The sequence below is a fragment of the Phaseolus vulgaris genome, chromosome 4, assembly GCF_000499845.2.
Source record: "Phaseolus vulgaris cultivar G19833 chromosome 4, P. vulgaris v2.0, whole genome shotgun sequence".
Lineage (NCBI taxonomy): Eukaryota > Viridiplantae > Streptophyta > Magnoliopsida > Fabales > Fabaceae > Phaseolus > Phaseolus vulgaris.
The window spans coordinates 9,987,053-10,059,141 of record NC_023756.2 but is presented as its reverse complement, the minus strand read 5'-3'; the positions used below and the strand labels follow the sequence as shown (position 1 = coordinate 10,059,141).

General features: G+C 34.5%; 5 protein-coding genes across 6 annotated transcripts; 4 read left to right on the top strand and 1 right to left on the bottom strand.

Annotated features, from left to right (window-relative positions):
* The first annotated feature begins 12,747 nt into the window (after positions 1-12,747).
* On the top strand, positions 12,748-13,626 carry LOC137838273 (uncharacterized). The gene has a single exon (XM_068647524.1). The coding sequence runs from the start codon at positions 12,748-12,750 to the stop codon at positions 13,624-13,626; it is 879 nt and encodes a 292-aa protein (XP_068503625.1).
* A 1,735-nt stretch (positions 13,627-15,361) lies between these two features.
* Positions 15,362-16,645, bottom strand: LOC137838272 (uncharacterized). Its single transcript, XM_068647523.1, has 2 exons — positions 16,305-16,645; positions 15,362-16,202 (listed from the first exon to the last, which is right to left on the bottom strand). Exons 1-2 carry the CDS (start codon positions 16,643-16,645, stop codon positions 15,362-15,364), a joined length of 1,182 nt encoding a protein of 393 aa, XP_068503624.1.
* A 2,680-nt stretch (positions 16,646-19,325) lies between these two features.
* Positions 19,326-21,737, top strand: LOC137837227 (uncharacterized). The gene is made up of 2 exons (XM_068646163.1): positions 19,326-20,017; positions 21,308-21,737. Exons 1-2 carry the CDS (start codon positions 19,584-19,586, stop codon positions 21,561-21,563), a joined length of 690 nt encoding a protein of 229 aa, XP_068502264.1. The 5' UTR covers positions 19,326-19,583; the 3' UTR covers positions 21,564-21,737.
* A 19,690-nt stretch (positions 21,738-41,427) lies between these two features.
* Positions 41,428-51,187, top strand: LOC137837226 (eukaryotic peptide chain release factor subunit 1-3). The gene is made up of 2 exons (XM_068646162.1): positions 41,428-41,564; positions 49,604-51,187. The coding sequence occupies exon 2, from the start codon at positions 49,630-49,632 to the stop codon at positions 50,938-50,940; it is 1,311 nt and encodes a 436-aa protein (XP_068502263.1). The 5' UTR covers positions 41,428-41,564; positions 49,604-49,629; the 3' UTR covers positions 50,941-51,187.
* A 9,535-nt stretch (positions 51,188-60,722) lies between these two features.
* LOC137837224 (delta(7)-sterol-C5(6)-desaturase-like) lies at positions 60,723-65,366 on the top strand. 2 transcript variants are annotated; one of them, XM_068646160.1, is made up of 3 exons: positions 60,723-61,112; positions 63,044-63,349; positions 64,733-65,366. In XM_068646160.1, the coding sequence occupies exons 1-3, from the start codon at positions 60,875-60,877 to the stop codon at positions 65,023-65,025; spliced, it is 837 nt and encodes a 278-aa protein (XP_068502261.1). In that variant the 5' UTR covers positions 60,723-60,874; the 3' UTR covers positions 65,026-65,366. The 2 variants fall into 2 exon arrangements, with proteins under 2 accessions (XP_068502261.1, XP_068502262.1); XM_068646161.1 differs by lacking the exon at positions 60,723-61,112 and adding an exon at positions 61,155-61,247.
* The last annotated feature ends 6,723 nt before the right edge of the window (positions 65,367-72,089 follow it).

Sequence of the window (72,089 nt, the reverse complement as noted above, 5' to 3'; positions counted from 1 at the left end):
TTTTTTACTCTACTTGAAAGGTCAGAAAGATCAGGATCTCAAGAAGATTTGTGTGCAAGTCAAAGCCTTGTCCTGATTCTATGTACTGCTTACATTTGTGTATAATTTTCTTGTTCTTCTCTTTGTTGAACATTAGTTTTTAAATCCAATTCCATTTTCTCTATGTCTATGCTTGGATTATAATTAGCTTGTATTTCTTCTATTCATTATACAAATCTATGTGCCTTATAAACCTTGATGTTTGGATATAGCATGATTGTTGAAAATCTGGTTTTCTCAAAATTGTGCATCAGTGCAGAATTTCAATCGATTGTTTCTTCGAAACAATCGATTGTTTTCTCTCTGTTAGCATTGGGCAAATTTGTTTTTAATTTCTAAGCTCTGATTTGTAATTTTGTTCAAACCCAGTGTTATCTGTGGTCAACATTGTATTAATTGCATCTTTGGATACAATATGCCTCTGTTATAACTACTCTTTATAAATCAGATTCCCCTTATCTTGGAAATTAAAACTACTTTTAAAGTTTGGTCAAATCAACATATGATTATCTGTACCTTCTGTTTTGACTGACACAAACAACTTTATGGTTCTGATTTGAATTTTTTTTTTCTGTTTTGATAACAACCCACATAATGCCAACTTTGACAAAGAATTATGGCTATATAAGTGATGCATTTAGTTGTTGTTTTTCACACAAACAATCTGTTGATCTTCATTTTCCTCTACTCTAAGTTTTCTCTGCAGTGTGCTAAAGTTCCTCTCTGATTTGAGCTATGGCTGGAACTCCTTCATTCGCTAAAAGGATGAAAACCAGGGCTGTTAAGAGTGGTGGGAAGCTTGAAGGATGGTTCTCAAGAGAATCTGAACTCATCATCAAATACCTACATGAAACAAGTAGGAAAAATGTCAATACACCCAAGCTTGTCTCCTTCACTTGGAAGAAGCAACAAAATTTGTCCACTGTGAGAAGCCTCTTCAAGGGGAAAAGATTAAAGAGATTTCTTGAGCTCACTGGAAACATTTATCCAGATTTGGTGAAGGTATTCTATACTAACCTTCAATTTAATGGTGACTCACTTCTTTCTCATGTGAAAGGTGTAGTTATGGTCATTACATATGATGTGTGGACTGTTGTGACTAGATTGAAGTTCTCTAGGATTAGAATCAACAGAGGAAACCTAGGGATAGTTGAAGAATTCAACAAGATGCAATTCTACAAGAGTTGATGGAAGAGGCCCAAGCACAAGCCCACATGCAAGCCCACCAAAGGGTAGATTTAGGCCAACCATAGAGTTATGGCCAAAAGGATCCAAGAAGACGTTCTTTTACATGTTCAAATGCCATAAACTCTAGTGTAGAGTAGACTTTAATTTCTTGTCAAAATTAGCATAGGAACTTTATTTGTAATTTTCTTAGAATTAATTTTGGCACCTAAAACACCAACCTAGGTAAACTTAGAGTTTCTAAAAAAAACCTCTAAATTTACCAAGGCCGGTTTAGAAAGCCCATGGAGGGGGTGAGCATAAAAACTAGACACACCCCTCCCCATGTGCTCATTTGTGCACCCATGTGCCATGTGCACCCATGTGCTTCACATTTACATTTCATTTGGTTAGCATTAGGGTTGCATTATGTTCCTCCTTAGCCTATAAAAGGAGGAGCCTACACCTTGTATTTTGAAGTTTATGGTGAGTAAAGTTATGCTGTCATTTTGTGCCAAGCTTTGCTTCTCTCTAGAACTCTAGGCTCTAAACTTCACATCCTTCACCTTTCCTTGGGCTGGCCGAACCTCCCTATGTTCATACCTATCATGCACCTTCAAGATCAACATCACTCTTAGGAGGATCTTGCACACACACCTCCATAGCTTCCGCACCATTTTCTTACATGATTCAAGAAGACCTTCATGAAATTTGCCATCATTTGGTATCATGAGCTTGGGTTGTTCAAGATGAGTTGCTTTTGGTCTTTTCATTTCTAGTTCTTCTTTATTTCATGTTGTTCATCTTATTTCCATAATTGTCTTGCTGTTTTTTGCATTTTAATTTGTTTTGGTGTGCTATTTGGAAGATCCAACCGAAGCACTTTTGTTCAATTGATCTTGAACAATTTCTTGTGCAATTTGTGATAGGATTCCATACACCTTTGAGTTGTTGTTTTCTTTTAGGCTTTTGAGTCTTTATTGCTTTCTTATTTGGTTCATATTATGCTTTTGAGTCTTTAATTTCTGAATCCATATATGTTTTGTCAAGTCATGTTCATCCACAATGTCAACAATTCTTAGTAGTCATTTATTTGACTTGATTGTTTCTTGATTTTGGGTATCTTTAATTGCTTTGAATCTGCTGTTCTTTGATCTTTTGGTGCCTTTTTAATTTTAGTTTGAGTTCATATTGTGTTTAGATCCTACACAATTCTATTTTCACAAATTCCATTCTGTTTAAATTTTGGTATCTTGCTGTTTTTGTTTCCAGTTTCCAGAATCCCCTGTTTCACATTTTCTGTGCTGGCTGTTTTGTTCCAGAAAAATATTTTCACTCATAGGAAAATTTTGATTCTCTGTAATATGCAATTTTGAAGTGTTATAGAAAGGAAAAAAAAGAATTAGTTCAAAAGAATCAACAGAAAAAAAATTGATAAATCTTTTAAAATCAGTGTGCAAATCTGAGGCGCTACAGCTAGTGTAACTGAACACCAAAATTGTAAAATTTATTAAAAAATATTGGTCCATGCGTTTTGAGTGATTCCAAAGCCAGATTTTAGCTAAGATCTTGAATATCTTGAATATCAAATTTCAGAATCATATCTTAAAAACACAGCTCAGCATAAATTGGGGAAAAACACATTTCTGGCCCACAACATTTTCCAGTGGTGCTGTTTTTTTATTTGGTCATCTAATTCTAGTGCCATTCTTAGGATTCTTTTGTGTGCCTACCTTTATTTTGGTACCTTTTATTTGCTTGCTTAAAATTTCTTGGACCTCTTTCTAGTTGTCATAATCTAACTCCTTTTGGTGGTACTGTTTTATTCAATTAAATTGTTTCTTGCTTTTGTTCTTTGACCTCTAATTTGGTGCTGGAATTTATTCTCCTTTGATGCTTATGTGATTTGAAACTTGACTTGGGTAAGGTCTAGTCTTTTGATAGGTGCTGGAATTGGAGAATTAAAACCTTCATTCTAAGGGGAAACAAAGCCAAGGCCGAATCAAGCTTTCTTGAAAAACACTACAAACACTTGGAGGACCAACAAGCAAAGACAACAAGGAAGTGCATTTAGCAAAAAGAGGATCAACAAAGGGAGTTTTTCTTAATTTCCTTGCAACTTAATTTGTGTTAATTACCTCTTAATTACGATTTAGACGGTGAGTGTGTCTTCAAGGGCTCAAAGTGTCCAAGAAGCCTCACCTAGGGCCGACTAGTATAGAATTCTTAATTAGCAATTGTTAATTGTTTGTAATTGCCTTTTCTTTTGCTTAGTTAGTGACGCTTTGCATGATTATTTTGTTAAGTTTGTCATAAACCGTCTAGCTTTGTTGATTAGTTAGCATACATTGTTTCTTGCATTGAAAAAAAAAAGTTTTGATTTCTCAACTTAATTGTGTTCTAAGTAGTTTACTAAGAGGAAGTTTTGTGTGAAGACATTGAGGAATAGTTTTTGGCTAAGGCAAAGGCTTGGTACTTAAGTAGTCCTTTGTGACTCACCTCCCTTACCTGGAAAACTACCTTCTTTGACTTTCCTAAATTTCCTCAAGGTAAAACACTTATATACACAAAAAACTTTAGCCATGTCTTCTCCTCCTCACTCTCCAAAGTCTATTGAAAGTGAAGTCAAATCTATAAAATCTCTTAAAAGTGAGGTGAAATCCTTGAAATCTCTTTTGAAACAACTTACTAAGGATATTCAATCAATTTCATCTAAACAATTGGAGAATGAGATCAAAACAAATGAATTGACTAAAGCAAAGAATGAGAAGTCTCAATTTTCAAAAAAATTACATTCTCATGCATCTAGCTCTAAACATCATGATTATCTTGGGGAAGAAAGTCTTAGGAAAAATTAATATCATCAACAATTCCCTAGGAGAGCTAGGAAAGAGAGACAAGAAAACCTAACCAAGCATATCTCTCACACTCAAGCTAGAGAAATTCCATGTTTAGAATACCTTGGCAATGATCAATTAGCATCTCAATGTTTCAATGAAAGATCTATGATCTTAAGGGACAAAGATGAGAATAGTAGCCAAGAAAAAGAAGCTAGTGAGAGTGAAGAAAATGTAAAAATAGAAAAGCAAGAGAAAACCCTTGGGAAACAAAAGGCGTGGGAGAAGAGTGTTCCTTCCCACAAGGTCATTCAACAAGAAGGAAAAGTTGAAAATACATTTGAAAATATACCTCTTGTTGAACAACCTAGCCTTACCTTTTGTAAAGGAACACTTGCAAGCCTAGAAAAAAAAGAAGAATCCTTAAAAAAGGCTTGCATAGATAAAAATATAGTAGATTATTTTACATACATGTCCAGATATCACCAAGTGAAGGTCAAGTAATCTATAGGCATCTACAAAGACAATTTTTTATGTGAAGTAGTGCCTAAAGAAACTTGTCATGTCTTATTGAGACAACCTTTGCAACGAATTGAAATTTCCATGAACAAAGGTTGTATCAACGAGACTACCTTCACACATAAAAGAGAAATTCTTCATGAAGGAGAACTCATGGGTCAAATTAGAGTTGATAAAACTCTAGAGATTTTAAAAGGAAAATTATTGTCACCCATGAGAAAAGATGTTCAAAGACATTACCCTAGATACATTCCGTGTTTTAAAAATACATCTAAGGCGATGTCTCATGAACTCTATACTCCTTCACCTTTTGCAAATGATCCTTGGGAAGACATAAGCCTAAATTTCAAATTAGATCTTCCTAGGACAACAAAAGGTTTTGATTCCATTTTCATGGACATGGATAAAGTCTTCCTTAAAGAAGTGACAAGTCTTCATGATTTCTCTTTAAACTTAGTGTTGGATAGAGCTCCAAAATTTGAAAACCATCATTTGAGGATTCTCTTGGAAAAACTTGCAACTAAGTTGTCCTTTTCAAATTCTTATCATCCTCAAAAGAATGGTCAAAATAAAATTGAAAACATAGCTCTTGTTACTATGCCTAGAGAAATCATGAAAGACAACCACAATTCTTGGGATAAGTATCCTTTTTCTATTGAGCATGCATACAATAGAGTAGTCCACAAGACTACTAATATTTCTACATTTGAAGTTGTATGTGAACATAGTCCTCTTTCTCTTTTTGCGTTGTTACCACTTCCTAAAGGAATTATGCCTAAGGAACAAGTAACCACTATTGAAAATTTTACAAAGCATGAGAGGATTAGAGAACACATGCAACCATCAAAAGAGAAATATTGTAAAAAGTTGCCAAAAACAAAAGAAAAACAAAAATGGCAACTTCATAAAATTGATTTGTATATAACTACTTCAACTAACTCATTTGCTTTATTTGATAATTCCCCTAGGTGGACGTTTGATCCAGGAGGGCAAGCATAGTTGAAGAAGCAAGAGGCTGCTATCCGAGATCAAATCTCTAGATCTGAGGATAGATCTTCTCAAAGAGAAGGAGATGATGGACACCATCCAGCCACATCCATTCCCCTAGCCATGAAGAAGAAGAAGCAATGGATTTGAGGACAAATCCTTTTCAAGAGGGAGGGGATGATGGAAGAGGCCCAAGCACAAGCCCACATGCAAGCCCACCAAAGGGTAGATTTGGGCCAACCATAGAGTTATGGCCAAGAGGATCCAAGAAGACGTTCTTTTACATGTTCAAATGCCATAAACTCTAGTGTAGAGTAGACTTTAATTTCTTGTCAAAATTAGCATAGGAACTTTATTTGTAATTTTCTTAGAATTAATTTTGGCACCTAAAACACCAACCTAGGTAAACTTAGAGTTTCTAAAAAAACCTCTAAATTTACCAAGGTCGGTCTAGAAAGCCCATAGAGGGGGTGAGCATAAAAACTAGACACACCCCTCCCCATGTGCTCATTTGTGCACCCATGTGCCATGTGCACCCATGTGCTTCACATTTACATTTCATTTGGCTAGCATTAGGGTTGCATTATGGTCCTCCTTAGCCTATAAAAGGAGGAGCCTACACCTTGTATTTTGAAGTTTATGGTGAGTAAAGTTATGCTGCCATTTTGTGCCAAGCTTTGCTTCTCCCTAGAACTCTAGGCTCTAAACTTCACATCCTTCACCTTTCCTTGGGCTGGCCGAACCTCCCTATGTTCATACCTATCATGCACCTTCAAGATCAACATCACTCTTAGGAGGATCTTGCACACACACCTCCATAGCTTCCGCACCATTTTCTTACATGATTCAAGAAGACCTTCATGAAATTTGCCATCAAGAGTTGTCTCAAGAATCCCCTTTCCAAAGTAAGAAATTTTTTTGTTGGAGGGTTAAAGCTTGATGAAAGGCTTATAGTCTTCATTGTGTCATGGATCATCACACCAAGGGGGAGCAATCACTCCACTCTTTCTGAGGAAGACCTACTGCTGATCTATTGCATTATGAATAAAGTGAAGATCAATTGGATCCACACCATCAAGGAGCATATGCAAAAATCCATAAGGTTAAGTGACTTCCACTATCCCTATGCAATTTTAATATCTAAATTTCTACACTATTTTGAAGTGGATATTGAAGAGGAGCTAGCTGAAATTATCAAGCCCTCAAGTGAGGTTAACAGTGGATCCCTAAGCAAAATGGGATTTACTAAAATTGGTGGGAGATGGGTGAGCAAAGATGGTGATCAAGCTGCCCAAGTGGAACAAATGATGGTGATGAACTTGAAGATGCAACAACTCAAGAGGAACCTACTGCTGAGACTCAAGAGGCTGGTCATAATGATGCTTACATGGGAGAAAGGATGACCACAATGTCTCCTTTTGAAAGGTTAATGATCAACCGCATGGTCACATTTGCTGAAAATAAAAGGAATCTCCATGATTTGTGTGAGTCAAGGTTCAATCATATGGATTCACATTTTTCAAACCTGGATGAACAGATAGAAGAGGTTCATAATCATATTCTAGAGCTACAATTTGAAAGGGAGAACAATCCTTCTTTCTAATTTGCTGGTTTATATTTCTGAACAATTTTTTTTCTCTTTTATGTTGTTTTTAATCCTTCCTTTTGTCTATTTGTGAAGACAAATAGGGGGAGAAGTTTGTTGGGACATGTAATGTTCTTATTATTTGTGCTTTTACTGCCTTTGAACATTGCTTAACACTACTATAACTGGTTTAAATTTGAAATTTTAAAACTGTTAAAACTCTAATACAAAATTTCAACCGGTTGTTCCTATGAAATAACCGATTGTTTATCTGTGTTTGCACCTCTGCATGTTGATTGGTTTCTCACACTGATTTGGCTGATGTTCCTCTCTGGAAATCACCTAGTGGGAACTAGTTTGTGGTGCTTATTTGATTGGAATAGATTATCATGTGTTTCTATGTTTGCTCATGAATGCAAGTTGTACAGATTCTAAACAAGAACATTCCTAAAAGCATCCCAAGGATTTGTCTCCATCAAATAGGGGGAGATTGTAGAGCATGGGAGCTTTGATGTTTCAAATCCATGATGAAGCTTGAAGCCTTGCTGCTTTTGGTTTGGGTTTAGATTAAAGTGTTTAGAATCTATGTAATCCTTTCACAAAGTTTGCCCAATCTGTTTTAAAAAGCAAAGTGTTTTTCTAAGCAAAGAGAAAAACAACCGGTTGAATTATCGAAATAATCGGTTGTTTGTCACTTGGCTTGTTTAAAGGTTTTGAAACTGTTTTTGACTTGGTTATGTAACTGCCTAACCAATTCAACCAGTTAAAACGTCTTTTCAACCGGTTGATTATAACATTTCCTAACAATTTTTTGAAAACCTGTTAACCTGTTTTGGGTGTGATCAAAACTGTTTTGGATCATTAATGTTGCCTTGAACGACTAGTTTTTTAGTACTATAAAATAGCCTTCCTTTCAAAACAAATAAGAACAAGTTTTTACACAGTTTGAAATCAAAGAGAGATTGATATTTGTTTTTGAAAGAAGTTTTCAAAAGGTTTGCAAGATTGTTGTTTAGCTTTACACTAGTACAAGATCTGATCATAGGACTTCTTGATTTGTGTAATCTCAGGTGTTTTCTATTCCTTTCATGATTCTTGTAATTGTACTTTCATAAACTTGCAAGTGTGTGTGAAATCCTGCAAAGTTAGAGGGTGTTCTGACTTGAGGTGTGTGGTGTTGCAAAGAGGGTGAGTAAGGTCACCTCTTTACGGTGTGTTGGTGTAATCTGTAATTGATTACGAGTGGAACTCAGAGGTTGTTCTGAGAACTGGATGTAGCTCAAGGTTGAGTGAACCAATATAAAATTCGTTGTGTAAATCTCTCTATCTCTAACTCCTTATAACTGTTTGTTTTAATTATGCTTTTGTTGTTGATATAAACAACCGGTTAAAACGTGATTTTACTGATTAAAATTCTGAAAACAGTTTTTGTATCATTGGTTGATTCCTTTCCTTTATTGCTTATCTGTGTGTTTGTTTGATAAAGGTTCATTCTTAATCAATCTTTACGAAAATCTTTGGCAAAAAATTCACCCCCCCTCTTATTTAAGCCATCAATTCTTATAGTTTCCACCCATCAAGTGGCGTGACCACCCACCACCACCTCCATAAGTTTCTTCTTCCTTTTCCTTCAAGTTTCCTTTCCATTAATGTTTCCTAGTTTTCTTCTTTATTTCGGCAATTGCATACACGTCACCATACAATGTCTTTTTTATCTTTGTCTTTGTGAAATGCACCTTCACACCTACTTAACTACTTGGTTAAGTTAGTGTCCAGTGGGAATTTTCCTAAGGTCATCACCATTAACACCTAAAATCTCAATCTTAAAGTAAAGTGTCTGATCCTGCCGCTTGACTTGAGTGCAAGAGTCTTGCCACGTCAAAGATCTCTCCTCTGGATCAGCTTCGCACCACGTTAGATTTTGCTCTTCACGCGTTAATTCCTCGCAAGAACCTAAAGAAAACAAAGTGGCGCCACTGCGGCCGATCGCGCTCCGACGCCCAAGTCAGTGGAGGAATCACCAAAAACTCAGAGAGAATATCTCAACTCAAGGAACCGTGCGTAGTGAATCTCAGTGTATAAAATGCGTTCTGAAAGCGTACCTCAAAAATCTGTTAAGTGTTCCTTATATACCTGAGCCTTTTCTCTCTCCTGACGGTTACACCTCTGGACGCGTGGCTCACATCCAGTTGTACACGTGTCAGCATCTGGGCTGGGGTCGCAGGTTGTACCCAGCCCTACACGTGTCATCATCTGAGCTAGGATAACTCGAGCGTCACTTCTACTCTTCTCGTCATTCGACTAAGTTATCCATACAGGGAGTAACTCGATGCACGACTTTCCTTGGAGCGCGACCCCTTAAGTGGCGAGTACCGGGTGCCACCACGTGCACCATCTCTGTGGTCTCGCCTGCCGCCATCACGATCTGCTTCACTTGCACACCATGCATGTTCTGGAAAACTGTTCCCTCGACCCGACCTCTGGCCAGGGTGTGATCATCTGATAACCTCATCCTCCGCTGCTACGTGACAAACATATCACTCGTCTTCCATACTTGTACCTCTTGGAAACCTTAAATAAGCCTCTCGGCGATCTCTAACCACCTGATCTCCTAGTACTCATATACGGCGACTGTGACGCAACTCTGGTGACCGCCGGTTACGCACATTAGAGATCGGAGAACGCCACTTCAGCGATCGGCGACTATACTGACTTCCCGATTTACTTCCCTTCTGTCGGCCAGGTGTCTTGTTCAACGTGCCTATATTGTCTCTTGCTGCCACGTCATCACACCCGATGACCTGATCGGTACACAAGCCCCCCAGTCTTAAGCTGAGACTTGACCAGCAAAAAGACTAAGAAGTCAAATCATCGTCGATCTACGTGGCCCTTGTACAGACTTCCGTATGTTCGTGCTCTTTTGCCTTTCTGACGCTTCACCAACCCCTTTTTAATCAAACGACACGTGGCTTCATCAACGGTTGTTTTTAATTGTCGTTTGCGCTTCCTACAACGTTCGAAACCCTTAAACCCTTCGCGCCATTCACTGTTTCATTATCTTTCTTCATCTTCAAGCATTCTAAACGTTCTCTCTGCGAACTACGAAACCTTTCGTCTCCCACAATCTTCAACTTCCTTCAACATTTACCCGATCATCAAAAGGTAACTCTTTTACTCCTTCTACTGATATTTGTTGCATTTTAATCGGTTTGCATCATCCATTAACTGTCTGGAGCATACGTTGTGGGTTGTTTCTCTTTTTCTCGTAACTTAGAGTTTCATTCTTGATAACGTCTACCCCAGTGAACTCTCACTCGTTCGTTCTATCTTCTTCGTCCTCAATCGAGTCATTCTCTTGCTATCCTCATTTCTTCCCTTTTCTTTCCTTTGCAGTTCCTGCGATGGCTCACACAAAGTCCACCGCTAATCCTCCTTCCTCATCGCGAAACCCTCCTCCCAAAACTCGTAGGGTTATCCCTGGGACAAACCCTCCACCAACACGCAACCCCTCACGTGCCTCCGGTGTTCCTTCCACATAGGCTGAGAGGCCTGCCACTTCTCGTGCCAACCTTACCCAAGCAACTCCACCACAAGCCGGGGGAGTCTCCCTTCCTCCACGGGACTACCAATAGCTCTACCCTTGGGCCACCTCAACTCTACTGAAGGAAACCTCGTTGATAAATACTGAGGTGGGGGTGCTTCGTCTGAAGAAAGGGGATCGACCCAACCTTTCATTTCACAAGGAGCACGATGACAATGTGACGGTGTTGCCTTGCCTCCTTGGAGAACCAATCTGTGCAGACGATAAGGGGAACAACGGCGAGTTGTTCTGCTTCGTCTACGCCACGCTGTTCAAGAAAGTGAAACTTAGGTTTCCTTTCACTCGTTTCGAGAGGGAGCTGTTGACCGAGCTCGACATCGCCCCTGCCCAGCTCCATCCCAACAGCTGGGCATTCGTGAGGGCGTTTCAAATCTTTTACGCGCACTTGGGGCTGCCGGTTTCGGTTGATGTCTTCCTTTTTCTATTTGAGGCAAAGAATCCTGGAGATCGCCTCTAGGCCAGCTTGAATGGAATTGCTGGGAGGTCAATCCTCTCCATCTTCCAGCAATCCTATAAATACTGGAAGGGGAAATTCGTCAAGGTGTGCCACCTCAACTCTACTGAAGGAAACCTCGTTGATAAATACTGAGGTGGGGGTGCTTCGTCTGAAGAAAGGGGATCGACCCAACCTTTCATTTCACAAGGAGCACGATGACAATGTGACGGTGTTGCCTTGCCTCCTTGGAGAACCAATCTGTGCAGACGATAAGGGGAACAACGGCGAGTTGTTCTGCTTCGTCTACGCCACGCTGTTCAAGAAAGTGAAACTTAGGTTTCCTTTCACTCGTTTCGAGAGGGAGCTGTTGACCGAGCTCGACATCGCCCCTGCCCAGCTCCATCCCAACAGCTGGGCATTCGTGAGGGCGTTTCAAATCTTTTACGCGCACTTGGGGCTGCCGGTTTCGGTTGATGTCTTCCTTTTTCTATTTGAGGCAAAGAATCCTGGAGATCGCCTCTAGGCCAGCTTGAATGGAATTGCTGGGAGGTCAATCCTCTCCATCTTCCAGCAATCCTATAAATACTGGAAGGGGAAATTCGTCAAGGTGTGCCAGAACGACCAAGACCCTTCGTTGCTTGATGGCTTCCCCTTGTATTGGGTAAACAAGGGGAAAAAGGATTCCAGGGACAACTTCAGGAGAGCAAGAAGTCCTGACAACATGGGGGATTTGGACAAAGACCTTTGTCTCTTCTGGAAAAGTGTGGCTTCTGCCAACATCACCTTCCCCACTGCTCCAATAATCTCCTTCGAATTCCTCGAGGGCCAACTTGAAATGTACATAGGTTAGCCCTTACCTCAACACCAAGACTCTCATTTTGTGTTCAAACTGTCTTAGCATTTCTACCATTCTGTCTTTGGCATTCTGTTTGTTCTGTACTGGTCTTGATCATTCATCCATTTGCTATTTGCTTATATTATTTCTGTATGTATATACTTGTATGTTCTGCTTCTGCTTTGGGGCATACTCGTCTATTTTTTACCTTGTGCAGACGCAATGTTGGGAAAAGGAAAGCTGGCAGAATTGAGGGCGATCGCCCGATCCCACAAACTTGCGGCAGGCTCCCAAACTGTGCCCAACTCGGTTGTGGAGATCGCCGCTGCCCAAGGAAAAACTCCTCCCCGAGGTCCAACTCCTTCTGGGGCCCTACCCGCCCCAGAAAGGAAAAAATTGGTGTTGAAGAGACCAAAGAGGAAGACCCCTCAGGTGGTGTCGGAGGAAGAAGACGACGATGAAGACACCGAGGATGGTCTCATCACCAAGAGGAAAAGGGTAACCACCTCTACACCACCTGCACTCCCAACACCAACGCCGCCATCACCTCCAGCTCGGCTATAACCGGTCCAAGCAGCACCACTGGCCGCTGCGCCCCCAGTGGTCGAAAGCAGCGGCCCTAACTATGCAGAGAACCCTCCAAGCGCCTCAACACCATTTGTATCTATTGGAGAGGGTCCTCCTTCCACCACATCCATCGCTGGGGCCGCACTAGAAGAAGATGAGGGTGCCCAGGCTTCCCCAATGCCTATAACAAAAGCCCCAGCCTCACCACCACACCTTGAAGCCCCCCTTGCTGTGCAAGCTCAAGAGGATGGTGGTGAAAGTCAACATCAAACTCCACCAGCACCTCCAGCATCAGCCTCAAGTCTCCCAGATTCCTTCAGGGAGACCTTGGGACCCTTTGCAGCTCAGCTAAAGGCCATGGCGGAAGGTTTCCCTTCGCTTGTAACAAGAGCTGCGACGGATTCGCTCAAGAGGCTCCAACAGGAAAATCTCGAGCTCAAAGAGTCGAATCTCATCATAAAGACTAAGGCTGAAAAGCTCACATGCAATCTGCTGATGACGGAGATGGAACATTCAAGGCTGGAGGATGCGCTGGAAGCGGAACTAAGGAACACACGCAAGGAAGCCTCCGATCTGCGCCAAAAGCTGCACACTCAACTCCAAGAAAAGATTGACCTGGAGAGCAAACTTGTCCCATTTAGGGTCAAAGTGGCAGATTTGGAGGCTGCACAAAAAGCTGAAGCTTCCAAGATGGAGAAGATCGAAAAAAGATTAGCAGAGAGGGAGGTCCTCTTGGGGAAGGTCGAAGCTGAGAGGGACAAGGCTCTCACTGAGCTCACCGAAGCTCGTGAGGAAACTAAAAGAATTGCTGCAGAGCTGGCCCAAGCTCGGGACGAGAGCAAGAAAGCTGCTGAAGAACTGGCTCGGGCTCATGAGGAGAGAGAAGATTTGAAGAAACAAGCGTACGAGCTCAACCAAAGCGCGGCTCAGGTCCTCACCGCCGGGTTTGACGCCGCTCTGGAGCAAATAGCATGCCAATATCCGGAGCTCGACCTCTCCATGTTATCGATCTGCAACGAAGTGGTGGATGGGAAGATTGTGCCTTCTGAAGACTAACTGCTTTCCCCCATCACCTCCTCTTTGAAGACCTTGAATTTGTCTTTTGTTTGTAATATTTGAACTATGCACAACTTTGTTGGCGATGTATATATGACTTTTTTTTTTATTAGAGCGTTATCTTCTATGTTTTCACTTGACTTGGTCTTCTCTCTCTCTATCTGTTGCGTGATCGACCAACATAACTGGTAACACTCATTCAACTGGACTAACTCATCGTTACCTGAACTTAACCCTTCACACACTGCTTTAACTCGAGCAAACTGTTAACCTTATAACAAACTTAACAAACTGTTAATTCAAAGTAAACTCGAGCCACCATCAATTATCGGTGATGACTTATACTTATACTTAAGGTAACAAACCTTATCGTAAAATCACTTGCTAGGCAGCAGGTTTTAACTCAATATAATATTCTAAACACAGCTTACCTTATCTGCCAAGTGAAGTTCACGCTTCTCCTGTCATCGCCGGAAATTCCTCCGATCTGGTACTCGCCATACAACCCCCTCACTATCTCAACCTTCACGCCATGGGGTTCTGGCGATGTTACCCTCTTTTGCATAACTTGATCATTGTTCCCTCATCTAGGGCAGAGGCGCCTTTCGGATCCTTCTCTACCTCCCTGAGTTTTAGAACAATGATTTGGATAGTGAGGTGTTCTCTGCGAACCTATCTCAGCTATTCAAGACGAGAAGGATTTTATCTATCTTCACACCGCCCGCAAATGTGGAAGCTTTATCTGGTCTTACTGGGTCAACATTGATGTTTCACTTAAAGGGGAAAAGGCGTTTTCCATCAACCTTCCCTTCCCACCGTTTAAGGTCCTGAACACCCCTGACTTTTCAGTTTCATCTTGCCTGAACTCACTCTAAGGTGAGAAGGACTTTCTCTGGTGCCTCAACTTGCCCAGGGTGTACATCTCCTCCCCCCTGGATGCACTGAGGACTTTTAATCTTGCCTCAATCTGCTTATGCAAAGAGGTCTTTCAATCTGTTCTTGCCTCTCAAAGGCGAGGAGGACTTCTCCTCTTTCTCGCCTGCACTCGCTCAAAGGCGAGGAGGTCTTCTTTTTTTCTCGCCTGCCCTCGCTCAAAGGCGAGGAGGTCTTCTTCTTTTCTCGCCTACACTTCGCTCAAAGGCGAGGAGGACTTCTCCTCTTTCTCGCCTGCACTCGCTCAAAGGCGAGGAGGACTTCTTCTCTTTCTCGCCTGCACTCGCTCAAAGGTGAGGAGGTCTTCTTTTTTTCTCGCCTGCACTCGCTCAAAGGCGAGGAGGTCTTCTTCTTTTCTCGCCTACACTTTGCTCAAAGGCGAGGAGGTCTTCTTCTTTTCTCGCCTACACTTCGCTCAAAGGCGAGGAGGACTTCTTCTCTTGCCTCAAGACGCACGAGAGTGTTGAGGGCTTTAAACATTACTGGTGCCTCCAATCGCCGAAAGATGATGAGGTCTTTAAAACTTTTAACTACTGCCGCCGATCGCCGAAAAACAATGGGGACTTAAAACTTTACTAGAAAGCATGCAATATAACTTTACTGTTGCCTTAGATCACGTACAAGTGATAAGGTCTTTTTTATAAAAACTTTCAAAACAATAAGCATGCAATCTTAGAAACTCTAAACTTGAAAACTCTTCTTTATTGGGTGGCCTCATTAAAAGCCCTCCTTAGGGAAAAAGAGTGCCCCCTTGAAACTGTTTTAACAGAAACCATTTAAATCTCTTCATGTCCATCTCTACTTACAAGGCTTTAACTGCAGTAGATCCACCCCCTGAGAAACCTCCAGCTATGGTGTGGATCTCGCCGTGAATGGGCACCTCATGCTGCTGGCCCTCACTGCTCGCCGGCTGGGAGCTCGACGCTTGCCCCGTTCTCTTGTGCAGCAAGTAATCCTTCAAGAAACCACACTCGACCAATTCGGCGAGTTGGTAACCCAGAGCCAAGCACGAATCAAGGGAGTGACCAAAACTTTTGTGGAATTCGCACCATGTGTCCGGTTTTGGTCCCAACACCTTGTCTGAAACTTTCTCAAGCACTTTAAGCCTGGCAGCTATGTTAGGGATGGTGATCAGGTCTGCCAATCCCATGACGAACTCGTACCTTTGGGGGCGGTTGAACTCTCTAGGCCGCCCTGGCCCTCTCCCCTTGTTTTTCTTTGGATCGTAAGGATGACGAGTCCTTTGATCCTTCTTGGCCGCCGCCGTCTCCAACACCCTCTGCGGCTGAATTCTAGTTTGGGCCCGTGGCTTAGTAGGAGCCACGTTCCCTCTCTTTTCTGCAACCTCACTCTCAGCGGCGATGTGAGCCACAGCACGTCGCCGGATTTCAGCAAACGTGGCGGGGTGGCTCCTAATCAGCGACTCGCTGAAAAGTCCAGGCAGCATGCCCTTTTTGAAGGCATGCACAAACATCTCCTCGTCATTGCCAGGCAAGCGGACTATCTGTGCTCCAAACCTATTCAAATAGTCCCTGAGGGACTCTCCCTGATGCTGCCTTACGTCGAACAAGTCATAAGACACCATAGGTAGCGCCTTGTTCACGATGTACTGGTCGACGAAAAGCTTAGAGAACTGCTGGAAACTGGTTATGTGACCTGTAGGCAGGTTGACGAACCATTCCAGCGTTGTTCCATGGAGTGTGCTCATGAACATCTTACAATAAACTGCGTCTGAGCCCCCTGACAGCATCATCTGCGTATGAAACGCGGTGAGATGTGCTTCAGGATCCTCCACGCCGGTGAAAGAGGCTTTCACAGCCACTATGCTCGCAGGGACCACCGTGTCCATGATCGCCTGAGCAAACGGCATCGGAAAAACGCGCGGTGGTGACGACGGTGCAACTTCTTCAACAGTTGTGCGTCCTCTCTTCTCGTGAAGAGATTGACGCAGCTCCTCATTAACCTTGCTGAGCTCTTCGTTTCTGGCCTGAGATGCGACCAGGTCTTCGTGCATCTTCGCTTGCTCAGCACGTGACGCCTCCACATTCTCTTGCAACGTGCGCATCATCTCCATCATTTGCGCCATGGTTACGGCGCTCTCTTCAACAGGTGGCACAACGGGACTTGAACGCGTATTTCTCATCTTTCTCATGAAATATCAACAGATCAAACTCCAACGACCAGGGCCTTCACCACCGGAACGACTGATCCAGCAATCAATCGGTCAGAACTTCTCTAACCTCGAAAAACTTCCAAGAAAACAACCGCGACAACAAACGATCGATTTGGATATTCAAACCTCCACAGAAACTCGCGATCTCAACACGAACTTCCTACTTCTCCACTAAAACCCCCGATTCACCGATTGAAAACTCAAACGAACGGTGGAAACCTCGATTCATCGATTGAAAACTCAAACGAACGGTGAAAACCTCGATTCACCGATTGAATGCTCAAACGAACGGTGAAAACCTCGATTCACCGATTGAATGCTCAAACGAACGGTGAAAGACTTCAGAAAATGGTTGCACCAGCAAACAACCACACAAGAACTGCAGAAACTTCAAGAAACTCACGCTGTGGACGGGAAACACATTTTACACGGCCCCACGGTGGGCGCCTGATGATCTTGCCGCTTGACTTGAGTGCAAGAGTCTTACCACGTCAAAGATCTCTCCTCTGGATCAGCTTCGCACCACGTTAGCTTTTGCTCTTCACGCCTTAATTCCTCGCAAGAACCTAAAGAAAACAAAGTGGCGCCACTGCGGTCGATCGCGCTCCGACGCCCAAGTCAGTGGAGGAATCACCAAAAACTCAGAGAGAATATCTCAACTCAAGGAACCGTGCGTAGTGAATCTCAGTGTATGAAATGCGTTATGAAAGCGTACCTCAAAAATCTGTTAAGTGTTCCTTATATACCTGAGCCTTTTCTCTCTCCTGACGGTTACACCTCTGGACGCGTGGCTCACATCCAGCTGTACACGTGTCAGCATCTGGGCTGGGGTCGCAGGTTGTACCCAGCCCTACACGTGTCATCATCTGAGCTAGGATAACTCGAGCGTCACTTCTACTCTTCTCGCCATTCGACTAAGTTATCCATACAGGGAGTAACTCGGTGCACGGCTTTCCTTGGAGCGCGACCCTTTAAGTGGCGAGTACCGGGTGCCACCACGTGCACCATCTCTGTGGTCTCGCCTACCGCCATCACGATCTACTTCACTTGCACACCATGCATGTTCTGGAAAACTGTTCCCTCGACCCGACCTCTGGCCAGGGTGTGATCATCTGATAACCTCATCCTCCGCTGCTACGTGACAAACATATCACTCGTCTTCCATACTTGTACCTCTTGGAAACCTTAAATAAGCCTCTCGGCGATCTCTAACCACCTGATCTCCTAGTACTCATATACGGCGACTGTGACGCAACTCTGGTGACCGCCGGTTACGCACATTAGAGATCGGAGAACGCCACTTCAGCGATCGGCAACTATACTGACTTCCCGATTTACTTCCCTTCTGTCGACCAGATGTCCCGTTCAACACGTCTATATTGTCGCTTGCTGCCACGTCATCACACCCGATGACCTGATCGGTACAGTGTCCCCTAAATGAAAACATCTAAAAATCAACTCGAAAAATTATTTGTTATATTACATCATATACATACACATATCATTTGATCATCTATACTTACGAAAATTTAACTACACAATTCAAACCTTTATACTTATATTATTTTCTATTTTTCACATCTTAGTTTTTAAATATATTGTTAACAAATACTTCTTTTAAGTTAAGGGGATTTGACTCAAAGCCTTAAACTCCACCTTTTGTGATTTTATGCATAACATTTTTTGAATTTTAGATATAGATTCCTTGTATACGAAACCTAAGTTTGAATTTAAGAATAACTTAAAATAGAGTTTTGTACAAGAAATTATAAAATAAAACTTGTTTTTCATTTTTTTTTTTGTTATAAAGAAAAGCGGTTTGCTCTAAATAGTTTATTTTGCTTGTTAAGGTGCAAAAATTATGATTTTCCATGATTGTGACACGTGTATGATGAAAATATATAATTTTGAAAAACACTATGTTAGATGATAAGAATTTGATGTCCAGGTAATAAACTACGTGTAGATGGATAATAATTATACCAAATATTATTGTTGATTTTTGTGGTTGTTTTGTGTTATTTGAAAAATTTATAAAATATTAAATGTAACTAAAATTATTGTTTTGTTATCAACATCTAAAAAGTGAGAAACTTTTTGATTTTACTTTCCTTATTTTGAAAGTGATATTTTTATTATTTTATTATTTATCTATTTATTTTAATAATCAAAATAGCTAAAGGATACCATATTCCTTTTAAATGGTATTATTTATCATTCAATTAAAAAATTGACTGAAAATCATATTGTTTATCCTTTGGCAATTAAGCTTTGTGTGTAAATATATTAACTTTTTATATTGAAAATTTTGTAAGAAATGATCCATATTTTGGTATATATATTGTCATATTATTGACAATAATTATTGGAAACTATAAAAAGTATTATACTACTAAGTTCATTTGATTTCTGCTAAACTATCAAAAAAAGTTGAAATAAAATATGTCTATATAGTATGATAGTGATAAAGACACAGGTTAATTCTTAATCAGGTAAACAATAATAATTATTATTTTTTAATATTTAATTAACATCATTATTTATTATTATGCCAAATAAAAAAAATTTAAGTTGAATCCAAATCACTGGGAATCAATTCAAATTTGTGCATTTTCTGTCTCTGACACTCCTAATTTGTTCTGTTGTGTCTGTCGCAGTGATAGGTGGCACTCTTGCAGTGGCAAAGTTAAAGTTGATTCTCCCAACATCAAGAATCAAAAAATCAAACCATCACAAAAAAAAAAAAAAAAACGTAACAAACTCTTTGAGGTACACCGATAAACCACGTCATTTGTATAACCAAACCACGTCATTTGTATAACCAGTCCGAGTTGGCGACTCAGCAGCATCCATGGACGAGTCGGGTTCCGCTTCCACTCCGCTGCGTCCGGTGACAATCGATGGCGCCGAGGCCGACGCGGCGCTGGCGAAGTCGCGGTTTCTGACTCGGGAGGAGGTTCTCAGACGGCGGCTCCGGCGAGTAAAGCAGTTAGGGGTTTGCTACCGGACCCACTATTGGGCCCTAATGGAAGAGCTGAAGTCGAAGTACAGAGACTATAGCTGGACCTACGGGAAGAGCCCCTTCAAGGAGGATCACAATGAGAGCGACATCGACAATCAAAACGGCGGCGGCGTCTCTTCTCTTGGTGGCGGCGACGACATTGTGCGGTGTCGTTTCAGCGGCTGCAAGAATAAGGCCATGGCTTTGACGACGTACTGTCACGCTCATATATTGTCCGATTCCAAACAGAGGCTTTACCATGGATGCAAGGCCGTTGCCAAAAAGTGAGTTTTTTTGTTTTTTTGGTTTTTAAAATTCCGTTTTCTGATATTTTCAAATTGAAAATGCAATTATGGATGTTGAAGTGAAATTAGAAATTGCTTGGGGTGAAAAGCTAAAAATATAAAGAAATTTATATTGGAGTCGGTGTTGCTAGACCTCTAAGATTGGCTTTGTAGAGTGTTTTTGGGATTGGTTCAGCTTTAGGGTTTAGAAAAGACTTGGTTATTTTTTATTTCATGTAGTATAGAACTTCAGAATTAGGTGTTTGGGTAAGATGCTCAAGATTCTATGTTCAAGCATTTTCCCACCATTGTACAGTAAAAAAGTAGTTTTTTCCATGTGTCAGTTTGGTTTTGGAGGAATTTGTTTTCTAATTGAATATTAAATAGAAATAGGTACTATATCATTTGTGTTTCAACCACTGTGCACTTTAGAGGCTCACTTCTCTATCACATTATTTCATTTATGGGTACCTCAAATCAAACCGTTCTTGGGTTTATGAACCAAAAGATTGACATCTGTGAATCCACGTATTACTTAGGTAATTTTGATGCTCAAAATATACTCTATTAGAAAAAAGGTGCAACCTAATGACTACTGATGTCAGATGGAAGTTTTACAAAGAATGAATCCATTTCAAGACCAGACAAATTTCTCTTTCTGAAAAAGTAGTTTAATTCGCACTCTTAGAGTTTTCAGCACATTGCACTATACCGATCAACATGTCTTTATGAATTCAAATTCTGTACTGAAGTCTTCATACCCGTAATTGGTAAATCAATCTTTCTGTCCGTTTCCATGTGCCACAAGTCTTTGTGTTTTGAATCATCTAGAATAAGGATCTTGAGAGTTCATAGTTATCAATAATAAGAAAGAATTAATAGAAAAATATTAACCACTACCCATTGTGAGACTGATTCCTCAAAACTTGTAGAATATAAAGTTTTATCTATCTTCTTTTTATGTCTCTATACTTGATGAAAATCAAGATACACACTTAACCAAGCAGAGACAGACCGTGACTTATATTGGTTTTCTTTCGATATATATCATTGCTCTTGATAATCAATTAAACTTGATAGGTTCCTTCTCAAAAGCCACCCTCTTGTCATTATTAGGGCCATGTTCCTTCATTTTATTATTAAATCATATATCATATATATACATACATATATATATATATATATTATTTGCCACTCGCATGAAACATTTCTTACATATTTTTTTCTTTGAAATAATTACCAATACCTGGAGCAGACAACTTTACTGACACAAATCTTTTCTTTATTCAGTTTGCCAACAGGGCCTTCATTTTGTAATAAGCCTGTATTGAAAACCATGGTTCCTCCTGCATGCCCTACTCATCATCAATTCGGTGAAAGGTGTCTAGCTCGTGCATTAAGAAGGGCAGGGTATGGGAATGCTATCCCTTCTAATCGTAAGCCTACTGTGAAGTTACATGTAGTAGTTTCTGAATTTGTCCACCAAATCCAAAATAAACGAAAGCTTGCAATGAAGGAAACTGCTCCTAAAGTTGAGACTGAATAAAACTAATGTGCATATTATAGAATATAATATTGAATTCGTACTCATTTGGCAATGCATAGGATGGAATAAGTACCTCTGCACATGTATGCTTGTAATTTTTTCTGCCTGTAAGTACCTCTGCACATGTTTGTCTTTCATAGTCATATTCAATGAGCAGCATCATAGTCTATTCAATTGTTGTTTGTTCTTCAAGTAAAAAATTGTATATACTTCTAAAGCCTTCTGCATGGATTAGAAATCTCAAACCTAAAGTTTTTATTTAGGCGATCATATCATGTCAAACTCAATTCTGCTTACAATTATTTTTTTTGCAAAGGAATGTGATAAGAACCTTGGGATAATCACACCACAAAAGCTAGCTATTGTAGTTGGACCTCAAGCCCTTATAAACCCCACATTAGAATCTTATACATCCATTGTGGGATTCAAATCCAATACAAGTTGGCTATCCACGAGTCCTTTGACTAGTCTCGGGATAACACCTGTAATGACGGGTCCACACTGCATTGCTCGTAAAGTTGAGAGATGTGGTGGAAGGCTCCGATACCAATTGATAAGAACCTAGAGAATCACCCCACAAAATCTTGCAGGTGGAGAAAACAAGGTTTTATAAACCTTAAATTGGAATCCCATTCTTATAACGTGGGACTCAAGTCTAGTACCTTACAATTGAATGCTTACATCCCACCACGCTGAGTCTTGATGCCCACACAGGCCGACTATGCTCTACTCCTTTGACTAGTCTTGGCCAACACTACAGTGTTGGTCTCACCACCACAATGCTCGCTTGCAGTTAAGAAACATGATGCAAGGCTTTAATTCTAACTGATTTGAATCTTGGGAGAGTCACACAACAAAAGCTATCTATTGTAGTTGGAGAGCTAAAGGCCTTTCGGAATCCCATACGTCCAACATAAGACTCCAATCTTATACCTTGTTATTGAATCCTAACAACATCATATCATGTTATAGATATATATTTATAGCCTTTCGCACCAATCCTTTCACTAGAATTGGGCAAACACTGAATGTCAAAGTCACCTGTGTCACCTAAAACCTTGTGAGAATATCACCACAAAAGCTAACTATTGTAGTTGCAGAGCTCCAGGCCTCGTAAGCCCCACATTGGACTCAACTCCATGCCTTTCAATTGAATCCGAACAGAGTAAATGCACAAATTCCACACAATCTATTTTATTTGTTTAACAATATCTTTTGTGGCTCATAGATGAAAGAAGATCTGGTAGCAGACATTTAAGGTTTTGATAGCATGGGGAAGTAAAATTAACAAAGCTGTATTTATACTTACTGCATGGTGTGGGTATTATTGTTGTTATTTTCTTGTATTGTCAAGGGACTTATTTCCTAACTCCTAAATTAGTAAGCTCCCTGAGTGGTGCCTAAATCCTTCTACTCTACTTTATAGTTTCATTTCTGAACAATCAAATGCTTGCTATCATATCTTTAGTTGTTTACAACTACCTGGATCAGTGATTTGTTTATGGATGCTGGTTTTAAACCGATGTTAGTTGATGCAAGTTACTCGTTGTGAATATTTTGAGTGAAATTATATGGTCATGTTGGATAGGGAATTTCACATTTTTAATCTAAGGACCCGAACCCACCTTATATGTGAATTTAATAATAAAATGTGTTTTTATGTTGATCAAAAAAAGTTTGTAAATGCTATTTGTAGTTTGAGTTCCTTCATTTAATTATTTCAAATCTATGTTTAAGAATGAAAATGTTTGATTGCATTGTCTATTGGTTGGCCTTTCAAAAGTTTCTTAAAAGATTATTTCCACTAACTCATGGAGATAAAAAAAATCTTCTCGTTATTTGAGTGGTTTCTAGCAGCTCTGTCTATGAAACTAGGAGATCACGCTCCAGGTTTCTTCCAAAAGAAAGTAAGTCTCTTTCTTCATGCATCCTGTTAAATTTCTTCTTACACTCCATAATTAGATAAAATGATCAAAATGTCTCATCTAATTCCTCATCATTTTGGAAAGTTCTTTCTGGAATATACTAGGAAAGATTTATTTTAGAAAACACATTCTGGTATGTATACAATATGTTTTGGAAAATTTATTCTGAAAATTTTGTTCTAGGAAATGTTTTCCAGAAATATATATAGGTTATGAATTCTGGAAAGTGGAAATTCTGTTCCAGAAAATGTTTTTCCGAAATATATTTTATGAATTTTGAAAAAAATGTTCTGGAAATATTTCAAAAAAAAAGTAATCCAGAAATATTTTTAAAAAGCATAAAACAGTCTTTTCTGAAATTGATGGGTGTAGGGAGAAAATGTTGTTTGGGCAGTCCATCCAGAAGAGTGCACTGCAAAACTTTCTCTACACCACACCTATGACTCTATTTGCCCACCTCCATAATTTCATCTTGTATCTCCTAATGTTTTAAACATTCCGTATTGTTCTTGTCTCTTCAATACATTGACTTTATTTTTTTTTCTGATTTTATTATTTGAAATCATCTGGAATATATTTTAAAGATTTTTTTTGTTATAAATTATACAAGTATCTGAGTTACGATTTCAAACTGTCATCTTCAAGATCATAGAAAAATGTTAGTTTTGATAATTGTGATTTCAAGAGATAGAAAAATGTTACTTTTGATAATTGTGATTTCAAGAGAGAGAAAAATATTATTTTGACAATTGCATAGTTAAATACACACTTTATTATCTTTTAATTTTTTTTTTATTTCTTCACATGAACTCACATTCCAGTCAAAGATTTCTTTTGCTTTTAGCAGTATGTTGTCAATACATGCAAAATATAATTATATGTGAATGAATTAATTGTTCACCTTTCTTTTAATATAATTATGCAAAATATCTATATTATATGTGAATGAATTAATTTATTCTTTTGACAATCTAATAGTAAATTGTTCTATATACTACAATGGTTAAAAATAAAAGAATAATTCTTTACTAAAACGTGGATCATGTGAGGAGATGATTACAGCAGAGAGAAAGGGAAAGTACATTCCTGATTTGACATACTTAAATGCCTATCATTTTGAAAATATACATGCATACTGACACTGTATAATGTTGGTATTTATTGATAGAAATAGATGTGTTTGGCTTTGACAGGCAGAAACCAAATGAAACATAGACCAATTGTCAGAAAAAGAAAGGGCTAATTATTTTATATCATTTCACATAACTAACAATCTTCTGAAACTGATTGATGGAATTCCCATTTTGTTATTTTATGCTGCACTCATTATTATTTTCAAATGCGAGTCAGGTTTTACAAAATAATGTTCATCCTTTCTTCTGTACAGAAATTACAGTTTTGGTAAATATAACATTTTGAATTATGAAATTCTGATATTTTTTTAAATAGCATTTCGGAGGACACTCTTTTCTTTTTAAATAGTGTGTTGGTATTAGACACGAATATCGATATTCGTATGACACTCATAAGATATCTATTGGTGAAGTGTCTAATTCAAAAAATATTTGTTGTGTTTTTGATAATTTTAACACGGATCTAATACAATTTTAAAAATGAGAAATACATTAATTTTCTAAAAATTTAAATTTATTATATAATTTTTTATTATGATTATAAAAATAAAAAACAAATCTTTTTGAATCAATTATAAAAAATATTTTATTGCTAAAAAAACACTAAAATATATTTCGTGTACATAAATTTTTATTGTCAATTTATATAATATATAAATTCGTTGTTTTCATGACTTATATTTTAAAGTTTATATATATTTTTGTTAGTAACGGTATCGTATTAGTGTATGTGATACATAGATTATAGAATATATCAGTGTCTCCGGTAAATAGATTATAATATCGCTAACAAATTTCTTAATCCAGAATTGGTAAAACATTCTTTTCGAGTTTACAATTCAAAATTGCAACACGTGCTGCTTTTTCTAGATATCACCTTTAATTTTTCGTACTTGTATTATATCCTATGAATTGTAATATTTAGAATATAATTTTTTTTTCAGAAATTATAAAATATATTTCGAACTATTCTCTTCAAATGGTTTCTGAATACCGAAATCTAAAATAAAATCCTACCCATACAAAAAAAAAAGACAATATATTTTTTTTAAAAATTAGGAAGATCGTGGGAAAATTATTGGGTGAAGAAAAAAAGAGCTTATTTGTAAGAAAGGATATACAATTTTCTATTGAAGTTAGGATTTTTTACTATTTCTACTTAGTAATGATATCTCCAATGTTTCAAACCAGTTTTAAAGGTCAGGCTTTAGTCTTATATCAAACTCTCATTAAAGGAAGTTGATGTGATATGATTGAGATTTTAAAATTAAGAATTGAGTATTATATTATAAGAATTTGAGTCTTAATAATAAAATGTAATATTTTTAATACCGATAATCATATAATTTCTTTTTGTAAAACATTGAAGAGTAAATAAAAATTTGTGAATTCATATAAAATCATACAATTGGAGCATAAATTGAAAAAATATGGTGAGTTACTTAAAAGTTCATGGTAAAGAAATTTATGTATATAGAAATTAAGAATTTATTTGAAGTCTATATATTTAAATTAATGAAACTTATTTGAAGTAAAATAATTTTTCAGTATAACTCCCATTTATTACCTAGGGTTAAAGTAAGAGTATTATTTTGATAGTAAAAAAAATATAGAATATCAATGTTGGAACTCCCATTGATTTTACATGTGCACATATTTAAATATAATTTCAATAAATTTTTTATCTAACTTTGCATTTTAAAAAATTCTTGGACTAGATAATTTTTTTATAAATAACTTTATAATTTATTATTTAAATTATAATAGTACTTTAATTTTGTTAAATGTTTTTTGGATTTTTTTTTAACTAATCATATATTAATAGTTAACTAATAATATATTTCATATTGCACCAATTGTGTTGTAACGAAAATCAAGTGGTAAAGTGATAATTGAAGAATTTGATTCTAGCAAGAGTATTGTTGAATGGTAAATTTTACAAAGTACATTAATTATCTTTAAGACAATGATTAGGTGAGTCAAATCACAATATGTTAAAGCAAAGTCTAATAGTTTCATAATTTTGATTAAATGATTGTCACAACAAAGTATAAAACAGGAGAATGCTTCATTTGTAAGATAATGAATTATAAAATATAACAAATTATCTAAGATGCAAGTATTTTGTTTGTCAGACAATATAACAATATATAGTCTTTGCTTTGTCTGATCGATAAAGTCTTTATCTAACATTAAGTGCCCACAGTCTTTATGCATATGTTGTACCTAACGAAAATATTCTTAAAGCTTATTTTTGTATTGTAGGGAATGCAATCGTCTTCTATTTGCCCAGATGATCTACGCAAGCATAAGTCTAGATCAAGATCTCTTGGGATACGAGCTAAGGTTGTTTTGTTTCAATAACCATCCCAACACAAGCTTATGTCAACTATGGTCCATCCATATGCCTCGTACGATCTTTACTTTTACTTCATTTTAAGTTAAAATGTTTCTGACCTCATGCTGATAAGTACTGCTAGCTATCGGGATGTGCTTGGGAAGGAGATTGAAATTTAAAGTTGCACGGAGTGCATTTAATGAATCTATGCGTCCACACTCATCAAACATTATAAGATGAAGGTATCTGAGTTCAAAGGCTCTCAACGACCAGAAGAGGGTTGCCAACAACTCTTTCTTTCAAGCCTTATATAAAGTTATCATTCGAAGAAAAATACACAAAAGAAAACTATTGCTAAGTGTTAAAATGTTGCCATAATCTTTTTGCGCTCATGAAAGCTTTGTAGAGAATATTGTTTTTTCGTTTAGCAAACTAAAAGAGAGTTCATATCTTTGTTTACGTCGTAAGAAACTAATACTCTCTAATGCGAAAACCATTATGATATTTTTTTTATCACATCTTTATACAAATCGTATTTTTCTTAGCCAAGAGTGGCTACATTCCAAACAATACTCAATGTATTAGCTAAGAGTGATTGTTTTCCGAATAATACTTTGATTTAACAATAGATGGTTGTTGTCCAAATAATATTGTCTTAGCTAGAAGTAGTGTGTTCCAAACAATACTTACTGGGTTATCCATGAGTTACTGAGTTCCAAAGAATACTTAGGTTATTTATCCAAGAGTGGCTAAGTTCCAAAAAATACTCGTGCTTTTATCCATGAGTGGCTTCATATCCAAAAAAAATACTTGGGTTATTAAGAGTGGTTGTGTTCCAAATAACACTTAGTTTGTAGCTTGCAAGAGCAGTTTGAGTAGTGAAACTCAATCAGTCATTAAGAATTGGACATTGTCTACACTATCACACAAACCAGTATAAAGTTCACAACATGAATGACATATTATCATATCACACTAACTAAAAGAATGAGAGCTTTACGAACCAAATCTTTTTTTACAGAATTTTTGTCAAGTAAAACTATCATCTAATTGTGTATCATCAGACGATATATTGTGAAAGTTTTAGAAAGTTTTAAAATACAATTTAAATCTTCCTTCTTGTGTTTTGACTTGTTTTCACTTAATCAAATTGTGACACTTGGACTACTACACAGTTACGTAGATATATTAGTTATAGTTTTTGGCCTAATGGTAAGTTTTTGATCCAACAATTGGTATCAAAACTAAGGTTACAAGTTTGATTTTTAGTGAGGAAATTGTTGCAGGTGAAATTGTTGAGTTGCGCCAATTGTTTCGTAGCGGAGGTCAGGTGGACCAAGTCACAATCAAAGAATTTGATTCCTAGTTGAGCAATTACTGATTTTTGAAGGATGTAGGAATTGTCCCGTGTTGGAGGCCTGATGGGCAAGTTATAATCAAGTCGTGACACTTAATTTGTTACACTCTTCAATAGAAAAAAATTATGCTTTAACTATTAACTATAACTTTTAGTTTAATGATAAGTGTTTGATCTAACATAATTTACAAACATACATCTACTTGTAGTCACAAAGATACATGAATCCTTAATCATAACACCAATTAACAATTTAATTTGCCATTCACATTTTTAGAAAGACTCATATTAAGCACGTCCTACCAAAGACTAAAACCTAACCCATTAAAAGTGTCTTGAGAATCCGCTCTCATCTTCTTACATTAGAGTAGTTCATAGACATATAACCTGATTGACAAACTTCTTTCAATTTCTCACCACTTGATGTTTTAATCTACTTGATCCGATCATTAGTGAAACATATATAAGATAGACATTGTTAGAATATATGACTTTGAATGAGAGGGGGGTGAATTGTTTAAAGAAGATTTTTGTAAACTTTTAAGCCTAGAATGAAAATACTTCAAGAAAGCCTTGATTAAGAAATCATTTTTTCAAAACATAAAGCAAAAGGCACAATACTGGTAAAAAAATCGGTTGTTTTAACGAAACAATCGGTTGTTTATACCAGTTAACAAATATCAAAACTGAATTTAAAGAGTTAGGGAAAGAGAGATTGCACACAGAAATTTATACTGGTTCACTCCAAATCCAAAGCTACATCCAGTCTTCTCAGAAACCCTGAGGAAATCCACTAAGCAATCACAACTTGATCACTTACACAACAACCAAGAGAATGACCTTGAACACCTCAAGAAACACATTCTTCTTGGCCAACACACCAACACCAAGATTGCTGATCTTGATCCCCTCAAGAACACACAACCAATCTCAGCAAACACAGAAACGAAACTTGTTTCACAGAGTACAAGGATTACACTTGTTACAGAAGATAATCTGAAATCAATACAAGCAGAATCCTATTCCATAGACTTTGATCAATCACAAACTTTTTGCAATCTCAGCTCTTTGAAAAACTTAGAAAACTCTATTCAAAATTCTTGTTTTTACAAATTTGTTTTTCTGAATATATTCAAAGATGTAGTTTGTTATCAAATCTTAACAAACTCTTAAATTGCATTAAAAGATTGGTCAAAGCATTTAATGACTGGAGCGTAAGCAGTTAAATCATTTAAAGCTCAGTCAAAGATAAAACAGTTTTTTCTGTTATGGTCCCAAAACAAACAATCGGTTGTTTCTTCGAATCAATCGGTTGTTTTGGTTCTTAACAATTCAACCATTTGAAAAATAGTTTTCAATCTTTTTCTCAAAACATCTAAGTATAAACAATCGGTTGTTTCGACAAAACAATCGGTTGTTTTAACTTAGTTTGAAAACATTTTACTTTTACAAAGATTGAGATGCTTATGCTTTAGATTCGATTAAGGGGTGGATTACAATACTCAAACTACCCCAGAACTATACTAAACCAGCACAGCAACACCAAACACAGCCAAGGCTTCAACATCCTTCAAAGGGTTTGGATTCTTCAAAGCTTGAACACCACTTGGTTCAACAGACATATCTCATATTAATCATATATATCAACATATACAATTAATATCATGGATACGTTCCAATATAACATACTGATTATTAATGTCAATATAACATTTTTATTAATGTTAATAATTTGTACTACTCGACCCAATAAAATACAGAATATTAATGTCCATATAACAGCATGGAAATATCACAGCCCAAAGAAACCGAGTTGTTGTTATTTATTCTCGTATAAGATAGGAGCAAACAACACGGCTTGGTGTGTTGCTTTGCCAAAACCCTTTTTAAAACCTTCAACACTTGCTAAGGCTAGCTCGACATTCAACTTATTTAAATCTTTTTTTTCTTTCAGGGGCATTTCTTACTTTTCTTGCATTAAATGAGCGATTCGAGTCGCAACCTCCTTCTTCTCTTTTAGGAATTGATCAGAGGTTGCCTTCAGTTTGGTCTTGTCCAAACCCTTGACCTTCTTGGCATTTTTTGTGGCTTCTCGGGGGAGCTGCATTTCATCCTCTAGAGTTTTAATATGAGTTGCACTTTGAGCGAGCTCTAACAACCGTACTTATTCAGTAGCATTTGCTTCGGCCTTAAACTTCAATAATTCATGTGTCTGCTCCTCAAGTACTTTAATGGGGCTTCTCCCTCCATGTTTTCAGCCAACTTTTTCTCACAATGGTTGTCATCTTTACATCAATACCATTTAGGCTCTCCAACGATCCCACATGGTCAATTAACTCGATATCATATTCAATGGGGAAACCACCACTATAAGATATTGTATTGGTGTGCATTCCTACATGCCAAAGGTGTAGAGCATGGAAGCTTTGATGATTCAAATTTGTGTTGAAAGTTTCTATGTTGATGTTGTGCTGCTTTTGGATTAAGCTTAGTCTAGGGTGTTTAGAAATTTTGTAAAAGATCATTCCTAGTCCATTGCACAAAGCTAGTTCAATCTTTTTAAAAGAGAAAAGTGTTTTTCTAAGCAAAGGGAAAAACAACCGGTTGAAACCACGATATAATCGGTTGTTTGTCACTTGGCTTGGTTGAAGGTTTTCAAAACTGTTTTTGACTTGGATAAATAACTTACTAACCAACTCAATCGATAAAAACGACATTTCAACCAGTTGATTGTCACATTTCATAACAGCTTTTCAAAAACCGGTTAATCTGTTTTTCATTTGAATCAAAACTGTTTTGGCTCATGATTGTTGTCTTGAACGGCTAGTTTTGAGAGCTATAAATATGGCTTTCCTTTCAAAACAAATAACAACAAGAGAGATGTTAAATACAGTGAGATTGAGATTTTTTTTAGAAAATTTTTTCAAAGGTTCGCAAGATTGCTATGTAGCTGTGCATTGGTTCAAGGTCTGATCATAGGAGCTCTGTGATTCCTGTAAATCCAGGTGTAATTTGTTCTTTTCTTATTCTTGTAATATTTTCTTTTATATACTTGTGAAGTGTGTAAACCTGTAAGGTCAGAGAGTGTTCTGACTAAGGTTGTGTGTTTGGCAAAGAAGGTGAGTGGTTCTTGTGGTATCTAGATCACCTCTTTGTGGTTGTGTGAATTGTAATATGTGATTGGTTACTAGTGGAACCCAGTGGTTGTTCTGGAAACTGGATGTAGCTCAAGGTTGAGTGAAGCAGTATAATTGGCTGAGTAATTTCTCTCTCTCTCTCTCTCTCTCTCACACACACACACACACACACTCACTCACTCCTTATTAATTGTTTTATTTGAATTGGTTCTTGCTACTGCCATAAATAACTGGTTAAAACGAAGTTTCAACCGATTGAAATTCTGCAAACAGTTTTAATTACATTGTTTGATTGACTTTCTTGATTGTTTCTTCTGTGATTGTTAATAAAGTTTCATTCTTATTCAATCTTTGCAAAAATATTTTGATAAACAGTTCACCCCCTCTTGTTTAAGCCATTAATTCCAACAAAAGGGAGTTAGATCCTCAAGTTGTTGTATAAATATGCTCAAGACAAGGAGCCTTACTACTCTTCCATGGTAAATGACGCCAGGCGGGGTTGAGGAGGGAGCATTACTCGGAACCAAAACTTGAATGGGTTGAAAAACAACTCGAGTCGAGCTTGTTCCTTCGTCTATTTGACCTAAAGGGTTAGAGAATAGTTTATTTATCACCTTCTCTTTCACTGCATTCGAAGGCTGAGTAGTGTTAGTTAGCCCAGGCCACGTGGGAAGATTTGAAGGGCTACCATTCGAATGCTCGGAATCATTGAGATCCTATACGTCTCATCAGACTAGGCAAACATCTTTCGCAAATAAAAAATTTTACCCATGATTTATGAAGAATAAAAAAAATCATTTATGAATACTAACAAACCTAACATAGTCAATAAAGAAAAATTAAAAAAATAAAATATACCTATAAACATGGCTAAGGGGTCATCGACTAGAGAGGTGTTTAGAAGGCCTTGACAAAGACTTTAAAAGTTCAATGTCATTCTTTTCCACAGAAGAAACGAGTCGAGGAGATCTAGACTTGAATTTTGATGGACATTGCTAGTACACTAGAAACCGAGGATTGGAATTAGAATAAAAAAAGTATCTCTTGAATGAAGAGAAGTACACGATAAAAAGAGACTCATAGTGAGCTCCATTCAAAGAAACCCAACCAACCTCGACACCATACTTCAATTGATAAAAATATATAAAGGTATTTACACTTGGTTGGATGTGCATATGAGTACACAAATTTTGAAAGGTCTTTAGGAAAGCCTAACTATTTGGGTGGAGTTGACTTAGGGCCACATGAATCTCAATAAAAATCGACATTCAAATTGGATAAGTGAAAAGAATGTCTAGTTCTTTAAAGAAGTATTCATAGAAAAAATCTTCACCATTGTCGTAGAAAAGTCATTAGTTATGGCATCTGTTTAACTTCTTCCATCATGAAGAAAGAAATAACACAACAAAGTGGCTAAGGATTTGTTCTCGTCGGTTGACTTGGTTTTCGTTTGACTCCAACGACAGCTTCAGGCCCCGCCTGTCTCCTCCTTCGCATGCACTCTTCTTGGTTGAGGAACGTTGTACCTGTAGAGACAAAGGGCGCTCTGGCGGTCGTTTGCACTCTGACGCCCAAGTCAGTACTAGGGAAAAGAAACGATAAGTGAATAAAGTAGTTCCAGTCTTAGAAACGGTGTACCTTGCTAGGGTTCTTACCACCTTTTATATAGGTTGTAACTAGGGTTACTTCTGTTCCGTTACCCATATATAGGGTTCCTGCATGGCCATCTATTCTATGGGTGCCCTGAGTATTCACGTGTCATGCATGCAATCTTCCCTTGGAAATCCTAACCCTAACGGACCTCAGCGCCTCCAAGGAACACTTTCTTGTGTTGTACCCGTATGTACCATACACACCCCATGCATGATCCTCTCGTGACTTAGGTTTTTTTCTTATATCTGGGTGTTTAACTAGTATCTGATATGAATTATGGGACCCACCTTACGTGGCCCACCATTACTATCAGACATCGATGTCTGATGTCTGATGTCTGATGTCTGATGTCTTTCTCTAGTGTCGATGTTTGAGGTCTTTCTCTGGCGTCGATGATCGAGGACTGATCGATACAGGATTATTCAAAAGACCAAGCAAACTTAACACTGAACCAAGTTTCTTTTGGCCAACAACTCAACAAGCTACATGACAAAGAATTAGGTATTCAATTCATTTTAGCTACTAATTCAGTAAATCAACTGCTGCTAAAAACGAAAGAACAAGCAAAATCAGTAACTATATTTGGAATGAGGTTCATTCAGGAATGCACCTTACATATAAACTCAAATGAAGTTTTATAACAAAAACTAACTCAATTGAATCAAAATTTGCATTGATAAGAATTGAAATGCCAAGTGAGTAACTAAGAAAAAAACAAAATCAAAACACCAAATACAAACTCTCAAAATCCAAATAAAATCATCAAATTCACAAAATCCATCAACCATAGAACACATTGTTATGATGTTTTCTTGCCTTCATACAACATAAAACAATTATCACAAGCACCCAACAAATAAGTTCTTAACCCTTATACTAAAAGAAAAAAAAAACAAACAAACTTTCATTTGACCGTTCACGTGAGAGGAAACCAACTTGTTTAGCAGCACAATGCACTTGAAATAAAATATATTTTTATCAACTCAAGGGTTAATAAAAACACTCGCTAATTCCACATTATTAAATAAGTACTAAAATGGCCTTTGAGTGATTTAGTACAAAGGTAAGAAAAGAAATGGAAGGATGAACTAAAATGGGTAAAAGTAATAAAATAAATATCATTATATTTTATTTATTTTTTCTTTCTCTCTATCGTTCTTCCTCTACAGTACCTACCGTACTTAAAGTTTTTCTTTCAAAGTGCAAACCAAAATCAAGGAAACTTCACCTCCATAATTTGTTCATGTACTTCCATAAATCTTTTAATTCTAAAATTATCCTTGGTTTCAATTCCAAAATTACTTTGGCCAAAGGAGCAAGATTTTTTTTTTCATTTTTAAATTATATAATCCATAAATCTTTCAATTCCAAAATTACTTTTGAAAAAAAGGTGCAAGATGAAGAAATTGTCCAAAATGAAAATATTTGTTCCCTAAGTGACGAGTTGGCAAGCCTAGTTCCTTTTAGGAGACAAAGGAAGAAGACAATTTCACCCTGCACCATATTATTTATGACATGCACCCAACGCAAAATTTAAAGGTCAACATTGTCCTTGATTTCAGTTTTGCTTACAGATGCACAAATTTGGGAGTGATTTTTATACATTCTGGATTTCGAACCATTTTCATATTTCATTTAAGCTTCTGGATGGTCATTTTCGGAAGTGAGTTATCAGTTCCAAATTTTCATATCCAGATTTTCGGAAGTGACATCTGGAAGGTCATTTATGGATGATGAAATCTAAAAGTGACATATTAGTTATTAAAAACAAAACGGATATTTCATTTGAGTATGTTGATTGCTTTCTGAATTTATATGATGGAGGAGATTATTACAAAGTGGATTTAAGCCTAACTCAACCCCATAAAACCGACTCATAGGATTGAGGTTTGCATCCACTTATATACAATGAAAGGCTCTAATCTCTAGTCGATGTGGGATCTCCAAAAGAGATCAAAGGAAGAATAACATTTTGTTGATGAAATGTGTGGTACCGAGAATACACGGGAAGAGTACTACACATATTTAAATATCACAACAGAGATCAAAGGAAGAATAACATTTTGTTGATGAAATGTGTGGTACCGAGAATACACGGGAAGAGTACTACACATATTTAAATATCACAGTGATATTTGCACAAAACAAAAAAATCTATAACAGGTAAAATATTAATTTCATAATGTACTCATAAAATTCAATAAGAAACAATGCAAGTATTATTTTGTAGTACGTATCTCGTTTCCTTGTTTTTATATAAATATAATTATTTAATTAAAAATCCTAAATATCAAATATATTTTAAAAAATAATTTAAATATAAAAATTTCATTCCATTTAATTTAAAGTAGTTTAAACTGAATTAAATAATCTATTTCTTATATAACTTTCTGAATTATATTAACTTTTAAGTAATCAACTTTTTGCTATAAAAATAAATGTTCATAATTCAATTTAAATCATATATAATCTATAACAATATATAATTAAGACTTTTTTTTATAATCGATTTTTTATTTATAAAAAATTTTCATTTTATTCTTATATTAATATTTTATTTCATTATTTTATCTTGGAGGTTTTATCATTATGACTAAGCGATTATTAAATAAGGAGCAATTTTTAAATTTGACTACCATTTCATCATTATTGTTAAGCGATTATTAAACAAGGAACAATTTTTGAATCTGAAACAAATTTACATGGTAATTTTTATGATTGATAGTTTAGTTAACGTTAAGTATCTTCTTTAAAACTTCTATATATATACATACAATTTTGTAAAAATAAAATTAAAAACTATAATATTAATTTAGATTTTAATAATTACTTGAATTAACATTAATATACAATTAATATAGAATTATGTTTTTTCAGATATAATAAATATATGAATTTTAATTTTAATAGTTACTTGAATGAACACTAATATACAATTTGTCAGATATTTGTTTATATATTAATATAAAACAAGGTTATAATTATATTATTTTAAAAATATATATAGTATGTATTAAAACTTAAATAACATATTTATTAAATTTAAATGAAAACGATTGATTCTATGTTTCATTTATCAAGAAAGAATTCTACTAATACCATTATAATGAATTTATCTCATTCAAATTCCACAATCTTATCTCTTACCTTAAAAAATATTAAAATCAAAAGGGATAAAGATAAAATATTTTTATAATTCTGGTCTTCAAGTATTCGAAAAGTCAACAAGAATACTAAAAAGAAATATTCAATTATAGTAATTTTTAATAATGCTTTTCCTCTTTAGTATCTATAACAATAATTTCAAAATATATTAAAGTAGTAAAATAATTAAAAAATAAGATTAAAATAATGAATATAATTTATTAACAAATAAAAGGATTGACCGTACTTTTCATTTATTTTTATTTTATTTTTCTTAATTCAAATAATTTTATTTTCTATTTTTTATCATTCATTTTTTAAACAATTAAAAAAACAAAAAATAATCATTTAATCTATAAAAAATGGTCAACATAATTATTTTGATAGTAAATCTTAAGGTTTCCTGTAATACAATATTTCGTATATATTCCAAAGAACAAAACGTTGTACAAATAATCATTTAATCTATAAAAAAATATTGAAAAGTATAAGTTTTTTATAATAATATATATATATATATATATAAATACATAGACCCCATAGTATATGTGTTTCTGCTAGTTTATATAAATTAATTAATTCAACATATATAAAATAAAACTTAAAATATATTTTAACACTTTTAAAATTAGCGAGTTTTGGTTTTAGTTTCAATAATTTTTTTCTTTATTTTTTATTTTCATAAAATTTGAAATCATTATTTTTATTTATTGTTTTAAATATGTATATTTTTGTAGTCCCTAAATTTCAAATAACTACTTTTAGTTTCTAATACTTATTTTAAGATGTATAAGTATAATTTGTTTTCTAACTCTTAAAGATTTTGTTTAAGGTGCCAAAATGTTAACATTATATCAAAACACAAAACACTAGTATGTCTTATAAGTTCCTTTTCAACACATGAGTATTTAATTAGTAATATATAAAAATGTGATAAAGAAATAATGATTTTCATTTTAGAAGAAAAAAACTACAATGAATAAAAATATATTTAAGTATATAAAACAATTATAATTCTTGCATAACAATCTTAATGATTTTTATGTTTTAATATTTTAAAATATTGCTGGAATTAAAAAAAATCATTTTATATATATATATATAACGAAATTGATAGCTTTCGAAAAGAAGAATAAATAGAATCTTTAAAAAGACTTTTAAAAGTTGATAAGGTTTTAAAATTTGTTCACAATTTCTTTTAGAAGCATTTAGAAGGACATTCAAGAGTAGAGGATTCAAGTAATAGAAAAAGATGATAAACACTTTATTTATACAGATTCACTTCAAACTTAAACTCATTCACTTCTCTTTTGTAACATATAAAACATTCTATTAATCATAATTTAATAGAAGTATTATTTTTTACTATTTTTACCATTTCTAGCCTATACAAGTACACAAAACTTCCGGTTATCTACTATTCTCCTTATGAGATTAAGTATCAAATAGACATTGTCTCTATAGACTTAATACACAAAGTCTTTCTAGGCTACACAATAATAAATGTATTTTTTCAAGGAAAATTTTCACTTGAGAGAATAATACAAATGTACACTCATTACTTCTAGAGTCTTAACTACATACAGTGAAGGACATACAAATCTGCACTTTTTAAGTTGTTTATCAAACATACTATGAAACTAAGCACTTCGAAGCTATGATTTATTTTTTTTGCATGAAAAATCACGTAAGACATGTATATCTCATTATTCATTCTTTTTGTTATGCATGTTATTACTTATATTTGTAGATGTCCTAAAAAGGGTCATTGTGACTTGTGTGATTTTGTTTGCCCTTATGTCAGAGCCTTTTTAGAAATGTCTTTGAATTTATGCGGACAACTCCCACTATTACATTTAGTCTACATGAAGGACAACATTTTTCTCTTAGTTACTTCTACTAGTTTCTATAGCACCAAAATGAACATACATGGTGAGTTAGCTCAGTTAAATCTCCCCACTTTTACTCGGCAAGTGAACCAAGTCAATTGTAGTAAAACTAAGGATCGTCGTATCCACTAGAAATTAATGATATTAAAATATAATATCTTTTATGTTGAAGTGATATGTAATTGAGAAATGGTTTGCATATAATATTTGTAAATAGTAACTATAAATAATAATAATAATAGATATTTAGATTGAGAGGTGAAGTGGTAGACAAATCATTAAAGCAAAAAAATAACAATATAACATAGATGTTAGAATTAAAATAGCTTTGTGAAATTTCTTTGTTATTGTTATTTATAAATGCAATGTTTTATTCAAAATCCTTGTTCTTATTTTGCCAAATTAAGTCAATCTCTCGCACAAGGTTATCTAAAGCAATAAGTCACCGTTATGACTTACCTCTACATTAATATAGAATAGTTCACCATAGCCTCAGTTATGTGCTCTGTGACCATTGGATCCTTGATTAAGCAACACAAAATAAGGATGTTACAAACATATATTAAAAATATATTTAATTAAATAATAATAATAATTATTATAATAATTAAATTTTAACTCAATAAAATAAAATAATAAAAATGTAGACTAAGATGTTATGGTGAATGAACTTCAGAATCAACTTGCTTTCTTTATTATTTTTCTACCGTTTATCACATTCTCTATTGAACAATCTAAACCCCCCTTTACTTTATTGTTTTTGCTAACTTTTACTGTTTGCAGATAAGTTTTGAACACTGATCGACTAGATTCACTATTGAATTCATTGAAAGACTACTTGAAGTCAACTACCCTTTTAGTGTTCATTTTTTATTGAACACAAGTCATTATGAATAAACAAAGAATAATGTTGACTTCACTACCTTTAATTACCAAATAAGTTTTAAAACGTATCAATAAAAAAATATAGTTAAACTCTATTTTTCTATTATTGTAAAAACTATTGAGAAAACTATGAAAATCAACTTAACAAGTATTTAAAAGAAAAAAAATGTTATTATGCTTAATAAGCATAGAGAACACTTATCGTGTAGAAAATCAATGTTCTTTCTTTCCTTTTTTTTTTGTGTGTTAAACAAATTCTATCTTTTATTGATTTGGTACAATGAAAATTCATCAAATTTTTGTCCTAATTGACTAAGCGAAAACACTTTAATTGAGCTGATGTAACTCCAAAAGAAATATTTAACCCTTTATTTTAAATTTGTTGAGCAAAACGAAATTCACTAAGAAAAATAGTTTATTTTTTTTTGTTTCAAGCACTTTAGGGTTAACCTGGAACTTGAGAATGCATCATCCACCATTTTCCATAAATATACTTTGACAATATGCCAATTTTGTTTAAATAAGAATAGTTGAATTTCGTCACACAAAAGTCTCAAAAGGTTCCATGCTCACAATTACTTTACAAATCTTCCCCATAATAACCGAAGCTAAAATGGCTCACTTAGTTTCCTCATTAAGTTGAGGTATATGATTATATGGTTATGAATAATTAGCTAGAACAATGATATCACAATTGAAGAGGTTCTTGTAATACCTTTCAACCTATTACAACTCGAGACTATTTCTTCCTGCACCTCCATAGGTTCTTCTGCCACTTCTATACACAACGTGAAAATACCTTTTTATTCTTCTTGTGCCACCCCATAGAGTAGTTTCTAGATTATGTAATCCAGACACGCATTTGAAAAAAAACTTCCAGATTATATAATCCAAAAACTAAAAAAGACTTCCGAATTATATAATCCGAAAACTAATCATGCATATGAAAAAAAAACTTCCGAATTATGTAATCCGAAAGCTAATTACAAATTTGAAAAAAAACTTCTAGATTACATAATCTGAAATATTACAGATGGATATTTGTGGAAATATAAAAATTTATAGAAATAAGAGAAGAATATATGGAGGTGCAATAAGAAACCCTTATACAGAGGACCTTACACCACTTTCTTTGAGTCTTTATGGGTGCCCAAGTGACTTGAATAAAGACTCATAAACTATTTAAACAATTGTATAAAATAAAATAATAAAAATGTAGACTAAGATGTTATTTTCTCTAGTAGGTAACTTGTGTTTCTTATGTATGCGCCCACAAGTTTCAATTATTAATAAATTAGTTTGATAACTTTTAATGAATATAACTTGTTTTTGAGAGGAAAAAAATTATTTTAACATAAAATTCATATTTATCTGCTTAAAATGATGTATTTGCCTGGAATGCTAACGACCTAGGTCCTTAATTAAGGGACTGATAATTTTTGTAATGTCATTACATATTACACGTTTAAAGTTTCTAATTAAGTTAGAAATTGATTTTAGATTAACGGTTCATTGATTTAAAAAGATTAACAGGATTTATTTCATTTAGTTTTATTTTATTATTAATAAGAGATTCACTTAAGTTATCAATTTTATATGATTATATTTTACTCAATCAACAATAAAATCATTAATAGATGAATAACAAGATGTACATCATTTTAACTATACTTATATAAAAGAGATTCTTTATTATAATTATTTTTAGTGTACATAAATTTATTTTTATTTTATTCTTATTAATATTTTATTTTATTAATTTATTTTGATTATTTTGTAATTTAAATTTATTTTTTTTCAATTGTTTTAAACTCATTTTTTGTTACCACTTAATTGTTACTAGATGTGTCTGTGTATTATTCGTATTTTTTTTATAAAAACTTTTATGTTAAACATAATTATGCTACTTGACATCTGACTAACACCTCAAATAACAACAATAATTTATTATTACATAAAAATATATTATTAAAAAAATAAAAAACACAATATTTATAATATAAGTGTACAAATAATAACGCTATTATTTCAAATTTCAATATTATACATAATTAAATATAAATAATAAAATAAAAAATATAGATACACATTAAAAAAACATATTTTTCTCTAGTAGTTAATAAAACTAATACATTATGTTTTATATAACTTAAAACATTGAAACGGTTATATTATTGTCCTTTTCAAATTAAACAAAATAAATAAAAAAATAAAATATAATTAAAAAAAAACCTATTTAAATTTTGAAGATTTTTTATTATTAGAAAGTTAGTGCCTAAACAGAGGCAAAACGATGGACGGAAAAAAGATTAAAAAAATGTGAGAGGGAGCATCACCGCTTCAGCAACATGCCCGTGGTGGGTCCACCCTGCAATTATTCAAATCCAAGTAAAAAACAACAACAATAATAATAATAATAATAATAATAACCAATGACGAAATAGAGGTTGAAGAAGCAAGCAGCACCATTAATACCCTAATTGGGGGAGTTTCAGCTTCACTCCCTTTTCTCATCTCTAGCATCCTTTCTTGTCACAGAGGTATGGAAACTTCCCCAATCTCTTTTTTCTCCTACATCTCAAACTTCACTTGTTCGATTCAAATCCTTAGATTCAACAATTTCTTTTCGATTTGCAATATGTTTAGTGTTTTTCTTCACTGGAGTCCAAAACCTTTCATCTTTGGTTCATTTGATTTATTTATGGATGCTGTTAGTGAACTGCTACCTGGGTTGATTTGATTTATCTGCTAACCTCACTAATATGCAATTTTAGTTGCTGTCTTTCATGGTTTGACTAGAAAGTTGAATCTGTTTTGACTGATATGGCTATGTTACCTTTTTTTTATGCTTTTTTTTACACGGGTTTAACAAGTTTTCCGTTTTCTAATAAGAGTTCTTTTAGCAAAAAATTGTGTGGTAAGAGATTATTTATCGAATTCATTTCTATCTTTTGGAATTGATTGGTGTTTGTTAACTCAACTTTGGGATGGTTCAGTTAAGAGTGCTTACTGTGTTTACGGATTTATTTTCGGGAAAGATATGGTTTTGGTCCGTATACTCTTTTGCCGAACTTGGATTTTGTTATTGTTCTTTCAAATTGATGAATTGGTCTTCGAACTTCAAAAATTTTTTTTTGTCCTTCCCTCAATTTTATGACAGTAAAAAAAACGCCACTAAATATGAAATTTAAATATAAACAAGGATTAAAATCAAATATTTTGAGAAGATGGAGGACTTTAATTTGAAAGTGCACCGAGTAAAACCAAGTTTTATAAAAAGTACAAAGTTCAAAAACATAGTTTTTTTTTTTTCACTTAAATCTCATTTTTTGCTGTGACATTTTCACATGTTAGGCTGATTGTAGGTAGGTTAAATTTTTCCTTTCTTATCATTACCATGTTTTCAGTTTCTTTAGAAGTCTAAATGAGGACGCTTTGAGTCTGTATTTTGTTTTAAAATTTGATTAATTATCTAATCATTTATGATAAGTTTGTTGACTTTTATACTAGTTAGGCCATACCTAAGATGATTTTTAATTGGTTGAAAGTGTGACAATCTTTACAGTGACCCTGCTTGAAAATTATTTATTTTTTTATCTCAAACAAAATATTTGAAAAGATTATAATTTTTCACATTCTTTGTATTAATTGAATGTATTAAACAAAGTGTCGTATTTTTCATTAATATTATGATATGCGGGAACAATCTTGATTATAAGGTTTTGGAAAGTGCTTCTCAAGCTGTTGTTGAACATTTAAGTTTTTGCGCTACCCTGTATGGTTACAATTTTGTGACGTTTTCCCTGCAGCACATATTGCAAACTCTCTCTCAATCACCCTATATATGTCTATACACACACATATACACACACACACATATATATACACACATTGCATAATATAAATTTTTATTGATGTAGGAAAATAAGAATCTAACCACTTTTTTTAATTTTTTCTTTTTCATCAAAGTCCAAAAATTCAACTTATTGAACCATTGTGTGAAAATAAGACCTTATAATGTTTTTCCATTTGTGTCACTTTTGCATGTCTTACTCATTTTTGCTTACTAGTTCTTTGTTATTTTATTTTCTTATTACCAAATATATGGTGCCACATTTAGCTTGTGGGGATCTAAATATATGATTGTCTATCAACTCTTGGAAGAATGAAAATATCATCACATATACAAGGGTGCCAACTAGCAAGATTTTATGTACAATACACAAATTACACTATACATTGTTTAATACGTGCCTTTTATTTATATATAAAGTATAACCTTAAAGTGGTTTCACTATCATATATGGTACACCACCTTCATCCATCCAATTTTTTTATTGATTTTTAATTGGCTAAATTTAATGTTATGATTATGCTAGGCCTCTTATAAGTAAATATTATAAGAAGAGAGCTAGGATTTAGGTTTTTTTGGTAGGATTGAATTGTTTTAGCAATTATTCTTAGGGGCAAGTGTAACTACCTCTAGGCAATTATTAGCAGAATAAAAAAAGGAGAAGAAGGGGAGGGTTAGCAACAGTTTCTTGTAAGTGGGTTCCAGGAAGGGAGAAACCAAGCTCTCAACATCTTGGAAGGAAACCTCTATACTCAATCAATTTTACCCAGTCTCCTATGTATCTTTGTATCAGTTCAATTGAACAAAGTTCAGTCCTTATTCTCATACTAGTTGGTGTCTATCAGCTAGTATTAGAGCCAGGTTGTTCTTGGACACCATTCATGGTGTCAATGCTTAGCATGGAAGTGAGTGTGGAGGCCTTGAAGAGGGGGTTCAAAGGCTTGTTGGCAATGTGTGAAACAATAGCAACGAGTGTTGAATGTTAAATGAAGGGCATGCCTCAGTGCGAGAAATTCGTGCAAGACAGGGGAAGGGAACAACGTCGAAAACCAAAGGGAAGCCATAATGATGGATGACACAAAGTGGATATGCCTGTTTTTGATGGAGAGGATGCATATGGTTGGACAACTAGAGTGGAAAGATAATTTGATTTGAAAGGGATGTCTGCAGAGGAAAAATTACTGGTGATGATGGAAGGAAAAGCACTGACTAGGTATCAATGGTGGGAGTTCTCTGTGTACCAACAAACTTGGGAGGCTTTTCGGCAACAATTATCCAGTGGAAGAATACATAGAGAAGTTCGAACTCTATGCTAGTCTGTTAAAGAGTGCATAACCAACATACTTGAGGGGCATCTTTATGAATGGGCTTAAGGATTTAATTAAAGAAAAATTAAAGCTCTATCCAATAGAGAGCTTGGCTGATTTAATGGATTGTGCCACAGAGTGGATTAGAAGAACTAGTTGGCCACCAAAGGGGGAAATTCAACAAGTATGATAAGCAGGCCAAATAAGACGTATATTAGTAATTGGACAATGATGTGGGAACAAGAGTGAAGCAACAATGAAACGTGTTTGGAGTTGGATTTCTACAGGAAAGGGAAGTGTGGTGAAACCTTCTAATACCTTCAAAGGAAGAAGCTTTAGAAGGTTAATAGATGCAGAGTTACAAGAGAGGTCTAGGAAGGGGTTATGCTTTAGGTGTGATGAAAAATTTGGTCTAAGCTAGGTGTGTGCAAATAAATAGTTACACGTTTTGGTGTTGGCTGAGGGGGAAGAAGAAGGGTATGCAGAGGGAGAAAATACAGTGGTAGAGGAAGACGCAAAGCTAGTTGGCCACAAAAGGGGGAAATTCAACAAGTATGATGAGCAGGCCAAAGAGGACGTATATCAGTAATTGAACAATGATGTGGGAACATGAGTGAAGCAACAATGAAATGTGTCTGGAATTGGAATTTCTACAGGAAAGGGAAGTGTGGTGAAACCTTCTAATACTTTCAAAGGAAGAAGCTTTAGAAGGTTAATAGATGCAGAGTTACAAGAGAGGTCTAGGAAGGGGTTATGCTTTACGTGTGATGAAAAATTTGGTCCAAGCTAGGTGTGTGCAAACAAATAGTTACATGTTTTGGTGTTGGGCAAGAGGGAAGAAGAAGGGTATGCAGAGGGAGGAGAAATTACGGTGGTAGAGGAAGACACAGCTAAAAGACCTCTAGTTAATTATGTGTAGCATTGTTGGATTTATGTAAAAGAAAATGATTAAGTTGTGGAGTAAGATTGGAAAAGGACAAGCCATGGTACTTATTGATCGTGGAACCTCATAATTTCATTTCCACCATGTTTGTGCAACAACAAGAACTCAATATGCATGCAACCTTCATTTATACAGTGGAGGTGGTTGATGAGAGAAAACTAGATTGTGAAGGGGCATGTCCTAAAGTAAATTTGGTGATGTAAGGTCTACAAATTCAACAAGATTTTTGTGTCTTTGATCTTGGAGGAGTTGATGTGGTGTTGGGAATGGGACGGTTGGCTAGTCTAGGAGAAATAAGAGCAAATTTTTGTGAATTAAATTCTAGTTGTGGTCAGATATCACTCATTGAAGGGTGATTCTGATTTAATAGAGTCGTAGCTTCTTTCAAATCTCTCTTAAAGGCTCTATGTGATCAAGGCTAAGGATTCCTAGTGAAGTACTGTTTGATGCTAGCTGAAAGCAGAACCAACAATTTGTTTCGCATGTACAAAATCAATTTTGGAAGAATACGACTCGGTCTTTCTAGAACCACAAGGATTACCACCCCTTAGAAGGCAAGGCCATGTGATTTAGTTGAAGGAAGCGTCTAATAATCCCAACATGAGACTATTCAGGTACCCACACTACCAGAAGAATGAAATTGAAAGGTTAGTAGATGATATGCTTAAATTTGGTATAATTAGACCAAGTGTTAGTCCTTATTCAAGCCCTATAGTCTCGGTGAACAAAAAATGGTGGATGGTAGTTTTGTGTAAATTATCGAGCTCTTAACAAGATTAGCATACTAGATAAGTTCCCTATTCCTATTATTGTTGAATTGCTTGATGAATTGGGAGGAGAAGTGATTTTTTCTAAGTTGGATTTATGATTTGGTTACCATAAAATCAGGATGTGGGAAGAGGACATTCATAAAACGACTTTCAGGACTCATGAAGCACATTATGAGTTTGTTGTCATGCCTTTCAGACTCACCAATGCCTTCCATCTTACAATCTCTTAAGAATGAGGTGCTAAACCCATAGTTGAGGAAATTTGTGCTAGTTTTCTTTGATGATATTCTGGTTTACAGTAAGGGCGAGGATGAACAACGAAGGCATTTACGGGCTATTATGACATTGTTGAAGGAGAACCAATTGTTTGCCAATAAGAAAAAAATGTACTTTTAACCAAAATCAATTGGAGTACTTGGGTCATATCATTTCCTAAATGGGGGTGGTAGCAAACCCATGGAAAATTGATGCCATGTTGGATTGTCCAACACCTAAGGATATTAAAGCTTTGAGGGGATTTTTTGGATTAATAGGTTAATATAGAAGGTTCGTTAGAGACTATGGTAAGATAGCTAGACCTTTGACTCAATTGTTAAAAAAGGATAAGTTTCAGTAGAATGAAGAAGCACAAATTGCCTTAAAAAAACCTGGTGGCATAGTTGCCTATATTGACCATCCCTGTTTTCTCCAAAACATTAACTATAGAAATTGAAGCCTCTAACAAAGGGCTATGGGCGGTTCTAATGCAGGAGGGCAGGCCTGTGGCTTTCCTCAGCCAGACTCTATTTGATCGGGGCAATCTAAGTCAGTATACGAGAGAATTGATGTTGATAGTGATGGTTGTGCAAAACTGGGGGCACTAGGCACTTCATAATTCTGACGGATAAAAAAAACTTCAAATTTCTTATTGAACCAGGAATAATGAGTGAGGAAGATTTCAGATGGACCTCTAAACTCATTGGTCTGGATTTCGAGATACATTAGAGACTAGGAAAGGAGAACGGGGTGGCTAATGTTATCTCTAGAAAAAGACATTTTCAACTTCATCCTCAATCCACTTTGAGTAAATAGAAGACTGGAAATCTGAAATTCATCAAGATCCTAAGCTTCAGGGGATAATTCATGATCTGATACAAGATTCTAATTCCCATCCAAGCTATAAATTTCAGAATCAGAAGTTGTTTTATAAATATCAGTTAGTGCTTCTAAAAGGGTTTTCTCGAATTCCATTATTGTTTACATGAATTTCACTACCCAGTCGTGGGGGGACATTCGGGTTTCTTTAGAACCTATAAAAGAATCTCTGGATTTGTGTATTGGGAAGGCACAAAGAAAGACCTCCAATATCATGTAGCTACGTGTGAGACATGCCAAAGGAACACATATCAAGTTTTATCTTTCGTAGAACTTCTTCAACCACTACCTATACCAAACCAAGTGTGGGTTGATTTATCCATGGACTTCATTGAAGGGCTTCCCAATGCTCAGGGAAAGATGTCATCTTTGTAGTGGTTGATAAATCGGCTAAAGACGCTCATTTCCTTGCACTTAGCCATCCCTTTACCGCAATAGAGTTTGTAGAAATTTTTATCGCCGAGGTTGTTAAGTTGCACGCATTTCCCTCTTCTATTGTATCGAATCGTGACAAAATATTCCTAAACCACTTCTGGTAAAAATTGTTCAAATTGGCCGACACTAGGCTCAAGTTTAGCTTTGTGTACCACCCCAAACAGATGGGCAAACCAATGTGGTTAACCAATGGTTAGAGACTTACCCAAGTTGCCTCACTGGAACTCAGCCTTAGTAGTGGCCTAACTCCTTGAGTTGGGCTGAGTTTTGGTTTAACACTAACCATAACAGCTCTCTAAAATTGACTCTTTTCAAAGCATTTTATGGTCATGACTCACCCTATCTTCTAAAAGCAGCCACTATCCCGTCAACTGTGGAAGAGGTGAACGTGATGACTTATGACAAAGACCAAATGTTACATTATCTCAAAGGAAATTTGGTCAAAGCACAAAATCAGATGAAGAAGTATGTCTACTGATCTAGGACCCCACTATCCTTAGCTATTGGCGATTGGATGTATCTCAAGTTACAGCCATATAGGCTACGATCATTGGCTCGGAAGAGAAATGAGAAGTTGACTCAATGTTTTTATGGTCCTTATCAGATCACAAAACAGATTTGAGTAGTTGCTTTTCAGTTAGCCATTCCACCAAAGAGTAAAATCCACCCCGTGTTCCATGTTTCTTTACTGAAGGTGTTCTCTCCATCAACAAATCCTCAACCTCTACCACCTATGTTATCGGAAAAATTGGAATTGCAGATAACACTAGCTGCTCTAAAAGTGGTGCGTAACACTGCTCATGGAACTGCCAAAGTTCTTATTCAGTCAACTGACCTGCCAGAATTTGAATCCACTTGGGAACCAGTGGAAACCATCATGAAGCAATTTCATTCTTTTCACCTTGAGGACAAGGTGACTCTTTTGGTGGGGAGTATTGTTAGGCCTCTTATAAGTAAATTTATAAGAGGAGAGCCAGGATTTTGGTTTTTTAGTAGGACTGAATTGTTTTAGTAGTTATTAGCAGGGGCAAGCGTAAGGCAGTTGTTAGCAACATAAAAAAAAAATAGAAGAAGGGGGAGGGTAGGCACAGTTTTTTGGTAAGTGGATTTTGGGAAGGGAGAGACCAAGCTCAAAACATCTTGGAAGGAAACCTTTGTACTCAATCAATTTTACTCAGTCTCCTGTGTAATTTGTATTTCGGTATCAGTTCAATTGAATAAAATTCAGTCCTTATTCTCATACCAGTTGGTGTCTAGATTCCTTCATTGGGTGGGTGAAGGATCACCAGACACGTGTGTATCTACTCCTCAGCTAGTTACTGTGCCTCCTTTATAGCCAAAACCTTGCCGCCATTCTCTTAGTTCTGAATATTTCCCTCTCTTCACTCTTGCATTGTTGTCATCATCAGTTCATTACTGTTTTCATTATTCACCATCAGTGTTGTCGCTTGTTGCTGCCCTTTCCCAACATTTCTGTTGCACTACACCATCTTATAGGTAGATTTTCTTTTTTGTCCTGTAAATTGTTTTTGGGTTTTCACACTTTTTATTGTTGATTGAATCCTCAAAAAATTGAGACTTTTGAGTTGGTGTTATTTTATTGTTTGATGAATCCTCCACAGCAAAGTTAACCTCTGTGTTTTTGAACTTTTCTGTTATATACCTGACCTGATCTGTCAACAATTTGGGGAAACATAGGCTTTTCTGTTCTCAATCAGGTGCTGTAGTTGCATTACTGAAAAGAGAGAAAGGACAGTGTGGTCTTGAAAAACAAAAGATAATAAAACTACTAATGGGTGTATCTATTATTCATACAAAATAGTTAGTGGATAATTAGCTATTTATCCAATTAACAGATCATGGGTGGATTGGATATTTAAAATTTTACTTGATGGATCTTAAGTGAATTTTTTGGGCAGCATGGTAACCCACCCTGAAAACAACACCAATGCACTTAGGTATTTTGAAATCACGACTTTGTTTTAACAGATGTGTTATTGCATATTAATGTGTTTTAAAAAAAATAATTCAATCATGATTCAATAGCATTGGAGACTAAAATAGATTTAGATCTATATGGTGGTTAACTGATTTAGAACTTGCTGAATTCAATAGCATTCTGTTGTTATGCTTGTAGGCTAGTCTTTCCTGTTATCGCAAACAATGGCTGATGGTCAAGAATCAGACAAGAACATTGAGATATGGAAGATCAAGAAATTGATCAAGGCATTGGAAGCTGCTAGAGGTAACGGTACCAGCATGATTTCTCTGATAATGCCTCCACGTGATCAAATATCCCGAGTCACTAAGATGTTGGGAGATGAATTTGGAACTGCTTCAAACATCAAAAGTAGGGTGAACCGACAGTCAGTGTTGGGAGCCATTACCTCTGCTCAGCAGAGGTTGAAACTATATAACAAGGTCCCTCCAAATGGGTTGGTTCTTTACACCGGAACCATCGTCACTGATGATGGCAAGGAAAAGAAGGTGACAATTGATTTTGAACCTTTCAAGCCTATCAATGCATCATTGTACCTCTGTGATAACAAGTTTCACACTGAAGCTCTTAATGAACTTTTAGAATCTGATGACAAGTTTGGTTTCATTGTTATGGATGGAAATGGCACCCTCTTTGGGACCTTAAGTGGAAACACTCGTGAGGTGCTTCACAAATTTACTGTTGATCTTCCAAAGAAGCACGGTAGAGGAGGTCAATCAGCTTTGCGTTTTGCTCGTCTCAGGATGGAAAAACGTCACAACTATGTTAGAAAAACTGCAGAACTTGCTACTCAGTTTTTCATCAATCCTGCCACCAGTCAACCTAATGTTTCTGGACTGATACTTGCTGGTTCTGCTGACTTCAAGACTGAGCTGAGTCAGTCCGACATGTTTGATCCTCGGTTGCAAGCAAAAATATTGAATGTGGTGGATGTGTCTTATGGTGGGGAAAATGGATTCAATCAAGCTATTGAGTTATCTGCGGAGATTTTGTCAAATGTGAAGTTCATTCAAGAGAAACGCTTGATAGGGAAATATTTTGAAGAGATAAGTCAGGACACTGGGAGATATGTCTTTGGGGTTGATGACACATTGAAGGCACTGGAGATGGGTGCTGTGGAAACACTCATTGTGTGGGAAAATTTGGATACTAACAGGTATGTGCTGAAAAATAGTGTCACTGCTGAGATTGTCATAAAGCACTTAAGCAAGGACCAGGAGACCAATCAAAGCAACTTCCGTGATGCAGCAACCTCTGCAGAGCTGGAAGTTCAGGAGAAGATGCCATTGCTTGAGTGGTTTGCCAATGAGTACAAACGATTTGGATGCTCCCTGGAATTTGTTACCAACAAATCTCAAGAAGGGTCACAGTTCTGCAGAGGGTTTGGTGGCATTGGTGGAATTCTTCGGTACCAGCTTGACATAAGATCATTTGATGAGTTATCTGATGAGGGAGAAGTGTCTGATTCTGATTAATTGTCTGTTACTGCAGGACCATCACTTTGTTTTGGATTATAAGGGCCTCCAAGCAGGACTTGGATATTGATTATGGTTGTAAGACTTTGACTTTATCCTTTTTTGTTTTTGATCGTCTTCTATGTATCACTTTTTCCCTTTCCTATGTTTCATTCAATTTCCCTTTTATTAGTCATTGTATGCTTATGGCAACTCATAATTTTACAACATTTCTTGGTTACATGATTGGAATAACTCATGATTGAAATGTTGGAGTTTTACAAAGTTATTTATTGAAATTGAAGCATATTGCACATGTTAATACAATGTAGCTTAATTTCATCGCTTCCTTGTTTCATAGTGTGAGCTGCATAATGAAGGTGAAACTAATACTTCCATTATACTGCATAAATGTTTTGCATCGATTATCTTCCAAAGATAAAAAAATAAGTAATATTTATATTTTTGAAAGATTTATTTATTTATAATTTATTTTTAAAGTTGTCTTCTCTCTTCATTCTTAGCAAATATAGTTTCTCAGGTCTTTTTTTTTTCTTCTTATCTTCTCATCCAAACAATACCTTGGGAATTTAGATAGTGTTGACTAAGTAAAAGATAACAACAAAAAATATTTCGTTTTTTTTTTTGTGCTGGGCGTGGGGGTGTTTAAAATGAGACCTATGTAAATATTTAAAATATTGAGTATATATTATATAAAAAATTGATAAATAATTTTATTTTATATACACACACATATATATATATATATATATATAACTAATAGTACGGTTTTAATAAATCTTAAAAAACTTACAACAAACTTTTTACTTGATTATTCTTATTTTATCTTCTATCATTTATTTTTTATATATAAAAAATACATATACATAATATTATATATGAAGTAAGCATGACAATAAGATAAATTTGAAGAGATCATTTTATATTTTTAAAATATCTCACTTAAATTTCATCATCTTCAGGTAAATCTGCAATGAATTTGTCACATTTTTACAATTTTAATTTACTTATATATTTTAAACAATAATTTTATATTTAAATCTATTTAATTTGTTGATGTATTTTGGTTTCCCAACTAAAATGTTCTAATTTATATTTCATCTTAGATAAACTATATATGTTACAACGAACAGAAAATTAATTTAATATACAAATTTATAAATGTAGCACATAAATAAAAACTATCAACCAACATAGTATATTTTATAATAATATGGAACATTTTAATTTAAAAGAAATGAAATAAAATAATACTCAAATTTATAAAATCATAGGAAGTATATAAATATTAGTATATAACTATTGTAATACCGGTCCCAAGAAATATGGATTATTAATGAATAAATATCATGAATATACTTTAATCCGTAAAAATCGTGCAGTTAATATTATAAACAAATTACATGCAGATTAAAATAATAAATTATTATAACCATTTATATATATATATATATATAAATTGTACTGGACAAAGTTTTTGGATATTCAATGCATGGGTGTGAGCAGGTCAGTTTGGTTGGTGGGCTTAAAGGGTGGGTCACGAGTTAGAGAAGCTTTTACATGCCGACTTCATTAGAGAAATCACCTATACCACATGATTGTCTAACGTAGTCATGGTAAACAAGATGAATGGAAAGTGGAAAATATGCACTAATTATACATACTCAAACAAAGCCTGTCTAAAAGACATATATCCCTTACCCAATATAGATTGGTTGACAACACCTCCGAATATGAACTCCTTAACTTCTTTGATGCTTATTCACGATACAATCAAATCATAATGTATCCTCCCGATGAAGGCAAAACAACATTCATGACTAATGGTGCTAACTTTTGCTACAAAGTCATGCCCTTTGACTTAAAAAATACGGGTGCTACTTATTAAGGTCTAATGGATAAAATCTTCACTAGCTTTATTGGTACTTTATGGAAGTCCATGTTGATGACATGGTGGTTAAGTCATGATCTAGCGGACCTTGAAAAAATGTTCGACCACATCTGAGCATTTGACATGCGCTTAAACCTAGAGAAGTGTTTCTTTGGGACTGAAAGGGGAAAATTTATGGCTTCATGGGTCACCCAACACGACATAAAAACTAACATGGATAAATGTGAAGCAATAATGCATACAAGAAGCCCCAACAACCTTAATGAACTCCAACGGTTGAATGACAAATTTTCCTCTCTCTCGATTATCCCAAAGCTCGTTGAAAAGGAAAAATTATTCTTCTTCTTACTAAAAGGGGCAACAAAGTTTAATTGGGATCAACAATATGAAAACATGTTCCCCCACTTAAAGAAAGACATAACATCATTACGTACATTGGCAAGTCCTCCTTCACACTCAACTTTAGTCTTTTATTTAGCAATATCCTATTATGCTATATGCTCGGTCTTGGTCTATGAGGAGGGCAAGAAGCAACAACCTGTATACTTCACCAGTCGAACTCTACAGTTGATTGAAGAGAGATATCAAGTGATAGAAAAACTCGTCCTTGAACTAGTCTTTTCACCCTAAAGACTAAGACATTATTTTAGGAGCTTTAATATCATAGTTCATACGGCTATCCTATGAAGCAAGTCTTACAAGAGTCCTAACTCATCGAAAGAATGACTGTATGATCAATTGAATTGCCTGAGTTTGGGCTTCATTTTGATAAAAGTGGACCAATGAAAGTCCAATTTTTGGCAGACTTCATTGTAGAGTTCCCACAACATGGAAAAGACCATGAATGTTAACTCTAAATGTAGACGAATCATCCAACAAAAGGGGTAGTGGAGTTGGCATTATTTTGGAAATTCCTAATCAGATCACACTAGAGCAAGCTATACGCTTCAACTTTGAAACATCTAACAACCAGGTTGAGTATAAGACCATAATCACTAGATTAAAAGCCATGTTGTTAATATTTTAAGCAAACCACCTACAAATTAAAATATTAAATGACTACAACTACTAAAAGATATATATATATATATTTATATCATAAATCTCGGAATGATTCTATACAACTCGACATTATATCTATACGGTTATAGTGATACATGTGAAACTCTTACTATCTATAAATACAAACTCCAAGGAGTATTTTCATTCACTCAATACTTGATATTCACTTATTACTATGATATCAATATACTCTTACTGACTTGAGCGTTAGAGAGTCTTTTGCAGGTGGACTATAACTCGAATTTTGGTGATAAAGCTTGGCAATCCTCAAAGAAAGCTCGGTCTTCGCCATCAACTCGGAACACATACATCAGAAGACACCATGTCCAAATTCGATAAGAACAATTATATATTTTTTTAAAAGATTGAATCTGTTTCACTACGAACCTTATCCACCTCCAAATGATGAACACCGAGTAAGGGTAGTGCAATTTTTCTCGCGCTTTTAATATGAACAAATAGGGTTTCGAAGAAGCATAATTGAAGTTGAGTTTTGTGGCTATGGATGAGGAGAAAATGAGGGTGTTTGAATTATATTTTAAGATTCTTAAAAAAATTTCTCAAATATTTGTTTGGATAAATACAAATAGATTAAGTTTAATGTTGTTTTCTCTGGAGAGATGCATTTGACGGCCCTCCTCAGACAAAACTTCAACATGATAGATATATTGTTAATTTTTTTTTTCAGAAAACATTTTGACAAAACTCTTGTCTTTAAGTTAGTTGCAAATAAATAACATGCAATGCACAAGCTAAAAGATAGAGATACATATGTAGAGTATTTTTATACTGGTTCATCTGAAACACATAAACTACCTTCAGTTCTTAATCATCCCAATCAATATTTCACTAATACAGACTAATGTTGCAAGGTACAAGATAAGTATTATTTGGATCCAACCACTTATGGCTAAAAAAACAAGCCTTTTTTTTTAGACAAAACCAATTTTGGCTAAACACGAATATTCTTTGTAATGTAGCCACTCTTGACTAAACACGAGTATTCTTTGGAATACAAACACTCCAAGCTAAACACAAATATTCTTTAGAATGCAACCACTCCTAGCTAAACATGAGTATTCTTTATAATGCAATACTCCTTACAAATACTTAAAGTATTCTTTGGACTCAGTGACTCATGACTAAACCTTTTTGTTAAATAAAAGGTATGATCTACAAGATCACAAGTTATTAACTAAAATTACATGTTGAGATGGATACAAGATAAGGCTCACTATTGTATGTGGCTATAGAACACAAACAATATTTGTTACAAAGCTTTAAGGCATATAGAGAATTGGCGTTTAGATATAGTGAATATCACTTAGTCATTGTCATTGTCAATACTTTCTTCATCTTGAAATATTCTATCTATATAAAGGTTTGGAGAGAGTAACTATTGAAAATTATTTCTACTCATTGAGAAGCTTTAAAGTAGGTTTTCTTCTTTAGCTTGTGTTTGTCCATGCACACACACACACATATATATATATATATATATATATATATATATATATATATATATATATATATATATATAGATGCATTAAATGCTTATATCCTCTTCAAGCAACATCCCGATAACTAGCTTGTCTTATCAGGCCTAGATCATAAAACTTTTACCTAATTATAGTAAAGCATAGGACTGTGTGAGGCATATAATCCTTCTAGAGTTAACACAGAGGCATGTTAGGATGGTTGGTGGAGTGAAGCATATTTAATGTGTCTTTCAAGAGATCATTAATGTAGACATGAGCTTTATGAGATCTTCTTGGTAGATGTGAGAATGAGCATTCTCTACACATAGAGAATAAGAATTTATAGTTCTTCAATATGCACAATGAATGCTTAAGGCTTATGATTTGTTAGACAAAGTATATTTATTGTCTGTCTAAGCAAAAACTTATCAGACGGAGTATACATGCTTGCATCTATTCAAGAAAAGGCTTATTAGATGAAAAGCATAAGCAAAACACTTAAATCGATTAGGTTAAATAAATCACTTGAGCAAATGAAATTTGATGCTTATAAAAGTATGCTTTACACTTTGTTATTTTAGCACAAAATCAAAATGAAACAAAAGGGTTTATTGAACTTTGACCTAACAAAATAAAAGTGGTTAATGGAGAGTTATTGGTAATCCTAATTAATCCTACTACAAATGGATCTACCACCATATGCATTATAAGATAAAATATACATCATTGTAACCAAGTTTTTTTAATGTAAACTATTTTGATTTATTTATTGTTGAGACCCTACACGACCTAACCCTATGAACCCTACTAGACGGTCTAACACCAATAGACTATCCTAAATTTTTATGATAACAAACACTCTAAGTATATTATTTTTTTGAATGTGATAAAATTATATGAACATTCTAATATGTGTTTTATGGTAGCTGAATGAGACATTAAACCATCTAGTGCTTATATCAAGTCTCCGTATAAATGGTGTAATAGATCATATAAGTGGTTAATATGAATTTAAGTTCTAAACAAGTCCTGACAATAAAATACTTTCTAGTTAAAATTAAGTGTTTGAAAAGATTTTCTTAACAACTATAAGATCCATGATTGAAAATGTTTTTATTACAAACGATCTTATAATCATCTTTTTAAGGAAACAAGTGATTCAATGCGATTATAATTAATTATGTCGTAATTGCTATTTATATAAGCAGAATCAAAATAGAAGTGCTTTGAAGATTTTTATCAGAACTTTTCCTTATCAAACGTCTAAGACATAAAAGATGAAGATTTTCATTGAAGACTAGTAAAGATCAAGTTTAAGTTGAATCAAAGGTACAATGATCATGTTCCAAAACCTATATAAAGGAGTTAAGATGAAGCTACATCCCTCGATTGTGCTTTCCATCCTCTTCTTCTTCTGTTGTTCAAACTTCAGCTTTCGATCAGAAGTGCACCTGCAAAAAGATTCTCTAGCGCTCAAGTGAGTATTTGATATTTGGGTATTATTAATGTTGTAATAAAGACGTATCTTTGCTTTGTCTAATATGCTTATTTATACAGTTTATAATGGGCTCTACCATTGATAAATCATATTTAATGTGTATTTATAAATGAAATTATATGATTTGTTATGTATTCTTTTATGCAAATTTGGTGTTGATAGGATAATTTTCATGATATTTCTTTAAAGTTATTGTAACTACCCGATGTGAATAGATCTTATGGTTCCACTAATAGTGACGTTTCAAGTTGCTATTGTTAGACCCGTTAGATGTGAATATATATATATATATAATGGTTCTTAAGGGTACTCTTCTTCTTATACTTCTCCTGATCAAGCATATCACACAGTACCGGGGCTCTTCCTTGGTCGATGATTTCGTGTCAAAAGTGTCAATGTTAAAGTCAGACTCACCATTAGATGTGGTTACAACGACTGTTGTAGCCCTTTTGAAAGTTTTTGTCACGGTCGGGAGTGATCGAGTCAAGAGTTTATTTACATTTATACGTGCGTTTTTGTTGACCTCCACGTAAGTTTACCCTTTGACAAGTTTATAATGGGATTCCTTACAATCAACATGACCCCGACCCCGGTTCATTCTAATTCATGGGCTACTTTGCAAGCCTTTCGGCTTATTTGTGATTTATTTAGATTGAAAGTGTCCCCTTTGTGTTTTCTATTTTATTATAATTCTCGTCTGGCCAGTTTAGAGATTGACTTTCTTTGTCTAGTCATCCATGTAGTATCCTTTTTGCCCCATTCACCTCATCTTACAAAAACTTTAATGGTAGATATTAATTTAAACTTTTCATTGACTTGGAGGGGAAGCCTTTTTTTTATGACGTTGAGGGAAAACCAAATCTTCCTTTTATTGGACCTGGTCTCCTACTCGGTATAAGTCTTGGTGAAGGTCATCCATGACTCCTGAAGACAAAGAAATTTTATAAGTTTTTTTATCAACTACTAAAGAGGCTCCCTACTCGGAAGATTCTTGCTGTGTATCAATCGCCCACCGTTGGATGGACTTTTCTGGTATGTAGAAATTTCTTTGAGTCTTATTTTCCTAAGTTTTTTTACCGTGTTGAATTTGATTTTTGTTCATAGGTATCATGACTCAAACTGATTCGGAGGCGACTAATATGATGAAGAAGCTTCATCAATAGGTCGACAGTTGAAAAAAAAAGCTCGCTTGAGTTATTAGCTGGGGGTTCAGGTACCCCTGTCATTGACTTACTTCCTCCATTTGGTGGTGAAGGTCGAGCGAGGAAGCAAAGGAAGCGGCGGAGGACAGAAAGGTACCCAAAGTGTCGAGCGCCGGTGATGGTTCTTTCAATCTATTGGGGGATAACCTTCAAGTTGCTAGGGGAGTGCAAGTTGCAGTCACCCCATGTCAGAAGCAGGTCATTGCCTCAGCGCCGATCGAAGATATGATATGGATTTGCATTGAAATGCTAAGTCGGGGTCTGGTGTTGACTAGGACAATCAAAACTGAGGTGCATAAGTCCTTCTTTGTTGTGACTGAGAAATTGAAGGAAAAGTTGGTTGACTCAACCAACTCATTGAAGGAGAATACTTCTTTAGAAGAATAGTCTCGTCGGGCGAAGGATAAACTTGAAAATGCCCGGTCGAAAATCTCGACCCTGTAAGCTGAGCTGAAAGACTTGGAACAAAGTCATATTAAACGACCTTATGCTAAAAAAGAGCTTGTTACCGGTAAAACGTCGACTAAGGAAGAATATTCTCACTACTAGTCCTTTCTCATTCCTATTAACAAGGAATGCTTCAACCAAGCTATTCGCCAGACGACTTTCTTCTATGACACCTCGGTTGAAGACGCCTGATACGATATTACAAAATATGTTGTTGACGGTAAGTTTGTACCGGTGGACGGGGCCAACGAGGAGAAGGAGGAGGAAGAGGATGAACAATTAGAAGAGGTGTTTGGTTTTTAACTTTTCTTAGATTTTGTTTTTTGTTTTCTGGTATCCTTGGACCCAGGTTGTGGGTCTCACCTCTTTTGAATATATAATAGAATGATTTCTTTTAATTTTGTCTAAGTTTTTATATGGAACTATGATTCTGGCTGTCCGAACATTTGCAACTTTGTAATTTTTATGTCGATTGTACGATAATGAATTTGAATTGAGTCGTTCTTTCAAATTTTAAGAACTTTTTTCATTTTTTATTATTTAGGTTTCGAGTGGTTGGACCTTGGAATTCTTTTATTAATAGGGGGAAATTTTCGTTTTAGGAAAAACTTCCAAAATCAATTAAGTTAAATTGAGTGTCGTTAGTGCTTGTCGTGTTAGACAAAACTTTCTTGACCGAGCTGATCGAGTGCGATTTTTAGATATCGGGAGGGATTGTTGTGTTGGGCAAAGCTTCCTTGACTGAGCTGATCAAGTGCGATTTTTAGGTATCGGGAGGGATTGTCGTGTTGGGAAAAACTTCCTTAGCCGAGCCGTATTTAAAGGATAGTTTCGGGAGGGATCGTTATGATCTCGACTTTCAAGTGAGTATTTGGTGTTTGGGTGCTATTAATGTTGTAATAAAGACGTATCTTAGCTTTGTCTAATGTGCTTATTTATATAGTTTGTAATGAACTTTATAATTGATGGGCCATATTTAATGTGTACAATAATATAAATGTAATTACCTGATTTGTCATGTATTCCTTTTTACCTTGAGGTATTTACATTTGATACTGGGTATTATTGTGTTGGGAAAAATTTCCTTGACTGATTCGATCAAGTGTGATGTTTTAGACATCCGGGGGATTGTCGTGTTGGACAAAGCTTCCTTAGCCGAGGTGTCGTAATTTTTAGGCATTGGGAAGGATTGTCATGTTGGGCAAAGCTTCCTTAACCGAGTCGTATTTAAATGATAGTTTAGGAAGGGATCGTTATGATCTTGATGCTCAAATGAGTATTCGGTATTTGGATACTATTAATGTCGTAATAAAGATGCATCTTTGCTTTGTCTAATGTACTTATTTATAAAGTTTATAATAGACTATATGATTGATGAGTCATATTTAATGTTTATAATAATATAAATATAATTACCTAATTGATTACATATACCCTTTTAAATTAAGTATTTACACTAGCCGGTGAACAACATTCGATACCACATCATTCCGAAACACATGCACCTAAAACAAATTCAAGGTTGTTACAACTAAGATATCAATGAATTTATTTTATTTATTTTTTTAATTTATTTAAAATTAAATACTTCTAATTATTTTGATAATAGTTTAGCCGATGAAGTATATGGTGCAGCTGTTTTATTTAACTTTTTTAATACACAAAATTATTTAATGAATTAGTTAATGACTTTTTAGTTTGAGTTAATTTAAGATGGTAGTCAGTAACACTTGTACACCTATATTAAAAGAACAATAAATATATTAATTTTAAAATTAATTTTATCAAAAATAGTTTTATCCTTTTTATAAATACATACATTCATAACAATATATAAATTTTTTTTCTCTTTCTCTTTTTGGTGTAGTCATTTTGTTTTGTAATTTTATTATTTATAATATTAAAATATATTCTAAATATTAGAGCTAGTTTTTTATTTTTATAAATACAAAATAAATACTTACAAAACTAATAAACAAATAAAAAATGAAGCAAATATTTATAATATAACAATGATACCAAAATCATTGATGTGAAAATCACCTCAACTTAAGTTGAAGTAAAAATCTACGAAACTAATTAAAAAAATGTCTCTATAAATAAAAAATGACGCTTAAAACGAAACAAAGGACACAGAATAACATCAACATCACTGGCACATGCTTTCGAAAATAAAAAACATCAACATCACACGACACCTCAAAATCGTACCCTGTTTTAATTAATTAAACTAAGACGAAATAAACCATCCACTGCATTTTCCCCTCTGCGACTCTTCTCACTTTCATTCTCTCTCTCTCTCTCTCTCTCTCTCTACACAGTTGTGCTCTGATTCCGTTTCTTCTCCACCGTGGCGATGGAGGACCTAACATCGTTGTTAAGTGATTATGGGAGCCTCTTCCGTGAAGACACCGACTTTTACAACCGCATTGTGTTGGGCACCTTTTTGCCGCACTCTGTGTGGGCCCCACTCCCGCACTTCCTCCAGACGTGGCTCCGCAACTATATCGGTGGTGTCCTTCTCTACCTCCTCTCTGGCTTCATGTGGTGCTTCTACATTTACTATTGGAAACGTAACTTTTATCTGCCCAAAGGTTTTTTACCCCTTTTTCTGGCCTTTATTTCTTATTCTTTTTTGTTATTTTATATGTGAACATCGTGTTTTGCTTTCAATCACAATGTTGTGTTTATCGGAATGGACTAATACTTTTTACAATAAGCTGATCAAGGTTTGAATCTTGACTGAAAGAGATGTTTCTATTTAGTGTCTGATATGAAACTGTGTTGTGTTTGGTTAAAGATGGTATATTTTAGCTTTGATATGAAATGGGTTTTTATTAGTTTTTTAATTCCTTGCTTTGTTTTTGATTTTTTTTTAAATAAAAATTGGTGGATTTTGGAGTGTAAAATGTTATGCTATGCTTCTCTGTATGCTTTTTAAAGATGGTATATTTTTGCTTTGAAATGAAATGGGTTTTTGATTAGTTTGTTACTCTGGTTTCTCTTGCATGGTTTTGTTTTAGAAAAAAAAAAGGATAAAAGATGGTGTTCTGGCTTTTGTTCTGATACCACCACTGTTAGTTGTTTTGCGTTTTAGGATTATGGAGAGGGGAATTGGAGTTCAATTGGATTTGGTTTTTCTGGTGTTATTTTCAGTGGTTGGATTTGTTTAGTAATTGTTCTTTTTAGTGTTAAGTTGATTATCTTTGATGGATTATGCTTCTCGGACTGTAACAGTTATGCTGATGTATGTGATTCCCGCTTTTCCTTTTATAGATTTGTTCTGACTTTTGTATATCATGTGCTGTTCAGTAAACGGAATGATTGCTTCTCTTCTAGTTGATTATAAGGATTTTTGGTTCTCTTGTTAAGATAGTAATTTGAGTGGACTTTTCCCAGTTGCGTCTGTGCAATGTAACCATCTCACGCAGTGGGAAAAGGTTTTTCTTGTTGTTTGTATTCGTGCAACCTCTGGGGAAAATGACGTGGAGAGTTTTTTTCGGGGCAAGGCAAGGTTTTCAGTTTCACTATCCATTATGCTACCATCACGAACTTCTGTTCTTGTTCTGTAAAAATTCACCGAACCGAGTATGATGCATGCTCTTGCAAATTCTTAGTAAGCTTACAGAGTGGACTGTATGCAGTGCTCGAATATTTTTAAATGTTGGGCAGTTACTTTACCTTTTGAAATTATCACTCATCTTCATGCATTACTTGAGAGGAATTTTATTGTTCTGTTCTCTGCTATGATCTTTAGAAGATGGATATTGTTTGTGACCTAGGCGGGCTGTTTTCATCATTACAAGTAACCTATATGGTTTTAAACACATTTGTTTGCAACCTTGTTTTGCAATATTAAGGTTCAAAATGAAACTGTAGCAGTGACCACTGTTTAAAACATTGGGTTTTATAAGTGTGCAGCTCGAAGTTTTACAGCAGGGATCATACTGCCTCTGCCACTAAATTGTTCTATACTCTACAGTTTAGTCAATCGGAAGATTGATTGTTTTCATTCTTTCATACCTATATGAATTGACTAGATTCTCATTTAAATAGCTGCTATGCAATTTTCTTCAGCTTTTCTTCCTAGACGATAGTGATTGTCTATTGGCCACGAAAGACAATTTGTAGTACTCTGCTTCACCTAAAACAGTTTAATGGCTTGTTGGATCATGATATAACATATTAGTCTGGACTATAGTTTTACCCCTTTCTTTATGTCAAACAGTAGCATAAAATATCTTTGTATAGATTAATACAAAGCAAGTTGTTTATATTTTACTTCTTCTGGACTATGTTCAGAAGTCTGAGACCAAGCTGTTTATATTCATCTTTGGACTGGCTCTAGAAAGTTTGAGTTGTTAGAGTCCAAACTCAACTAAGCAGAACAATTGAACTAAAAGTTTCAAAACTAATGCTTCTTTTCAAGTATAATTGCATGTGGTTTTTGTGGTTTTAATTTTAAGGTGCTTATCGGATCTTTTGTAACTTTCATTTCTTGATATATTTAAATCTACCATTGCAGATGCTATTCCCTCTCAAAGAGCCATGCTGTTGCAAATAGCTGTTGCTATGAAAGCCATGCCGTGGTACACTTTGCTTCCAACTGTTTCAGAGTACCTAGTAGAAACTGGCTGGACAAAGTGCTATCCTAGATTATATCATATTGGTTGGCTTGCATACTTTGTGTATTTAGCTATTTATCTAATTGTTGTAGAGTTTGGTATTTATTGGATGCACAGAGAGCTACATGACATTAAACCACTTTACAAATATCTTCATGCTACTCATCACATCTACAATAAGCAGAACACTCTCTCCCCTTTTGCTGGTAAGTACATTAAATATTCAACAGTTAAACACTTCAGTCGTAGTTAAGTCAAGCCAAAACTCTTTTCATATAATTCTTTTAACCTTTTATAAATCCCTGACAAGAAGATAATTCATAATGTCTTTAAAAGATGTTTTTAGTCTATTATTGGGTTATTTCATAATTTATGCGTATGCTGTGGTAGATGATGCTGATTTTAAGGGTTAGAGATTGATAAGGATTACAGTATGTGATTTTGACTGTGTTTTACTGGTGAACGTTGAAGTTAATCACTTGTAATAGACCTTTATCACGTGCAATATAAGTTTGATATGATATTTTTCATATGGGCTCAAAATCATCACTAGGTCTGAAATAAAAGCAGTCCTTCTGAAACCAAGATAATTGTAGGTTGAAATTTGATGTCAATGTATATCACCGATCTAGAATATCTGCTTCATCTTTTCTAAGAAACTCATGAAACCTAATATAAGGAAGAGTGTGGAAAGTGATCATTAATGAGGATATAAGGGAAATTGAAATACAGACATATTATGAAGGAGGGAGACTGACCTGAAACAGGGAGAGAATCTGGAAGATTTTTGTTGAGGATTTAAAGGTACGGACAGAAACCAATCATATAGATAATAGCTGAGTATATATGTAAATAGAGACAAAAATATGTACTTCTGTAGGAATCAAGGAGTCTGTGCCTCTATCAATAACGTTCTTATTCACATCCCATTTCATGTGACTTGTTTTGTCAACCAGTTTATTGTGGATATAATCCCCAAAATTGGGGTGATGGATCAAGGTATTATTATCTGTTGGCTTTAATCGAAAGTCCTAGGATTCATCACTTAACTTTCAAAACATGCTATGCCACTTCTCACGTTTTAGCCATCATACATACACCAAGTGATTTCTGCTAGTAGTGTCTTTTTCTAGAATCTTGATCTTGTCTATTACTAGTATTACTGTCCTTTTCTGCAAGCTGACGAGGTAAACTTTGCTAACATTCCAAGCAGTTGTTGGTATACTATTTTGGTGGTTCATATCCAATATGAGCGCTTTAAAAGTGTTGGTGCTACTCTAGTAAGGGACATGCTATTCTAGTTAAAAAACCATTAATTTAATGTATTTTTTGTTATTTTTGTCTTCCTACAAATGAATGCGACTCACTTTCATTGCTAGAAGCAGCTTTCCAATTTTGGCACCACTGTATATGGACGTTGTTCTTTTTATCATGTTACTAGTCTGTTTAATTTTGTGTTGTTCTGGCATACTACTCTGGTTTTGAATAGTAACATCATCTTTATTTGTTCTTCTACCATTTGTTTCTCTTTCGCCATCATTTTGATCTTTGAAGAAGGGTGTACTGACTTTTTTCCACATGTATCTCAGGTTTGGCGTTTCACCCTCTTGATGGGATTCTTCAGGCATTACCTCATACCCTTTCTTTGTTTTTTATCCCAACTCATTTTACTACACATTTAGCTCTCCTTTTCCTTGAGGGTGTTTGGACTGCAAATATTCATGACTGCATTCATGGAAAGGTGTGGCCTGTTATGGGTGCTGGCTACCACACCATTCACCACACTACATATCGGCACAACTATGGCCATTACACCATATGGATGGATTGGATGTTTGGCACACTTCAAGACCCCAAGGAGGAAGAAGGCAAGGCAATGTGATGGATTGTTGGCTATCTCTGTTTGAATTGTTGAAATATGGTTCTTTTCATGTAAAGCACAAATGTGTTCTGTATTTTTCTGGTGTTGCATCGCAAGGTGGTTTTATGTTAGAGAGACAGGGTAGAAGGTTAAAAGTGGAGCTTCCCTGTCTCTGATTCTATTGTTAGTTTATGTGGTTTAGGTCTTTTTCTTTCTCAGATTGTGTAGTAGAGATTCAGATGGTAATGCTGTTTTCTCCATGTGTGAGAATTGGCCAACTAAAAATGCTTTGATTTGTTTCACTGTTCTTTCCTTCTATGATTCAATGTTAAAGTGAAATGCAAGAAGACCATTCCTTCAAACACCTGTCTAGTTGAAATTTGATTACACTAAAGTCGTGTTATTTTGTCACGATTTTTTCGCAATAAATTTGTGTCATGTTGGTATAATTTGTTTATTTTGATAGATTTTAAAATTTTTAGTTATTTTGGGACTATGATGTTAAATTTCACCAAATTGGTAAAAAATCCAAAGACAGCTGGATTCTGGATTGGAAGCATTATAATCATATATGCAGAATCAAATTTGAATACTAATTATTGAGGAAAATTTATGAGTGTCGTTGTTTTTAGAACTTGAATTTGGAATTTGGTTGTGTTTTGTTTTGATTTTATTGATATTTCTACTTGGTGGAAAATTGTCAACTAGCCCATACTGGTGTCTCATATTGAACTAAGGTGAAGATAAGGAAACACTCCATGTCCTAGTAAACCCCCACTCAACACCAATAAATTATGTGACATTTTTATTTTAAAATATAAAATAATTTGGAATGAATCAACTAAAGAAATTAAAAATGTTATTTTATTAAGTGTTTAAATGGTGTAAGAAAATTGAAAGTTGTTCATGTAAGATTTTCCATTAAATTATTATTTAATTTGTTAAACACACTTAAATTATTCCAAACTCTAGTCAATTAATTTGTTAAAACAATAATTAAGTGCTTTAAGATATTAAGAATGAAAGAAGAATACTTTTTTCATTAAGAATGAATAATAGCAATGTATAACAGCAAAACCTAAAATTGGTAGTTTTTTTTTTAATTTAAATTACGTATTTTTTCTAAATTACCATAATTTGATAACACTTAAAAACCCCATGATGCTAATCTTCTTCCACCTAGCCTAGAAAATACGAAAATAAAATTTAGAACAGATTATTTTAGTGTTTTATTTCCTAAGTTATTATTTGTGAATGTTGCCATGGAGAAAATAAAAACCCCTCTGTAAAAAGGAGCAATAATATCTATCTTATCTACTATCAAGAGAAATAAACTCCAATTATTTAAGTTAATATTATTTAGATAAAATATAAAATTTTAAAAGATGAATGGGACAATAATATATCATAACTGCCATCATTAGTCAATAGTATTTAGATCAAACATAAGTTTTATCGAGGAGAAAGGTGGGGGCACACCATACAAATACAAAATATTCTTAGTATATTCTAAAATTGTGTTAAATATCTTCATATGTTTTATGGCCACATAACTCTTCGTTTTTCTGCCGACACCACCTCAAAAAATTAATAATTTATAAAATATTCACAAAGAAAATAAATGCTGATGCAATGAATATAAATATATTTATCGATGATTTGATAGAGGGTGATTTGATAATTTCAACAAATTCTTGTTAAAACAGATTTTAAAAGATTCTGATATCATATTAAGAAATAAACTTTAAATCTAATTTAATTTTATAAAACTTACTTATGAAGTTTCTATTTATTTATATATTATGAAATACTCTAATATTTAATGGATGTGAGATTTTTATATACTATGAAATACTCTAATGTTTAATCGATGTGAGATTTTTAACTGAATATATATCAATTTTTTTTTACCAAGATCTTCGCAATAAAAATGAGTGAACAATAATCTCTTAACAGATGTTAGAAAAGTTGACAACTGAGGTTGTTGCATGGTTACAATGTTAAACATCAAACAACATATATAGTACACTAATAACATGACCAACATGATTAAAGATAAAAGAAATCATATTAATGGACTAAAATTGAGTACTAACATTATCTCCAATTTCATGTTTTCTTTTTGTTGTAGAAGACATGGATTTCTCAATCTCTGCATTTGCAATATCCTATGCACATATATATAATAATAATTTTTTATGAAAGCCATAAAGTATAGGTACGAATATAATTGTTTAATTTCTAATCTAACTTAAAAAGTAATTCACATATCTCTCCAAGAAAAAGTTTACTTATGACTTTATAATTTGTTCATCCTAAAGTTTTTGAGAAACTGAAAAAGTTACTACCTAGAACAACCTTTAATCTAAAAGTCAAACATTTTATCCAAGACCCGAACTCTAGAGTAGAAAAAGGATCAAACTCACACCTCTCACCATATATTAATAATATTATGGCAATAGAATAAGAATGAAACATAGTTGTTAATAAAAATAAAATAAACAATAGTTATTAATAAAGGTTGGTATGGGATAAGTTTATACATCATTAATCAACTACTTTTCAATTTCATGAGTAGTTTGGTTAATCAAAAGACTGCTATCATAACCACAGAGAGTAAAGGTGGTTTTATCTTTTTGGTGTTGAACATGGACCTCCAATAGAAACTTGTCCATAAGAGAGCACAAATCATTATACACATTAAAAACAAAAGAAAATTAATAAGTAAAGTATACAGAATTTCCACCTAAGATTGGTTGTTTGAGATTTCATTATGATATCACGGACAACTTGTTGGGGTTTTAGATTATTCAATTTTTTAAAACACTTAGGACACAACCCATTTTCATAAAACTTGTGACATCAGGTATAATAAAAGATCAAACATAAACAAACTAACATAAGTATATTGCAACTTTACTAGAAAGTCTAAAAATTGGTGTACTTTTAAGCTTAAATCAATCTTACAAGATCAACTTATAAGATAAAGTTTGCATCCACTTATATATTATGAATTACATTTATTTTTAATCAATGTGAGATGTCTAACACACCCTCCTCACATCAAGGTTGCCAACTTGTACTTTGGACTAGATATGTATGGGTGGTCTGATAGCAGTCTGATAACGAATGATGAAAGAGCGTGTTGGGCATTGTTTAGGGACACCTAGTCAACTTCAGGCCCATGTTTTAGTTTATAAACTTGTTAATAGTTAGTGTTATTTGAAGATAATGGCAAAATATTTGAAAACTATTTAAAAATGTCCAACAATTAGGATGAAGTTGGCTATAAGCCACATTCATGGTCATCAACATCTTACATTCAAAAGGTGACAAAGAAAATAAGACATCGAGATTTTTAAAGAAGAACTCATACACAAATATAAAGTCCTCACCATTCAGTAATTGTTTCATAAAGACTCTATCGGATCTATGGCAAGCCTTGGCCATAATTAACTCGACCATAGTGTCAGAACACATGCTAAATGAGAAAATGAATTCCTCAACAAATTCCCTCGAGGTGCACTTGAAATGATATGTTGTACCCTTCTCGAGTACCCACAAGTTCTTGGGATAGAAAATTTGAGAAAATTTATCCTTCATTTTCCTTTTTGGCATGTTTGGCTCTACTGTTTGCAACACCTCTTGAGAAGGAGACTTACACTTGTCTTGGGAGGTACCAGCAAACCCCATTTTAGCCACTGGTATGACGGTAACCACCATAGTATCGGTGATAGGGGCGGAGAAGCAAATCCCTTTGTAGAACCCCCCCTTTATAGAAAACGAGTCAGTATGACTCGAGGAGGAAGGTTCTTCCCCAATCACAATAATTTTTGCTAATTATAGGTCTATTCCCACTTGAGTAATTATAAAAAGAAGAAGAAGACATTCAAACGTATGATGAGCATATATTTATTCACACTCACTAGCCTTATTCATAGATTATTGGACTATAATAATAAATAAATTCATTGTTTTAATTAATATTCTTGTAATTGGGTTTATTTGGGCCTTAACTATTATTATTGTTAATTTTGTGTTTTTAGAGTAAATTATCCGAAGGAAGCATCTATCTGTGTGAATGGGCCAAATATGCAAAAGTCCAAGTTGTTTCTTGAACCAAAACAGGAAACAAATTCTGAGGAGAAGAAAGAGAAAATAAAATCTACAATATCTCAGAAACAGAATTGGAAGCAAATCTTCTGCAAAATACAAGAATTCTGGAAAGATGGAAACTGTTAACAAAATATAAACTGCAATATATTCCCAAGATCCTTGGAGCAGAAAAGTCTATAAAAGGACACAAGCATCAAGGAGAAAATGAGAGCTTCATAGGGTTTTCTTAGTTTATTTTCTTTTTTGTAATTCTTTTGTTTTGCCTCCGCTTGGAAGGCTAAACCTTTTTGGTTGATTTTTTTTGTAATTTCCCATTAAGTTCTGAGGTTTTGTTCAATAAAAGTTTCGATTTTTAATTCTCTATAGTAGTTGTTTTTATTGTCTAATCTCCTAGAAAACTAGTTTTTGTGAGAGGTTGTACTTGAACGCATGATTGAGAGTCTTCCTTTTCTTAAACTTTGGTTTCTTAGTTAGTTCGCATTGTTCTAATTAATCTCGTGGGCGAATGATTCAAGAGAGAGGAGGTAAGCATTCCCATAGAGTATACGCATGAAACAAAGTGGGTATTGATTAAACCAGTAGACGCATGTTTTACTGGTGTAAGTTTCAGTTGATATAGATTGGTGCATGTTCAATCTGGTTTAACTCTGTTAGAGGATTGAGAAAAGATTAATCTTTAGAGAACCTGTGAAGAATTCAATGGTGGAAGAACTTGGGGATCAACCGCTTTTTATTTGTTATTTTAATTTCTTTTATATTTTCTGTACAACTATTTCAACCCCTTTTTATTATTATTGTTATTGCTAACTTTTATTGATTGCAAATAGATTCTAAACACTGATTTACTATTGGATTCGTTGGGAGACGACTTGGGGTCATCTGATTACAATTATACTATCATCTCTCTAGTGTTAGATAAATCTACGCTAAAATCATATTAATTTGACAGCAAAACGACAACTATCAAATTTGGCGTCGTTGCCGGGGATTCCAATTTGATTTTGGTTATCAGGTTTTTCTTTTTTATCTGCATAATTTTATTTTATTTTTCCTAATTTTATTTTCTGCATATTTAACTTGTGTTTTCTTCCTATTAGTTTTTATTTATTTAGTATAACAATAAAAAAATGAAAAAAATAAAAAAATCTAATATTTAGGATATCTCTTATCTTTATTTTATTTTTATTTTCTTTCTTTATATCTTTATATCTTTTATCTTTATATGAGATAAAATAAAATAAAAACAAAATAAAGATAAAAGATATAAAGAAAGAAAATCAAAATAAATCAAAATAAAATAAAGATAAGAGATATTCTAAATATTAATTTTTTTTTATTGCTATACTAAATAAATAAAAACTAATAGGAAGAAAACACAAGTTAAATATGCAAAAAATAAAATTAAGAAAAATAAAATAAAATTATGCAGATAAAAAAGAAAAACCTGATAACCAAAATCAAATTGGAATCCCCGACAACGACACCAAATTTGATAGCTGTCGTTTTGCTGTCAAATTAATATGATTCTAGTGTAGACTTGTTTAACACTAGAGAGATGATAGTATAATTGTGGTCTTCAATAGTAAAATCAGTAGATCAGTGTTTAGAATCTATCTGCAAGAAATAAAAGTTAGCAATAACAATAATAATAAAAAGGGGTTGAAATAGTTGTGCAGAAAATATAAAAGAAATTAAAATAACAAATAAAAAGCGGTTGATTCCAAGTTCTTCCACCATTGAATTCTTCACAAGTTCTCTAAAGATTAATCTTTTCTCAATCCTCCAACTGAGTTAAACCAGATTGAACATGCACCAATCTATATCAACTGAAACTCACCAGTAAAACATGCGTCTACTGGTTTAATCAATACCCACTTTGTTCCATGCGTATACTCCATGGGAATGCTTACCTCCTCTCTCTTGAATCATGCGTCCACGAGATTAATTAGAACAATGCGAACTAACTAAGAAACCAAAGTTTAAGACAAGGAAGACTCTCAATCATGCGTTCAAGTACAACCTCTCACAAAAACTAGTTTTCCAGGAGATTAGTCAATAAAAACAACTGCCATAGAGAATTAAAAATCGAAACTTTTATTGAACAAAACCTCAGAACTCAATGGGAAATTACAAAAGAATCAACAAAAAAGATTTAGCCTTCCATGCGGAGGCAAAACAAAAGAATTACAAAAAAGAAAATAAACTAAGAAAACCCTATGAAGCTCTTCTTTTCTCCTTGATGCTTGTGTCTTTTATAGACTTCTTTTCTGCTCCAATTATTGGGAAAATATTGCAGTTTATATGAATTCTTGTATTTTGCAGAAGATTTGATTTCAATTCTGTTTCTGAGATATTGTAGATTTTATTTTCTCTTTCTTCTCCTTAGAATTTGTTTCCTGTTTTGGTTCAAGAAGCAACTTGGACTTTTGTATATTTGACCCATTCACAAAGGTTGATGCTTCATTCGGATAATTTACTCTAAAAACACAAAATTAACAATAATAATAATAATTAAGGCCCAAATAAACCAAATTACAAGAATATTAATTAAAACAATAGATTTATTTATTATTATAGTCCAATAATCTATGAATAAGACTAATAAGTGTGAATAAATATATGATCATCAAATACCCCACACTTACCCTTTTGCACTCCCGGACAAAACAGTTTAAAATTTTTTAACACAATCATTCAGTCTCAAACAACACGCAGCACTCAGAATCACCCATAGATTCAATTAACAGCTGCACTTTGTTCCACCATCTTTGCACCAATTTGCTCTTGATCCTGTGTATGAGGAAGGGGCTGATATCTAACCTTAAGGAGTGGAATGGATGGTGATCTTGAATTTCTTTCATTCACATTTCATATCTGGTTTGAAATCTTTTACTTTTAATTTCATCTAGTTTTTGTTTCACCTAGAGGGTTGATGGAAGAATGAGTGCTCGGGGAAAAGTTTGTTTGTC

Coding starts and splice junctions, on each gene's coding strand:
- LOC137838273 (XM_068647524.1), top strand. CDS start 12,748: ATGCCTATAACAAAAGCCCCAGCCTCACCACCACACCTTGAAGCCCCC.
- LOC137838272 (XM_068647523.1), bottom strand. CDS start 16,645: ATGGCGCAAATGATGGAGATGATGCGCACGTTGCAAGAGAATGTGGAG. Junction 16,203..16,304: donor TTTCATACGCAGATGATGCT/GTCAGGGGGCTC, acceptor TCACATAACCAG/TTTCCAGCAGTTCTCTAAGC.
- LOC137837227 (XM_068646163.1), top strand. CDS start 19,584: ATGGACGAGTCGGGTTCCGCTTCCACTCCGCTGCGTCCGGTGACAATC. Junction 20,018..21,307: donor TGCAAGGCCGTTGCCAAAAA/GTGAGTTTTTTT, acceptor TTCTTTATTCAG/TTTGCCAACAGGGCCTTCAT.
- LOC137837226 (XM_068646162.1), top strand. CDS start 49,630: ATGGCTGATGGTCAAGAATCAGACAAGAACATTGAGATATGGAAGATC.
- LOC137837224 (XM_068646160.1), top strand. CDS start 60,875: ATGGAGGACCTAACATCGTTGTTAAGTGATTATGGGAGCCTCTTCCGT. Junction 61,113..63,043: donor TAACTTTTATCTGCCCAAAG/GTTTTTTACCCC, acceptor CTACCATTGCAG/ATGCTATTCCCTCTCAAAGA. Junction 63,350..64,732: donor CACTCTCTCCCCTTTTGCTG/GTAAGTACATTA, acceptor CATGTATCTCAG/GTTTGGCGTTTCACCCTCTT.